Source organism: Staurois parvus, unplaced genomic scaffold (genome assembly GCF_062004578.1).
Source record: "Staurois parvus isolate SC_StPar_1 unplaced genomic scaffold, SC_StPar_1.0 ptg000143l, whole genome shotgun sequence".
NCBI classification, from domain to species: domain Eukaryota; kingdom Metazoa; phylum Chordata; class Amphibia; order Anura; family Ranidae; genus Staurois; species Staurois parvus.
In genome coordinates, this window is record NW_028317939.1 from 1,438,741 (window position 1) to 1,510,829 (window position 72,089).

The following is a 72,089-nucleotide window of genomic DNA, read 5'->3' on the forward strand; positions in this document are numbered from 1 at the left end:
AATTCGTTTCGAAGATTAGGAAATATTCGATTCGCGCCGAATCCGAAAATTAGCAAACTTCGGATGCACGAATCGAATTTTCCCAAAAATGGAGGCGACATGTGTCGCGACGGAGCGGGGATCTCTGGGAAGGCGCGCAGACAAGGCGCGCTGACCCATAATGCATTCATTCATGACGTGTGATCGCATTAGCCAATCAGCAGCCAGCCAGCACTGTGTAATGGTGGAGCTATAAATCGCGGCCATCTTAGAATTCTCCATTAGCCTCTGGTCATTCAAGAGAGACAGACCTCTGTGTATTAGGGACAGAGTTAGGGCCACAGAGACTTTAGGGCCACAGAATCGTTACTTAGGGACACAGAATCGTTACTCAGGGACACAGAATTGTTACGCAGGGACACAGAATTGTTACGCAGGGACACAGAATTGTTACTCAGGGACAGACACAGAATTGTTACTCAGGGACACAGAATTGTTACTGAGGGACACAGAATTGTTACTCAGGGACACAGAATTGTTACTCAGGGACACAGAAATGTTACTCAGGGACAGACACAGAATTGTTACTCAGGGACAGACACAGAATTGTTACTCAGGGACACAGAATTGTTACTCAGGGACACAGAATTGTTACTGAGGGACACATAATTGTTACTCAGGGACAGACAGAATTGTTACTCAGGGACACAGAATTGTTACTCAGGGACACAGAATTGTTACTCAGGGACACAGAATCGTTACTGAGGGACACAGAATCGTTACTGGGGGACACAGAATTATTACTCGGGGACACAGAATTGTTACTCGGGGACACAGAATTGTTACTCAGGGACACAGAATTGTTACTCAGGGACACAGAATTGTTACTCAGGGACAGACACAGAATTGTTACTCAGGGACACAGAATTGTTACTCAGGGACACAGAATCGTTACTCAGGGACACAGAATTGTTACTCAGGGACACAGAATCGTTACTGAGGGACACAGAATCGTTACTGAGGGACACAGAATCGTTACTCAGGGACACAGAATTGTTACTGAGGGACACAGAATCGTTACTGAGGGACACAGAATTGTTACTGAGGGACAGACAGAATTGTTACTCAGGGACACAGAATTGTTACTCAGGGACACAGAATTGTTACTCAGGGACACAGAATTGTTACTGAGGGACACAGAATCGTTACTGGGGGACACAGAATTATTACTCGGGGACACAGAATTGTTACTCGGGGACACAGAATTGTTACTCAGGGACACAGAATTGTTACTCAGGGACACAGAATTGTTACTCAGGGACAGACACAGAATTGTTACTCAGGGACACAGAATTGTTACTCAGGGACACAGAATCGTTACTCAGGGACACAGAATTGTTACTCAGGGACACAGAATCGTTACTGAGGGACACAGAATCGTTACTGAGGGACACAGAATCGTTACTCAGGGACACAGAATCGTTACTGAGGGACACAGAATCGTTACTGAGGGACACAGAATCGTTACTGAGGGACACAGAATCGTTACTGAGGGACACAGAATCGTTACTGAGGGACACAGAATTGTTACTCAGGGACACAGAATTGTTACTCAGGGACAGACACAGAATTGTTACTCAGGGACACAGAATTGTTACTCAGGGACACAGAATTGTTACTGAGGGACACAGAATTGTTACTGAGGGACACAGAATCGTTACTCAGGGACACAGAATCGTTACTGAGGGACACAGAATCGTTACTCAGGGACACAGAATCGTTACTCAGGGACACAGAATCGTTACTGAGGGACACAGAATCGTTACTCAGGGACACAGAATCGTTACTCAGGGACACAGAATCGTTACTCAGGGACACAGAATTGTTACTCAGGGACACAGAATCGTTACTCAGGGACACAGAATCGTTGAATTAAAGAGTATGTCAGACAACACGCAGAGGAGTGGCAGAGGAGGCAATGTTTCAGGAGCGAGCAGACGTGGCAGCAGAGGAAGGGGTCGAGGCAGCACTAGTCACAGCCAGAGGCCAGTGCTCCCGGTGTCATCCAGCGGTCGTGTCTCCACCGACAACCCTGCCGTCATCGATTGGTTGGCTCGGTCGTCTTCCTCTTCCCAGGTCACCTCTGACACCTACAGCCAACGGTCGGTGGGTACGTCAGACACAACCGTTAGTTGGCATGGCCCGGGAGCAAGCCCACTGAAATCATGTGTCCTCTACCTGCCCCTGTCCTTTGGTGTTCCCTCACCAAGCGAAGTATCGCATGCTGTGGGCTCAGCCCCACTGTACAGTGAGGAAGAGCTAACAGAGGGCGGTCAGGAACGGGGGGAGACATCCGCCTCTTCAGAAGCCAGGCGAAGAAGTACTGGCGAGGAGAGTGGCTCGGTAGCCGGTCTAGAGACAGGTCTGTCTCCTGACCCACACACAGCCGAGGGGGCTAGTAGTGAGGCGGAGACCCTAATTGATGATGATGAGGCTGATCGCACTTGGCAGCCTCGTCGTCATCAGGCTATTGCTTCCGCATCATCAGGAGAAGAGGGTGCCAGCTTGGCAGCGAGCAAAACAGTCGGTGGGTTGCCCAGGAGGCAGCAGGGTCGCAGCAGTGTCAGTGGAGGCAAACGGCCACAGAGTAGAGCACCAGCTCCACTGCAGCCTACCACCACGGCCAGTAGTGGTGCCGGTGTGCATGGAGGAAGTAGCAGTCAGCCAGTGAGGAGTAGCGGGGGCAAAGTTTCCTACTCGGCGGCGTGGCAATTTTTCGTCAAGCCGCCCGAGGAAGTAAACGTAGCCGTATGTCGACTATGTGGCCAGAAAGTCAAGCGTGGCCAGGGGGCCCATGTTGGGACTACAGCGTTGCGTCAGCATATGCAGCGTCGCCATTCGGTGGCCTGGGAAAACCGTGATAAAGATATGGCGGTTCTGCCTGCCCCAGCCCCCGCTCCATCACCCGCTCCGTTACTTGCTCCGTCACCCGACGTCAATCGCCCTCTGTCAGCCAGTCAAGGCTCCAACACCTCTGCTGAGGGGAGTTGTCGCTCGTTGGCATCTTCCGCTCGTTCAGATGCTCCTTCTCCTGCTACTCCTCTTCACGGATTCCGTCAGCAGTCTTTCTTGGAATCCGTTTCCAAGAGACAACAGTTTGCGAGCACGCACCCAACGGTGCAGAAGCTGAACGTCCTCCTGTCCAAGTTGCTGGTGCTGCAGTCCCTCCCTTTCCAAGTGGTGGACTCAGCACCTTTCCGAGAAATGATGGCTTGTGCCGCGCCGCGGTGGAGCGTGCCAAGCCGGCATTTCTTCGCCAAAAAGGCAGTGCCAGCCCTGCATTCACATGTAGAAGAGATGGTGGGCCAGTCTTTGAGCATGTCGGTCTCTGCCAAAGTGCACGGCAGCGCCGACGTGTGGAGCTGTAACTACGGTCAGGGACAGTACATGTCATTTACGGCCCACTGGGTGAAGGTGGTGCCGGCACAGCCGCACCAGCAACTTGGACAGGTCACGCCGCTTTTGCCTCCACGTTTGCACGTCCTTGGTCCAGCAAAGATGTCCGCCTCTACCACCTCTTCTTCCGCCGTGTCCTCAGCCGCCACCCCCGTGCCAAGTCCCATTACCCGACCGGCATATCACATGTGCAGGGCGCAACGGTGTCACGCTGTGCTGCACCTGGTATGCCTTGGCGAACGTAGTCACACAGGGGAGGAACTTCTGAGTGTAATGAACAGAGAAATCGACAGATGGCTGTCTCCGCGCAAACTGAAAATCGGAACCATGTTGACCGACAACGGAAAGAACATGGTGTCTGCTCTGCGTCAAGGAAGGTTGTGCCATGCGCCATGCATGGCTCACGTGTTCAATCTGGTTGTCAAGCGGTTCCTAAAATCCACCATCCCACTGCAAGACATCCTTAAAATGTCACGTAAACTTTGCATGCATTTCAGCCATTCCTACACTGCAAAGCACACCCTCCTTGAGCTGCAGCAGCAGAACGGAATTCCACAGCATCGCCTGATCTGCGACGTTGCAACAAGGTGGAATTCAACCCTACACATGTTAGACCGCCTTTACGAACAGCAAAAGGCCATCACCGATTTCCTGATGTTACAAGCGGATAAAGGTACTCCCTGTGTAACTTCGATGTCAGCCATTGGCAGCTCATGCGTGACACCTGCCACTTGCTCAGGCCCTTTGAGGAGGCCACGCTATTCGTGAGTCGGCAGGACTATGGGATGAACGACGTCATTCCTCTGTTGCACGTCCTGGAACAAATGCTGTTAACAATGGCTGGTCAGGGTGCGGTAGACGTGGCGCACAGATCTCAACGCCACATGACCCCTGTGGGGGCAGGACAGGAAGAAGAGGAGGAGGTAGAGGAGGACATTGGTGCTCAGGAATTATTGAGTGAAATGGGTGGTTTTTCCACTCAGCGGACAGGAGTGGAGGAGCAGGAGCATCTGGGAGAGGAGGAGGAGGAGACAGAGGACCCAGACGCACCGTGGCAGTATGCTGTGGAGATGGAGGCAGGGAGTCCCTCGCATTCCTTGGCACAAATGGCCCATAGCATGCTCGGTTGCTTGCGTAGCGACAGCCGAATAATAACCATCAGACAGAGGGATGACTTTTGGCTGTCCACGTAGTTGGACCCTCGCTACCGTTCAAAAATGGTGGCCTTTTTCACACCTGCTGAGAGGGAGGCCAAAATAACGTACTATAAAAACCACCTATGTAGTCAGTTGGTCTCTGCCTTTCTGCGCCAACGTCCATCCTCAGACACTGTGGGCCCTGTGCGCTCGCGTTCCTCTGCCATGGCAGCAGGGGAGGGGTGGGGTGGTAGGAGCAGTGGCAGCTCCACCAGCAGCGGCTGCCTCAGTCTGCAGTCGATGATGAGTAGCTTTCTTCACCAGCGCAGTGAGGAAACTACTAACCAGCCGCAGCAGCAGCAGCATCAGGTGGACCTGGAGCAGGACCTCAAACAACAGGCTTGGGCCTACTTGGACAGCACCCTGCCAACCGAGGTAGACAATCCCCTTGACTACTGGGCAACGAAACTTGACCTTTGGCCCCAACTAGCTGAATTTGCCCTTGAAAGGCTGTCATGCCCGGCCAGTAGCGTGGCATCGGAGCGCGTGTTTAGTGCGGCAGGAGGTATTGTAACTCCGCGGAGGACACGACTGTCCACCCAAAGTGTGGAGAGACTCACGTTTGTGAAAATGAATCAGGCGTGGATTAGTCTGGATTTCAAACCACCAGTTCCTGACACAACTGACTAAATCCGCCATGAATCATGCCCCAAACATGTTATTATTTTTAACATAGGCCTCTGTATGGCCTTCAATTTAATCTGCTTACGCTTCGCCACTCTGCCATGGGCCCCTGTACCGCCTCCTCTTGCTGCTGCCAGGTCCAGAGTGTGTCATGGGTCCCTGTACGGCCTCCCATTGCTGCTGACTTCATCGCCACACTCTGCCATGTGCCACTTTCAGGTCTCCTCACACTGCTGGTGGGTTCCATTTTGTCATAGGGTGCTGGCAGATTACGGGCCTCCCATTGCTGCTGCCAGGCCCGTAATCTGCCATGGGCCCCCGCACCGACTCCTCATGCTGCTGCCAGGCCCGTAATCTGTCATGGGCCCCTGTACCGCCTCCTCATGATGCTGCTGCCAGGTCCAGAGTGTGTCAGGGGTCCCTGTACGGCCTCCCATTGCTGCTGTCTCCATCGCCACACTCTGCCATGTGCCACTTTCAGGTCTCCTCACACTGCTGGTGGGTTCCATTTTGTCATAGGGTGCTGGCAGATTACGGGCCTCCCATTGCTGCTGCCAGGCCCGTAATCTGCCATGGGCCCCCGTACCGACTCCTCATGCTACTGCCAGGCCCGTAATCTGTCATGGGCCCCTGTACCGCCTCCTCATGCTGCTGCCAGGTCCAGAGTGTGTCATGGGTCCCTGTACGGCCTCCCATTGCTGCTGCCAGGCCCGTAATCTGCCATGGGCCCCCGTACCGACTCCTCATGCTGCTGCCAGGCCCGTAATCTGTCATGGGCCCCTGTACCGCCTCCTCATGATGCTGCTGCCAGGTCCAGAGTGTGTCATGGGTCCCTGTACGGCCTCCCATTGCTGCTGTCTCCATCGTCACACTCTGCCATGTGCCACTTTCAGGTCTCCTCACACTGCTGGTGGGTTCCATTTTGTCATAGGGTGCTGTATGGCCTCCCATTGCTGCTGCCAGGCCCGTAATCTGCCATGGGCCCCCGTACCGACTCCTCATGCTGCTGCCAGGCCCGTAATCTGTCATGGGCCCCTGTACCGCCTCCTCATGCTGCTGCCAGGTCCAGAGTGTGTCATGGGTCCCTGTACGGCCTCCCATTGCTGCTGTCTCCATTGCCACACTCTGCCATGTGCCACTTTCAGGTATCCTCACACTGCTGGTGGGTTCCATTTTGTCATAGGGTGCTGGCAGATTACGGGCCTCCCATTGCTGCTGCCAGGCCCGTAATCTGCCATGGGCCCCCGTACCGACTCCTCATGCTGCTGCCAGGCCCGTAATCTGTCATGGGCCCCTGTACCACCTCCTCATGCTGCTGCCAGGTCCAGAGTGTGTCATGGGTCCCTGTACGGCCTCCCATTGCTGCTGCCAGGCCCGTAATCTGCCATGGGCCCCCGTACCGACTCCTCATGCTGCTGCCAGGCCCGTAATCTGTCATGGGCCCCTGTACCGCCTCCTCATGCTGTTGCCAGGTCCAGAGTGTGTCATGGGTCCCTGTACGGCCTCCCATTGCTGCTGTCTCCATCGCTACACTCTGCCATGTACCACTTTCAGGTCTCCTCACACTGCTGGTGGATTTCTCGAAGAGCCTCCAGGCATTCAGCTGCAGTGCATCTTATCGTTCTTTAGATTCTAGATTGTGTCTGAATCTGGAGCCCGTAGGCTCTTGATCACTCTCTGAATCTTGACATTGTCAGCCCCTTCCCACTCCTCGATGGCTTGAATTGAAGACCTTCTAATAGCTTCCCAAACTCAGCCACAAGAAAAGCTGAGAGACCTTTAATGGTCATGGCAGGAGCGGAGGTGGCTACTTTTGGGTCAGATGTGGCTCGCCCAGAGCTTTCTGGATTTGGTCTTTGTCTGCCTAATTGGATTGACTGGACTTCAATTGAACCAGCCAGTTGGAGACTTCCCTCTTGCAGCACAGCAGGAATCCCTTTCTTCCATTCTGTCAGGACACAGGTGCGAAGAGTGTATGGATTTTTCTTCACAGTTAAGGATGGATACTTGTTGGCCAGGGACCAACACTACTGGTGTCTGTCACACCTGTTCTTCAGACCATGTGCCCCCAGGTACACTATACCAATCACCACACAGTTCCAGTTACCCATTTTGTTATTGGTAACGCTTATCACCTGCTGTGGGCTCCATGGTTATCTTCTTCTGGCTCATTAAATGACTTACTGGCACATACAGCAGAGGAATCCTGGACCAGCCCCCACATGTAGTGCCTCACCCTCAGGAGCCAATGGTTGATTTTGGTGCTCTGCTCTTGTTTATCCCTATGTCAGGCCTCAGTCCCACTGACACCACCAGTTTATCTTTCTGTGAACCTTAACAAGCACACAAGAATTAGACTTACAACTCTATGAAAGAATAATAGAATGTATTGAAAAGTTAAAGTCAACCAGCATAAACATAATAATGAGCACACAATTAGATTCACAGGGTCCCTTGCAGAGATTTTAAATTCCAGCATATACTGTGATCCCCAACGGCATAAACTGTAGCTGTCACGTACCTGATGGGAGGCTGAATTGATGAGGTCGGCCTCACTTGTATCACTAGCCCTGACCCCATTGAAGTTGGAACAGAGGGCGTCTAGGGACCAGGGGGACAAGAGCACCAGAGGTTTGCTTGCGGCTCTTGCAGATGATGACCTTGATAGGCAGGATATCCTCTGATTTGGATACTGTGGTGATAGACTAGGCAGGTACAGTGGGTTGCCAGATGCACAGCAGAGCCAGGTATGCAGCCAGGACACAGGACTGGAGCGGAGTCGTAGGATAGCCAGGGTCATAACAGTCGGGCAGCGCGGTACAGAATCAGGAGGAAAAGCCAAAGTCAGGATCAGAGCCGAAGTCAGAAACCGGGGGGCAGGAGAGTACTCAGAGTTGGGTCAGGAACAAGCTGGGTCAGCACCAAAGGAAACGTACAGGAACAAGCAGGACACAGGGGGAGCTGAAGACCAGTCAGCACTGAATCTGGGCAGAGGCACACCTTAAATAGCCTGTCTGGCACCAATCTTTGCCGTGTGTGTGCACGTGTGCGTGCATGTGCGCGATCGCTCATTCCTGCGTGCCTGCGCACAACCGGCAATTCTTCTGCAGGACCTCTTTCATGCATGCGCGTTCCCGATTGTGATCCTTCTTGCCGGAAATCCCTTACAGTAGCTCTCTATATGAGATGATTTGCCCCAAGTGACCACAAAAGTAATAACAGAGATCAGGCTATGCCACTTGAGAGCTCTCAGACAAGGGGACTAGGGTTAGTCCTGAGGAGAAGAATTTAAAGTTAAACACAAGTCTGCCATCAGGATAAAGTTGTCTAACTATAGTCCTTAAAGTGAACCTTCTACCGGCTAGGTTGGGGCCCTTGAAGACATTGGGAGAAGGACATGTCAACTTCTTACAAGTGGACACCATCAAAGGCTCAGACTAACTGTAGGTCTGTGACCCACTCACCACTCTCTCTGTCTGGAATCCTCCTGTATCGGTTGGCTGAAGTGTTGGAGGGGCCCTCCTTTATTTGCTGACTCTTACTTGTGGCAGGAAAGATGACAACACTCTGGCAGTTCCCCTTTGTGATTCTTTAGGTGGGTCTGAATAGCAGCAGCCTGGTTCACAGATTGGTGATCCGGAAAGGGTACCGGAACAGGTGATGGGGCAGCAAAGCCTAGCTTACTCGAGCTTGCTGGGTCAGGGAACATCAGTGATCAGCATACTGCAGATCAGCAGCTCTTACCACTCCCAGCGAGACACAGCACAGTCTTTTTTCAGTCACTGGTTGGTGTTCTCCACATCTGCCTTACTCTTTCATGGGATTTTCTATTCTTAAAACGTCTCCTGATCCCAGGCATCACTGGATACTGTAGTCAATGTCAATGATTCTAATCCCCCTCCAAACTACATCTCCCAGAATGCCGCAGCCCAAAGACAATCACAAGCTAAAAAGCACACCTGCTGCTGCCATCTCATGGATGAAAGGGAGTCCTGCAGCGCCAGTAACATTACTTTCTGTTACATCCCCATACATTTAACACATCCCTTTTAGTCGCACTGTCATTTGCAATTGAGGGAGGAGTCGGGAAATATTTCCCCAGTATAGTTGGTACCAGTTACCATTTAGAGAAAATGTTTTGCTTCCACCAGGGACTGTTTTAGGACATTCTAGCTTTCCACTTGGACCCGTCCTCTTGTTCCACAATGGTATTAAACTCCTCTGATGCTAAAAGCTTGTGATAGCCTATTGGGAGAATTAACTTTCTGGGTATAAGATGCAAAAATGGTTCCCCCAGAGCCCAGGTAACACGCTAGTTTTCAAAAGCTGTCATAGCACATAGACCTGTGGCCTTTCAATAAACCATTTACTGTAGATAGTGTGAGATTTGTTACCAGTGAAACAATTCTGCCTGAGCCATGTCTAATTTCTCTCTCCTCTCTCCTCATCCCCTTAATAAAATGATGTACCCTATGCAGGCACTTGTTTAACCACCACACAGAGGTACGTTGTTTCGTCAAGACCCTTGTTCCAGCAGGGCAGCGTCTGTGCCCAGGGCAGGCACCCCTTCTTCCTACCCCTTGTCTGCCATCGCTATGGGGGCACTTGTGTGGGCCTGCTCCCAAGCTAGCTCTGTGTGTCAATAGACATCTCATAGCCTGTGATTGACAGCAGTGGGAGCCAATGGTAAGTATAAGGAGGGGGCTGGGGGGCAGCATACAGAAAGTTTTTTACCTTAATGTATAGAATGCCTTAAAGTAAGAAACCTTCTCCCTTTAGAACCACTTTCACCATACAATGATCTGCTGGAAGCTCTGTCTGTAACACCACGGGTCCCTATGAAGTGTCTCTGCCGTGTTTTATGGATGGAATGTAGCAGAGATACAGAGTCACATGTCTGCCATGCTCCATCACATGTACCGTAGGTGTCCCCTTTCCAAGTCCTATTTCTGAAATTTTCCCTTTATTTCCTTTGTAAGAATGATGATTGGGAAATAAAGAGAAAAGTAATCACTCCTACAGGGACATGGACAGCAATGAAAACCCATTTTTTCATACAGTATAGACCAGGGTTTCTCAACCAGGGTTCCATGGAACCACAAGGTTCCTTCAAAGGTTTTTGCCTATCAGATAAGTTTCCACTGACACCACTGATCTTTAGCTATCTGTAAGGGGGGGACATTCTTCCCAATGCCCTCAGGTGTGAGGAGCATTCTTCCCACTGACCATCACACTAATGTATCATGAGTTGTAGATATAGTCATTTTTAGCCGGGGTTCCCTGAGACCGAAAAGTTACTTCAAGAGTTCTTCTATGTTGAAAAGGTTGAGAAAGGCTGGTGTAGACAATCGTGAAATGTTTTAGTGCTTTGCCCCTGTTGGGGAGTTTTCTGAATATTGTGTTCCGATAAGCATTGCTAATGAAATAGAGAGTAAAGGTAAATTGGTGAGAACATTTTGAAACAGCTAGAAAGACTGCAGAAAGGATCTACCAATCCTGTACAACGGAGTGCTAAGGGGTTCAATAATTCTGTACCAATACAGATCCTAATCAGCATGTCCCTCAAACTCATTAAACACCATAGCTCATTCTACTGACCAATTTTTGTTGTGGATTTTCCCTAAAAGAGTGGGTCTTGTGTCCAAACACCCAACAAATCAAATCATATATGACTCATTCACCCCTATTGGACATCCCCACCCTGGGATGTAAGATATTGTACTAGAAAAATATATATATTTCTAGGGAAATATATCTTCTAATTGAATAATTATAATTCTGAACTACTGAAGGTGTACTGAGTAAGAAATATAAGAATAAACCAACTTTGTTAGATCAGCTACACTGCTGGATATAGATTTCATATTTTCAGATTGATGTTACTATTACCGTTCTTTGTTCTGTAGTGTAAATCGGTCTCAGTCGATGTTTCTATTCTTCCCTTCTTTGTTCTGTAGTGTAAATCGGTCTCAGTCGATGTTTCTATTCTTCCCTTCTTTGTTCTGTAGTGTAAATCGGTCTCAGTCGATGTTTGTATTCTTCCCTTCTTTGTTCTGTAGTGTAAATCGGTCTCAGTCGATGTTTCTATTTTTCCCTTCTTTGTTCTGTAGTGTAAATCGGTCTCAGTCCATGTTTCTATTTTTCCCTTCTTTGTTCTGTAGTGTAAATCGGTCTCAGTCGATGTTTCTATTTTTCCCTTCTTTGTTCTGTAGTGTAAATCGGTCTCAGTCGATGTTTCTATTCTTCCCTTCTTTGTTCTGTAGTGTAAATCGGTCTCAGTCGATGTGTATAAAGTTCTGGTGATTGTGTCTCCTCCTGGGCAGATCTGCCGGTGACTGAGAGGATCTGCTGTGTGCCATGAGATGTTCTCTGCTCCTCTGTGTCTGTTACCTGCTCATCCTCATCCTTCACATCACATACTATGGCATCGTATTGACCCGAAGCTCAGCACCTCGTTGTAGACTTTACATGCAAAAGCCAATGTTTGAGTATGAATATTACCAGAAGGGAGACGTGATTATCGGAGGACTGATTTCTGCTCACTTTACTAGTCAATCTCCGACAATTTTATATAACTGCAGTTTGTCTAATTTATTGATATGCTACTCTTATTGTTACCTGTAAGTATCTTTTCATCATCTTTGCACTGTCTGTATGACTCAACAAAGAGAAAATATAATGGTTTGTCTTCATTTTCACTGTAATATTTTATGAAAATGTACAAATGTTTCTAATGATGTTTTATACATTTTCTGATTACTTGATTCCAGTCTGTGTTTCACCAAAAAATAAATGTGATAACTATGGCTTGCATAATACTTTGTCTTCAGGCCGTGCTGGGATTTCTGATAGATAGTCATGTCATGTGCCTATTGATGGCTCCTGCACAATGAAAATCTTGATGTCTCTCTTTCTGCCAGGAGGGAGGGAGGTGTGCTGTCATTTAATAGCTTATTTTTATAGTCTCCTACTATTCAGGGATGGTCACAGTCAACAGTACAACAAATGGCCGCTGTCCCAGTCTATAACTGGCCTTCACAGCAAGGAGCACATGGAAGGGTGACGCATGTCAAACAACAAAACAGAACAATTCCCGGCTCTAACTTGCCAGCCAGCCTGCAAACAAACCAAATTAACCTGTCTAGCAGTATGCATTAGAAACAGGGGTTTAGTTAGCACACATTTGCAAATACATGCGTAAGCTACAGAGCCACATCATAGAGCCCCAGTATTCTGTAGTTCCTAACTCTCCAATTTTAAGAGCCCCCATAGTAGAGGCACATGTATTTAATGGATAGACCAAGGGCAGGTGTACTGGGGTGCCATGGTGAGGCTCTGTAGCTTACTGTTTGTACTGTTGAATTGTTGGTGAGGGGATGCACTGGACACCTTGGCTGCCATTGTGCTACATGCTGGGTGTCCAGTGCGCTTCTGTACCTTTAAGGTGGGGTGGGCTCCTTCAGGTTCATCTGCCCTTGGTCTATCCATTAAATACATGTGCCTCTACTATGGGGGCTCCTAAAATTGGAGAGATAGGAACTACATAATACTGGGTGCCATGACGAGGCTCTGTAGCTTACTGTTTGTACTGTTGAATTGTTGGTGAGGAGGCGCACTGGACACCTTGGCTGCCATTGTGCTACATGCTGGGTGTCCAGTGCACTCCTGTACCTTTAAGGTGGGGTGGGCTCCCTCAGTGCCCTTGGTCTATAAATTGAATACATGTGCCTCTACTATGGGGGCTCTTAAAATTTTAGAGCTAGGAACTACAGAATACTAGGGTGCCGTGACGTGGCTCTGTAGCTTACTCATGTGTTTGCAAATGTGTGCTAACAACCCGTTTCTAACGCATACTGCTAGACAGGTTAATTTGGTTTGTTTGCAGGCTGGCTGGTAACTTAGAGCCGGGAATTTGTCTTTTTTGTTGTCTGACATGGTCACAGTCAAGCCTATTCACAACACAGCAGTAAGTCAGCCTGGTGAAAACTTAGGGGTATACGTATAAAGCAATGAATATGACATTCAACAAATATTCACTGCAGGTGATTCTCCCTGCTAAATTTGCTTTAAATGACAGTGATTGATTCACCAGCAGTGAAAGATTGCCAAAGTCACATTTATTCTTTATAAGTATAGCTTCTTGTTCCTCATGCTCACTATTTGCTTTCACTATGGATGAGCAAATCTAGGTTCAGACTGGTCAGCCCCCTGTTCAGCTGGAGCCAAGCATCATACACAGACGTGGTATTTCTATTGCTTCTATATGGCCGCTTCTCTCTGTTAATGGTCACTAAGGAAGCAGTGGGTGCTGGCTCCTGCCACCTTCCTAGGAACCGTTGGCCCTGTCCTCATCAACATGGTGACAAGATACTTTGCCAGGGGGTGGTATGGTTCTGGCCCACTCTCTTTTGTATGGTTCAGGAGGGCTCCCACCACCTTTCCTGGCCATCCAGGCTGCATGCTTTGATTAAGGGTCTGAAATGGATTTTTAGGGGAAAACCCAAGAGTTTTTTTAGGTGTGAGGTCCCCCTTAAAATCCACACCAGACTCAAACACTGTGTAGGGTGCGCTACAAAGCAAAAAAAAAGGTTAACGTGCAGGTTGATGACGTTTCGATACTGACTTCTTTTTTTAAGACATTTCCAATGGTCTCCAAAATATATAGCATGCCCTTGTATGGGTTTTGTGCTTTTTTTTTGTTTAAGAAGCTGAAAATGAAATGTAATTTGCCAGCAATTCTAAAGGATAAGTTCAACTTTTAGTAAAAAATAATAAATGCACATTTTTTGCAGGTAAAAAAAATGTGCATTTATAATTGTTGTCTGCAGGGGCTTGGAAAGCAGTACACCATGGTGGTGCAGGTCTCATGCAGATCTGTCAGTATTATTTGCTTGCCCGTACGGGGTGTATGGAATGTACAGGGTGTATGGGATGTACGGGGTGTATGGGATGTACAGGGTGTATGGGATGTACAGGGTGTATGGGATGTACGAGATGTACGGGGTGTATGGGGATGTACGGGGTGTACATGATGTATAGGGTGTACGGGATGTACGGGGTGTACGGGATGTACGGGGTGTATGGGGATGTACGGGGTGTACATGATGTATAGAGTGTACGGGATATACGGGGTGTACGGGATGTACGGGGTGTGTCACGATGTGCCTTCACCCTTCCCCCTCCTCTCCCCTTGCCGCGTCCTCATCCTGCACACAGCCTCTGAAGCCAGGCTGTGTAGGATGGGGGGAAGGGACCCCTGTGGCAAGGATCACAGCTCATCCAGCAATTTAGGCGGAGGAGCTTTGACCCCCACCAGGAGACCCCAGCGGCAGAGAGCCGAGATGTCTCTGCGCGCCCCTGGTGGACGCAGCGTGGGCACAGGGGCTTCCCATGCTCTGCGCCCCCCAGTGACAAAGGCTGCACTCACAAGAAGCACAGCTCGAGTAAAGGGGGTGTGCCTCATTGCCCTGGCAATGCAGCGCTGGGCCGGCTGTTGCCAGGGCAACCCGGAAGCGTCCTGGGAGCTTTAAAAGGCCAGCGCAGGAGCTGGCTGGTCTCTTCCTCCTGCTGCTGTCCCTGGGGCCACCGCTGTCTTGGGAAGTCCAGGTGGGGACTGGGCCTCCGCAACCATCCCCGCTGAGCACTCTGCAAGACCCCAAAGGTCAGGACTGTTACCCGCTGCCACTCTGCAATAGCCCAGGGTGGGGGTATCCGCTGCCATTCTCCTAATTCTTTGGGGCCCGGATTATCTACTATGCTGTGTGCTGAGGAGGTTTGCCCCCCCTTTTTGTGTTCCTGTCGCCTGCTGTGAGCCAGCACCTACCTGCCAGTGCCGAGAGTGTCCGCAAGCCACCTACCTCCCTGGAAGCCACCTGCTGCTGAGCGTCTGCAAGTCGCCTACCACCCTAGAAGCCGCCTGCTGCTGAACGTCCGCAATTCACCTACCTCCCTGGAAGCCGCCTGCTGCTGAGCATCTGCAAGACGCCTACCGTGAGTGTACCTAGAAGCCATGAACTGTCCCTAGTGTGCGCACAGTCCACCCTTGTCATGAACTGTCCCTAGTGTGCGCAAAGACCACCCTTGTCATTAACTGTCCCTATTGTGCGCACAGACCACCCTTGTCATGAACTGTCCCTAGTGTGCGCACAGACCACCATTGTCAAAAATTGTCCCTATTGTGCGCTCAGACCACCCTTGTCATGAGCTGCCCCTAGTGTGTGCACAGACCACCCTTGTCATTAACTGTCCCTATTGTGCGCACAGACCACCCTTGTCATGAACTGTCCCTAGTGTGCGCACAGACCACCATTGTCAAAAATTGTCCCTATTGTGCGCTCAGACCACCCTTGTCATGAGCTGCCCCTATTGTGTGCTCAGACTACGCTTGTTTGAACCAACCCATGGCATGCCCAGGGTATAGCTACCTGGACTGCCCCCTTGAGTGCGTGAGCCATAGCTACCTGCTGAGTCCCCGTGAGCCCGATGTCCCTAGAAAGCAGGGTGGGTGCTGTGCTGAGGGCAGCCCCCCTAGTCAAGGTCCTGTTGAGTCCCCGTGAGTCTGTTGTCCCTAGAAAGCTGTGTGGGAGCTGCACTGTGGCCAGGCCCCACAGCCAAAGTCCCGTTGAGCCCCGTGAACCCGATGTCCCTGGAAAACTATGTGGGAGCTGCGCTGAGGCCTGGCCACACTGCCAAAGTCCCGTTGAGCCCCATGTCCCTAGAAAGCTGGGTGGGAGCTGTACTGAGGTCAGACCCCCTAGTCAAGGTCCTGCTGAGTCCCCGTGAGTCTGTTGTCCCTAGAAAGCTGTGTGGGAGCTGTGCTGAGGCCAGGCCCCACAGCCAAAGTCCTGTTGAGCCCCATGAGCCCAATGTCCCTAGAAAGCTGGGTGGGAGCTGTGCTTAGGTCAGACCCCCTAATCAAGGTCCTGCTGAGTCCCTGTGAGCGTGTTGTCCCTAGTAAGCTGTGTGGGAGCTGTGTTGAGATCAGACTCCACAGTCAAGGTCCCGCTGAGTCCCTGTGAGCCTGATGTCACCCCTAGTAAGCTGTGTGGGAGCTGTGTTGAGACCAGACTCCACAGCCAAAGTCCCGTTGAGTCTCCGTGAGCCTGATGTCGTCCCTAGTAAGCTGTGTAGGAGCTGTGTTGAGGCCAGACTCCACAGTCAAAGTCCCGTTGAGTACCCGTGAGCCAGATGTCATCCCTAGTAAGCTGTGTGGGAGCTGTGTTGAGACCAGACTCCACAGCCAAGGTCCCGTTGAGTCCCGTGAGCCTGATGTTGTCCTTAGAAAGCTGTGTTGGGGTTGTGCTGAGGTCAGACCCCATCGCCAAGGTCCTGTTGAGTCCCCCTGAGCCTGCTTACTGTGGGTGTCCCTACAGGCCGCATGTCACGGAGTGCCATGAACTGTCCTGATTGAGTGTCTTTCATAGTTCAATAAAGCTTTGTGTGTTTACCATCTTCTTTGTGTGTTCTGTCCTACCTAAGCTTCCGTCACAGGATGTATGGGAATGTACGAGGTGTACACAGTGTATGGAGTGTACAGGATGTACGGGGATGTATGGGAATATATGGGATGTACAGAGTGTATGGGGATGTAGGGGTGTACGGGGGTGTATGGATGTATGGGGATGTACGGGGATGTATGGGAATATACAGAGTGTATGGGGATGTACGGGATGTATGAGGTGTATGGGATGTATGAGATGTATGGGATGTACGAGGTATATGGGGATGTATGAGGTGCATGGGATGTATGAGATGTATGGGATGTACGAGGTATATGGGGATGTACGGGGTGTATGGGGGTGTACAGAGATGTATGGGATGTACTGGATGTACGAGATGTACGAGGTGTATGGGATGTACAGGATGTACGGGGTGTACATAGTGTATGGAGTGTACAGGATGTATGGGATGTACAGAGTGTATTGGGATGTACGGGGGTGTATGGGATGTACAGAGTGTATTGGGGTGTACAGGATGTATGGGGATGTATGAGGTGTATGGGATGTATGAGATGTATGAGGTATATGGGGATGTACAGGATGTACGAGGTGTACAGGGTGTACACAATGTATGGGGTGTATGGGATGTACGGGGATTTATGGGATGTATGGGGTGTGCGGGAATGTATGGGATGTACAAGGTGTACGGGGATGTACAAGGTGTACTGGATGTATGGGCTGTACGGGGGGGAGGGGAGGATGTATGGGGTGTATGGGGGTGTATGAGATGTACAGGATGTACATGATGTATGGGATGTATAGTATGTACGGGGATAAACAGGGATGTACGGGGATGTACACGGTGTACCAGATGTATGGGATGTATGAGATATACGAGGTGTACGGGGGTGTACAGGGTGTATGGGCTGTACGGGGTGTACAGGATGTACGGTGTGTATGGGGGTGTATGGGACGTACGGGGTGTACGAGGTGTATGGGATGTACAGGATGTATGGGATGTACAGGATGTATGGGATGTACAGGATGTATGGAGATGTATGGGATGTATGGGGATGTACAAAATGTACGGGGTGTATGGAGTGTGGGGATTTATGAGGTGTATGGGATGTACGGGGTGTATGTGGATGTATGAGGTGTACGGGATGTACGAGGTATATGGGGATGTACAGGGTGTATGGGGGTGTACAGGGATGTATAGGACATACTGGATGTACGAGGTGTATGGGATGTACAAGATGTATGAGGATGTACGGGGATGTATGAGGTGTATGAGATGTACGGGGATTTATGGGATGTACAGGGTGTATGGGTGTATGGGATGTATGAGGTGTATGAGATGTATGGGGTATATGGGGATGTATGGGGTGTACGGGGATGTATGGGGTATACAGGGATGTACAAGGTGTACAGGATGTATGGGCTGTACAGAATGTATGGGGTGTATGGGATGTATGAGGTGTATGGGATGTACAGGATGTACGGGGTGTACACGATGTATGGGATGTACGGGGATAAACAGGGATGTACGAGGTGCATGAGTAGTATGGAGGTGTATGGGATGTGGGGGATGTACAAGGTGTACGGGATATACGGGGTGCATGGAGATGTATGAGATGTATGGGGTGTGGGGGATGTACAAGGTGTACAGGGATGTTAAAGGTGTATGGGGCTGTATGTGGAGTACAGGATGTATGGGCTGTATGGGATGTATGAGGTGTACAAGGTGTATGGGATTATGACAGAAGCGTACGCAGGACAGAACACACAGAGTAGATGGCAAATGCACAAAGCTTTATTGAGGCAAACAGATGACAGTCACCGAATAGGGAAGTTCACAGGGAGGGCGAATATGCCAGTCCAGGGCGACATGCAAGGACCAACACACTTAAAGTCCAACACTGAGAGCCAAGGGAGAGTCTCTGTAGCAAGTAATCCAACAGGGAGGTGGGTGTGAGTCTCTGTAGCAAGTAATCCAACAGGGGGGTTGGTGCGAGGTCAGCACAAGAACAGTTCAAATGAAGCAGGCAGGGAGCATGTACTCACGGATCTCTGGTGTCTAGCGGAAAGTCTTCCCCAGCTGTGGGAGAAGGGGGGTCCTAGGCAGCCTTGTGTCTCTGGCTACAAAAGGTCCCAGCCACAGCCCAGGCTCCCTCCGTAGCTACACAGCGGTGAATACCTCGGGAGCTCTGGCATCAGCTTCTTAAAACTGGTAGGACCCCCTAATCACCTAGGTAACTGGGGGAGGGGGGAGCCCCGGAGGTACCGTGGCTCCAGCTTGTCTTAGGAATGCCTTTCATGTTTGCAGGAGGGGAGAGGGGCACGGATGAAAGACGGCAAAGAGAACAGGGACAGAGCAAGGGGCTGAGTGGGGGGAGCAGCTGTGACACTCCTCCCCCTTCCATTTCACAAGTGCCGACAAGGGGGGCCCAACCGGGTTCCCTTGAAAGCACTTGTGGGCCCCGACTTAGCTACTGTGGATGTTGTTGGTGGGAAAGATGTTGTTGGCGGGAAAGGACGTCTGCATTTTGGTGTTGGCTTCCCCGTCTATATCGAATGGTGAAATTATAAGGCTGGAGGGCGAGGCTCCACCTAAGGAGGTGCCCATTGTCCCTGGTTCAGCCATGTGAGGGGGTTGTGATCGGTGGCGATGGTGAACTCCCTGCCGTACAGGTAGGGCTGTAGTTTCTTTAGGGTCCAGACTATGGCCAGACATTCCTTCTCCACCGTAGCATAGGCAACTTCTTGGTCCAGTAGTTTGCGGCTGAGGAAAGCGACGGGATGTTCCTCCCCAGCCTCGTTGACTTGGCTGAAGACAGCCCCTAGGCCATAGGTGGAGGCGTCTGTCTGCACAAGGAAGTGTCTGTTGTGGTCAGGGGCGGCCAGGATGGGGTTGCTCGCCAGGGCAGCTTTGAGGTCATGGAAGGCGGATTCACAGGACTGTTCTTTCAGCTCAGGTCGGACAGGGGCTGGGCCGTGGAGCTGAAATTAGACACAAATTTACGATAATAGCTGGCAGTGCCGGGGAAGGCCATCACTTGCTTCTTGATCTGGGGGGTGGGCCGGTCATAAATGGCCTGAACCTTGGCTGGTTCAGGTTTTAAGTGTCGCCCCCCTACTCTGTGCCCGATATACTGTAACTCAGCCATTCCCAACTGGCACTTGTCTGGTCTCACTGTCAGTCTGGCCCTGCCGATGCGGTCTAGGATGGCCCCCACGTGGGCCAGGTGCTCCTCCCATGTGTCGCTAAAGATGACTATGTCATCTAGGTAGGCGCACGTGAACTCTCGACATCCCTCTAGTAGCTGGTCCACGACCCATTGGAAGGTGGCGGTGGCATTTTTCATGCTGAAGGACATGACGAGGAATTCGTACAGGCCGAACAGGGTAATAGAGGCGGAGTGCTCAACGCCCTCTTTTGTTAGGGCGATTTGCCAGTAACCTTTGCTGAGGTCTAGGGTGCTAACGTAGCGGGACCCGGCTAGACGGTCCATCAGGTCGTCTATGCGGGGCATGAGGTAGGCATGACTGACAGTGTAGTCATTCAACCTCCGGTAGTCCATGCAAAAGCCTGTGGTCCCATCCTTCTTTGGAACCAGCACCACTGGGGACGCACAAGGACTGCGGGAGGGTCGGATGATACCTAGCTGGAGCATCTCAAAGAGTTTGGCCTGGAAGGCCGACTTCACGGATTCGGGGACCCTGTATGGGGCCTGCTGAATGGGTTTCTGACTGTGGGTCTCCACGTAATGGAGGGCTAGCCCGGTGCGGCCCCGGGTGGCTGAGAAGGCGACGGCCCGGTCCACATCTGGGCCGTCTGGCAGGGGTTCAGCTGAGCTCCTGTGGGAATCTGATCTAGAGGAGTGGTGACCTTGGTGGCTTGCAGGAGATCGGACAGGGCTCCCTCATCTTCTCCGCCTGTGGAGGCGGGGCAGATGGCTAGAGTCCGGTCGTGGTACTCTATCAACACGTTGATGTGGACCGTGCGCTGCTTGAAGTCGTGGGCGTCGAGTAGCTGTATAACATCCACCGGGATTCTTCCCATGACACCGATCTGGCACTGTTGCTCCCCAAACCTATAGTCGAGATGTACGGATGCTCTGGGGATATGATGTCTGGCTTCTCCCACCAGCTCGATGGCGAATCCTGGACCGGGTTGGATGGCTTCTGGCCAGATCACCCGGGGGTCGGCGATGGTCAAGAAGGCCCCCGTATCCTGAAAACCGGTGGTGGGTTGCCCATCCACCCACATGACCTGCAGGTGGCACTGTTTCTGGGCGGGGTATGTAGCCTCCAGGGGGTGGACACTGTAAACCCCCCGGGAGTGGTTGTCTTCTGGGAAGATCATCCATTCGCTGGGAGGCGGGGCAGTGGTTCTTCTGCGGGATGGAGCTCCAGGTAGTGGACCGGGCGGGGGAAGCGGTGGCTTCGGGAGGTGGGGCAGTTGGCTTGGAGGTGCCTCGGCCTTTTGCACCAGTAGCAGCGGTGGTCCATGGGGGTGCCCATGAACCAGGCTCTGGGTGGTGGTCCTGCGGAGTTGGCAGTGGTAGGTGGGGGGCCTGTTTTGGCAGAGGTGGTGGGGGGCGGGGCCCTTGGCAGCTCAGGTGCCCGCCGTTTCCAATGTGGTTTGATGGCCAGGATCTTGTCGGCCAAGGCAGCGGCCTTTGCAAGGGTGGTAGGGGCTTTCTCTCTTACCCATCTGCGCACCTCCGCCGGGCATTGGTTGTAGAATTACTCCTTCAGAAATGCTTGGATGATTTCTTCTGCGGTGCGGGCCTGTTCCCCCTCTAGCCACCTCCGACAGGACTGTGACATCTTGTGCGCATACATCCGAGAGGACGGCTCCGCATGGCAGGGCAGGTCACGGAAGCACACCCGGTGCACTTCTGGGGTCAATGCATAATACTCCAACATAGTCTGTTTGACCCAGGTGAAATCCCGGCCATCCACATAATCCAGAGTGCGGTAGGCCGCAGCTGCTCCCCCTTCTAGCAGACCCACAAGGTGCCGTATCCAATCCGTGCTTGGCACCTCTATGAGCTGTCACTGCTGCTCAAAGTCCTGAAAGAACCCCTCCACATCCCCGGCGGCTTCGTTGAAGGGTTTAATGTCCTTGCGGCTGACCCGGGGAGGAAGGTAATCCGCGGCCCTGGGGCTGGAAGGACAGCTTAGCTCACGGTGGCTCCCTTGGCTCTCTCTTTCATGCGCCCTCCGGTTAGCCTCTTGCTTGTCCTCTGCCATGGCGTCTGACCCCAGGAGGGCCATCTCTTCCTTCACCCGAGTAAGCCAGGGGCTCTTGGGCCCTGGGTCATGGCATGCTGGGGAGGCTGGGGTTGGCCTGCTCTCCTCCCTTGCTGGGGCATCCTGGGAATCAGCTCCCTCAATGGCTGCAATCAGATCCTCTTTGGCTAGGCCTCTCCAGGTAAGGGACAGCTGCTCAGCCCTCTCCTGCAGATATGCCACAGTCCACTTCTTGTATTATGTGGGCTGGGCCTGTTCCTGCATCCGCTGGCTTTCTCTGTCTACCATCTCCTCAGTGTCCTGATCCCACCGCTGCCAACCAGTATGACGGAAGTGGTTAATTAGCCGGGATAAGCTGCACTAGAGAGTTGAAGGTCTTCCCTATCATCAGGGCCAGCTCCAGGGAACATGTACAGCATTGCCACTCAGAAGAAAAAAAAACAAACCATAGTGCTCTCTATTGAATTTTTAAAACCAGATTGTTTATTAAAAAGCCACTCAAAATCCAAGGAGCACCTTTGACCTTTAAAGGAACATAAACTATGCATGTCATTTCCTGACTACCTTTCACATTTGTGGAGGCATTATAGCACCAAGACAGAGGAAACACCTACAAAATTACCCCATTTTGGAAAGCAAATGTCAGGTTTCTATGGTAGTGAGTGGTAGAAATCCAACTCGGGGTTCCCAGTCTGCTTCTTCACCAGGGCCCCTAATGGTGGGGATGGACTTGCAGCAAACTGGAACCGGGTATGCCCAGCTGATGAAGCAAAGTCCACTCGCATTTGCAAAGTACAGATGGAAGGAAACAGAAGAGGATCCAAAGAGACATGCTGAACTCAAGAAAATGATAGACAAAGCTGGGGTTGGTACAGGGGAAGTCAGGCACAGAATACAAGTGTATATAAGAAGCAAAGAGAGGGCGCACGGGCCTAGTGCATTAACTTTAAAAATGAGATTTATTATAAATAGTAAAATACTCACAAGAGAAATAAAATCAAATGGAAAGCATGTCGCAAAGGATGGAATGAGGTCCAAAACCCCTGGAAGTGGTCTGGTGGGGGACTGTAGACCTCTAGATAGCTGGTGGCTGATGTGTTTCGAGTTGTACCTCTTCTTCAGAGCCAGTGGACACTAGGTAATGCATTAGGGCCGTGCGCCCTCCCTTTGTTTCTTATATACAGTTCTCTTTGGATAATCCTGGTCCATTGAGGGCAGCAAGGCTTGCATTCCTTTCAGACTCATGTGGGGATTTTGACATTGTGGAGTCCACTGTCCAGCGCAGGAGTACATGCATTCAGCTGCATTATTCTTCCTTACAGAATACAACACCCTGCAATTCTGCAAGTTCTCCCACTTAGAAATCATGGAGGGGTCTGAAATTCACATTGTAGATGCATTCCCACTCTGAGAGACAGAATTTAAAAAAAAATTCAGGAGATCACATTGTATGATTTGTAAAGAATGTATTTGTCTTGCACTGCTGAACAGAAGAATTTGAACATCTAAGAAACAGCAAGAATTCTGGCTCTCAAAGACCTGTTACTGTGCCTTTAAAAAGTCCACCTCTACTCCACTCATTAATCTAACTTAGTAGCACCTGTCTGAGCTCTTTAAAGACACCTGTCCACCCCACAGTCAGTCAGGCGCCAACTACTACCATGGGCAAGACCAAAGAGCTGTCAAAAGACACCAGAGACAAAATTGTGGACCTCCACAAGGCTGGAAAGGGCTACGGGGCAATTGCCAAGCAGCTTGGTGAAAATAGATCAACTGTTGGAGCAATTGTTAGAAAATGGAAGAGGCTAAAGACGACTGTCAATCTCCCTCGGACTGGGGCTCCATGCAAGATGTCACCTCGTGGGGTATCACTGATGATAAGAAAGGTGAGGAATCAGCCCAGAACTACAAGGGAGGAGCTGGTCAATGACATGAAGAAAGCTGGACCACAGTGTCAAAGGTCACTGTCGGTAGAACACTACGCCGTCATGGTTTCCAATCATGCATTGCACGGAAGGTTCCCCTGCTCCAGTCATCACATGTCCAGGCCCGTCTGAAGGTTGCCAATGACCATCTGGATGATCCAGAGGAGGCATGGGAGAAAGTCATGTGGTCAGATGAGACCAAAGTAGAACTTTTTGGTATAAACTTCACTTGTCGTGTTTGGGGGAAAAAGAAGGATGAGTTGCATCCCAAGAACACCATCCCTACTGTGAAGCATGGGGGTGGTAACATCATGCTTTGGGGGTGCTTTTCTGCGAAGGGGACAGGACGACTGTACTGTATTAAGGAGAGGATGAATGGGGCCATTTTTTGTGAGATTTTCAGCAACAACCTCCTTCCCTCAGTCAGAGCATTGAAGATGGGTCGTGGCTGGGTCTTCCAACATGACAACGACCCAAATCACACAGCCAGGAGAACCAAGGAGTGGGTCCGTAAGAAGCATATCAGGGTTCTGGAGTGGCCTAGCCAGTCTCCACACCTAAATCCAATAGAACATCTTTGGAGGGAGCTGAAACTCCGTGTTGCTCAGCGACAGCCCCGAAACCTGACAGATCTAGAGGAGATCTGTGTGGAGGAGTCGGCCAAAATCCCTGTTGCAGTGCAAACCTGGTCAGGATCTACAGGAAACGTCTGACCTCTGTAATTGCAGACAAAGACTTCTGTACCAAATACTAACACGGATCTTCTCAGGGGTTCAAATACTTCTGTTCAGCCGTGCGAGACAAATACATTCTTTACAAATCATACAATGTGATTTCCTGAATTCTGTCACTCAGAGTGGGAATGTCTTGCAATGTGAATGTCAGACCCTCCATGATTTCTAAGTGGGGGAACTTGCAAAATCGCAGGGGGTTCAAATACTTCTGTTCCTCACTGTACAAGTGATACAAGGAAAACCAGAATCACAGAGAAACTAGGAAGTCGCTCAGGCAATGCCAGCTGCACTGAACATGCCTATATACAGGGGGAAGCAGACTGTGGATCAGGACAGGAAGTGATAGAAGGGAAGGGGATATAAATCCACAGTAGAGCAGGCGATGCCCATAGGTGAACACAGAAGACAGCAGCGCATGTGAATGAATTCGCAGGTTCAGCAGAACCGCTGGAGCAAGGAGGTAAGAATGTCACAAACCGGAAACTACAGGCTAGACCGTGACAGCGACAGTGCTGTGAAAAAGTATTTGCTGCCTTCCTGATTTTTTTTAACATATTTGTCACACTTAAGTTATTCAGATTATCAAAAAAATTTTAATATTACACAAAGATAACTCGAGTAAATACAAAATGCAGTGTTTTAAATTATGATTTCATTTATTAAGGAAAAAAAGCCATCCAAACCCACCTGACCCTATGTAAAAAAAAGTAATTGCCCCCTCCATGTTAAATCATGAATGTACTGTGATTAACCACATTTTGGGAAAGCTGAGTTACATTTGCCACACCAAGGCATGATTACTGCCAGACCTGTTGAATCAAGAAATCACTTAAATAGACACTGTGTCAGGAATGGTCTGGCCAGTAATGGTGGGACTCACCTGCCTTGTGGGCTGCAGTGCCAGGGCTGGCCAGCGGGTGCTCCCAGCAATCAGAGACTCAACCCTGCAGCCAGCCAAACACCTGAAACTGCTTATGCAGGTTTATTTAAGTGATGGCCAGACCTGCAGTCTGGGCCTTGGTGTGTGTGTTTGTCGCTGCTGGTTTTTGATGACAGAGAATATGCTTATCAGACTCTGAAGGAGTATCCCCGGGATCAACTGCTAGAATGTATACGGATCGCTCATGTTCTAGTAGATCAGGGCACAGTGTTCTCTGAGGTGCCTTTGATTCAGGTTTGTGTAGAGTTGGCTTCATCTGGTACCCCTGAAAGCAGGGATGACTTTTTGCCACCATTTAGTGCAGACCAGGTAGAGTCCCTGGTGTGGTTATTAGAGGATGATGTGGATTACTTTCTGGAGCGTTATGCTGCATGTTCACCACAGACACTAAGAGATTGTATAAACGCAGTGCAGTCTTTGGTCAGACAGGCTTTGTGTAAGCTCAGCTTTGTTCAACCCATACTGCAGACATGGACAGACTTGTTGCACCCAGCCTCAGTCAGCTTACAAAAACCCAGTCCTGCTTCTAATCTATTTCCTCAAAGCTCTATTCCTGCATTCCCAACAGCACCTCCAGTTACAGCCCAGTATACCCTGCTATCTACCGCATGTCAGTACCCTGTTCCCACTCGCTGCACCTATCCTGCCTTTAACCCTGTAAAGAAGCCCTCTGTAGCAACTGTTCCCTCCCCTGTTCCATCCTCCAGCTCTTCTCTGTCCTCAGCTGCTCCATCCGTTTGCAGACCTGCGTTTACTTACAGTGCTCCAGTAGTTAAAACCAGAAAAAAGCGAAAATTCTTTCCAACCAATACCATCCTGCCAGTATCCAAACTGGTGAGCCTGCCGTCTGAGAACCTGCCTTCCGTGGTTCAGCCTGGTGCCTCGGCACCCGCACTTCAGCCTGATGTCTGTACCCAGCCTGATGCCTGTACCCAGCCTGATGAACTGATCCAGCCTGATGAACTGATCCAGCCTGATGAACTGATCCAGCCTGATGATCCTATCATGCCTGATTACCCGGTGCCCACTGTCATGCCTGGTGACCCGATGCCCGCGGTCGAGCCAGACGATCCAACGCCTGATGACTCAGTGCCCGCTGTCATACCTGGTGACCCGGTGCCCGCTGTCCATCCAGACGATCTGGTACCTGATGACCCAGTGCCTGCTGTCATACCTGGTGACCCGATACCCGCTGCCGAGCCAGACGATCCAACGCCAGATGACCCGGTGCCCGCTGTCGATCCAGACGATCCGGTACCTGATGACCCGGTGCCCGCTGTCGTGCCAATTGACTCAGAGCCCACTGTCGTGCCTGGTGACTCGGTGCCCACTGCCTTGCCAGATGACGCGGTGACCGCTGGCGAGCCAAATGACCTGATGCCTGGTGACCCAGTGCCCGCTGTCATACCTGGTGACCTGATGCCCGCTGTCGAGCCAGACAATCCAATGCCTGATGACCCAGTGCCCGCTGTCATGCCTGATGACCCGATGCCCGCTGTCGAGCCAGACGATCCAATGCCTGATGACCCAGTGCCCGCGGTCATGCCTGGTGATCCGACGCCCGCTGTCGAGCCAGACGATCCAGCGCCAGATGACCCGGTGCCTGCTGTCGAGCCAGACGATCTGGTACCTGATGACCCGGTGCCCGCTGTTGTGCCAATTGACTCAGAGCCCACTGCCGTGCCTGGTGACTTGGTGCCCACTGCCTTGCCAGATGACGCGGTGCCCGTTGTCGAGCCAAATGATCTGATGCCTGGTGACCCGATGCCCGCTGTCCAGCCAGATGATCCAATGTCTGACCCAGTGCCCGTGGTCATGCCAGTTGACTCGGAGCCCACTGTCGTGCCTGGTGACTCGGTGCCTGTCGCTCCGCCTGGGGGCCCGAGACCTGTCGCTCCGCCTGGGGGTCCGGCGCCCGCCGCTCCGCCTGGGGGTCCGGCGCCCGCCGCTCTGCCTGGGGGCCCGAGACCTGACGCTCCGCCTGGGGGCCCGAAACCTGTCGCTCCATCTGGGGGTCCGGCGCCCGCCGCTCCGTCTGGGGGTCCGAGACCTGTCGCTCCGCCTGGGGGCCTGGCGCCCGCCGCTCCGCCTGGGGGCCCGATGCCTGTCGCCCCTCCTGGGGGCCCAGTGCCCGCCGCTCCGCCTGGGGACCCGATGCCTGTCGCCCCTCCTGGGGGCCCGGCGCCCGCCGCTCCGCCTGGGGGCCCGATGCCTGTCGCCCCGCCTGGGGGCCCAATGCCCGCCGCCCCGCCTGGGGGCCCGATGCCTGTCGCCCCGCCTGGGGGCCCAATGCCTGTCGCTCCGCCGGGGAGCCCGGCGCCCGCTACTCCGCCTGGTGGCCCGGGGCCCGCCACTCCGCCTGCTGGCCCGGGGCCCGCCACTCCGCCTGCTGGCCCAGGGCCTGCTGCTCCACCTGGTGATTCGGAGTCCAGTCCGATGTGCCTCTGCCCGGAGTCCAGCCCGATGTGCCGCTGCCCGGAGTCCAGCCCGATGTGCCGCTGCCCGGAGTCCTGCCCGATGTGCCTCTGCCCGGAGTGCCGCTGCCCGATGTGCCTCTGCCCGGAGTGCCGCTGCCCGATGTGCCTCTGCCCGGTGTGCCGCTGCCCGATGTGCCTCTGCCCGGTGTGCCGCTGCCCGATGTGCCTCTGCCCGGTGTGCCTGACGACGCTTGCATTGTATGTATTGTTATCTGTGGGTGGTTTGGTTTGGTTCGTTTGCACTGTGTTATGTTTTAGTATTGCACTGCGTTTATGTTTGTATTGTTAGTCTTTAATAAATTATATTGTTTATAACATATCTGAAGTCTGCGTTTCCCTGCGTCAGTCACATACCTCTGGTCACACCCTGGAGCCCTGACACACTGTCTGACAAAGTGAAGCATGCTAAAAGATCTCAAAAAGCAAAACATCAAGTCATGATCCATGATTAAATAACAGACATGGTCAGAATAGTACCAGTTGTACAACTCCCGATCTGCACAGGACAATGTCTTTTGGCACACTGACAATGTCTTTTGGCACCTTTATATGAGTAGACAATGGAATCACCTCCTCACACAATGACGGTCATCGGGATCCCCGTTCCTCACAGGAAAAATGGGAGCAGACTCAGTGGAATAGTATAAAATGGTATACAGAATTTATTATACAGCTTACATAGTAAAAATGCCGTCCATCCTCGCTGATCTCCGTTCTGTGCTGAGACCTTCTCCAAAATGGCCGCTCTGCTCCTTCTGGCCTAGCGTCTGACGTCACGACCCTGACGCGTTTCGTCACTTCCGACTTTTTCACAAGATCCCTTTTGTCCTGTGAGGAACGGGGATCCCGATGCCCGTCATTGTGTGAGGAGGTGATTCCATTGTCTACTCATATAAAGGATAGCATACTCCCAGTGAAGGCACCTGTATGTGGTACAAAGGATTTCCAGTATGCTTTGAAAGTTTAAGGGGGTAATTGTATATTATCCTATATGCGGAGTGGCACGTATTTGGCACCATTTTGTCACTGATCACAAATTGTGTTTTTGTAGAGTGTCACGCATTGCAGTGGTGGTTTCACAGGACCACTAGTCAAGTGGTGTGCTGTTTTTCACTTCACATGTGTGATGTTTATTTATGTCATGTATTTATGTCATGTTTATTTTTTAAAAGATAATGCACTATATCTAGTATATTTTTTTTGAGGTACTTTTGGATTGAAGGGAAGATTTGGACATTGTCACAGCTGGAAGATTGAAGAAGCGAGGATCATTATTTGCACATTTTAATTTATATTTTTTATTTACTTTATTTCTATTTATAATTTAATTTATTTTTGGACTTTTTGTATGTGGGACTTTTTGATGGACATTATGTTAGCAGTATGAGACTACGGGATAGGGTGTATATGTTTGTAGAATATGAAAAGGTAGTTGGTGTTAATGAATCAAAACCTCATGCTCTATTCTATTCTACTATTTTCTATTCTGTTTCATTATTTTATTTTCTGTTCTATTCTGTTCTGTTTTCCTCCATTCTTTTCTATTCAGTTTGCCTTTACTCCTGTGTTCAAATTCAATTTTGTATTCGGATTAAAATTTCAGACAAAATTTTGAATTGTTGTTTCGGATTCATTTAAATTCATTACTATTGTAGTTCAGAAATTTGGATACATCTGAATCTCCGAATAATGATTAATTGATCTGAATTTTGATTCGCAACAAAAACAAACCACACCTGTCTGTAATGTGAAGTAAGCAATAATCAGGAGCATGTCATGTTCAGCCCAGTGTAGGGAGTGCTGTGGTCAGAAGCAGGAAAAACGCCAAAGAATTTATATAAGTACGGGTGTACCTCGGTTTACCAACGCCTCGGTTACTGTAATTTTCGGTTTACGAATGAAAATAACTCCTCGGTGTACAAATTTTTTATGGATTTTTTAACAATACGAAGTGTATGGCGGTGCCGATTTTTAAATACAATTGCTGTCACTTTCCCCGGAGTTACAGGAAACATTGTTTCTTTTAACTCAGAGAAACAAACTAGAAGGAAACTTTGTTTCTTTTAGCTGGGGGGGAAGTGACAGCTGAATCTCTGAGCTATAGTGAAGGGAGAAAAAAGCAGTAATTACATTTAATAACCGGCACTGACCTATAGTGACATCAACTTTTTTTCTACTTTTTTCTGACCTCCGGAACAGATTAATTGGTTTTCCCTGCATTCCTATGGGAACCACATTTCGGTTTACAAATTTTTTGCAAAATTCGTAAACCGAGGTACACCTGTATGTAACATACAATAGTAGCGGTGATGTACTGTGCAAATGTGCTCACCCTTGTACCTCCTGCCTCCAACACTTCTCACCTCTGCACCCCATGGAACCCTAATTCCACACTGCTCCCCCTGCAATCCTCTTCCAACGCTTCTCACCTCTGCACCCCATGGAACCCTAATTCCACACTGCTCCCCCTGCAATCCTCTTCCAACACTTCTCACCTCTGCACCCCCTGGAACCCTAATTCCACACTGCTCCCCCTGCAATCCTCTTCCAACGCTTCTCACCTCTGCACCCCATGGAACCCTAATTCCACACTGCTCCCCCTGCAATCCTCTGCTGTGTCATTTATGCGATCTGCAGTTGCCTATCAAATTAATTTTTTTTAATGGTTTTCTAAGAAGTGCTAAGCCTAGCTCGCATGATCAGAAAATCGTACGGAAATTCCCGCTTTTCAAGCGATCGTACGATAATCTGATCGTTCGTACACAGCTATATGAATGGATGAAATGTGTCTCATATGATATCAGATCATAAGATTTAATCAGTACAGTGTTCATCTGATAATACAATACAAATACATGACATCACTCCAGAATGTTCTTTCTGTTGTACAAGAATGTACCGTAACGTTGGCAGCCTCTTCACTTTCGATATGAGACTAGGATGCAACCCCCCCAAAAAACAGATGATCATTTGTCCAATATTCTCATTGTGTATACAGGGCTTTAGTTTTGTGGGCTGTGACCAAACTGTACTCTCAGAAGTAACCATTTTCATTGTTAAAACCTCTCATTATCTGGCAGTGTTGACATTGAAGAGTACAAAAGCATCTTGGCGATGATTACTGCTGTCGATGAGATAAACCAGAACCCCGATCTCCTGCCCAATGTCACCCTGGGCTATCATATATTTAATACTTGTAATGATCCAATGAAAACTTTGGGATATGCCATAAAGATATTGTCTGGAGAGAAGGAAGCTCCCAACTATTACTGTAAGGGAGACGGAGAAGTGGCCGGTTTTATTGGTGAGAGCTCTTTCTTTACGAATAATGCGATGGCCCAATTGCTCAGTGTGTATCGGTATACACAGGTAAGTGATCACTTCTATATATTATGTATGTGTAGCACTACAACAACTTGGATGGGGTCTAGGGGTATGTGGGATGCCCAAGGAACTGTAGAACTTGAGGACAACTTTTTAGCACACACTGTACAAAATGTGGAACAAACATCAGCAACAGCTAATTTAAGGAGCACCGAGTCCCCTTCGTTGTATCTCCTGAGACCCCAGATGAATCCTTCCTCTTGCACCCGGCTGTCCTGAGGGTATCTCTTGGCAAGGCATTCTAAGATCTGTAGTCCCAGATGAGAAGTTGGGTGTTGCACCTTGTAACGGAACCGGAACCCAGACCGCACTGAGTTTTTCCGTTATAGCACAACTTCCCCTGTCCGAACACCATCCACGGACCACACCCTCGAAATCCCTCAGGAAAAAAGACAACACCCAGCTCTTACTAAAACAGGAAGCCAACAACCTTTATTTTACACAAACAACATGTTTTATACAGAGGGCGGGGAAACACAACCAGGAACAGGAAATACATCATCAGCCCACCCTCTCAGTGGGAAGGGCTACAGTATAGGCAGGAAACACCTCATCACCCCTTCCCATCCAACCAGACACAGAACAATGGGATGCAACCATGTGGCAAAGGACATTGACCAACCCCCACACCAATACACAAACAGTACATCCCATAATAGTTCGCTGGACAGGAAGACACAGCACAATGGGGGGTAGCACATGGTAAACAGACAATGGACAGCCATGTGGCCTAGACAAAGGAACACACACTATACACAGGACTCAGACATTCACATACACACCCTGTAACCCTTAACAGGCACAGGGTGGGTTAAACATAATGATTTGGGGAGATGATACAGAGGTCCCCCCACCCCCAAAAGTCGCTCCCGTCACACACCTGACCGCCCGCTCCCTTTTGTGGAGGAGTACTCATACTGTCCTGTAGCTTTGTGGGTTGGTAGCTGCTTTCAAGCCTTACACTGGGCTAGCTCCTTCCCTGCTGACAGGTTGTCCTCCCTAGGAGACTTGTGGCACAGTGGAGATCCTTCTGTCCAGCATCCAGCCAGTAGGTAGGCTCCCCTCCCTGGGGCCTTCTCCCGGGCTCCGCACTCCAGCGCCTTCTCAGTCCATCTTCCACCTAACTCAACTCCAACAATAAACCCTGCTGCTCAGGCTCTGCCACATTTAAGGGCTGTCCTTGACCACACTACCTGGCCTCTTGCCTGGGGATTGGCCAAGTTCCCCTAAATATGCAAATATGGGCCTACTCCCCTCCTCCGCCCCTCTTCCAGAAAGTGCCAGAAGTTTCTGGAAAGATGGTAGGACTCCAGAAGCCCTGACCTGTAGAGCCTCCCAGCTTGTCCTGAGGTGAACTCACTACCTCATTGCCAGGCTGGCTCATCCCAGGCCGCTTCTCTAACAAAAATCCTATCTAGCTAGCCTAGAAGGGGCTACATATGTATTATGGCGTGTTCAATAGATGGCTCTGTACAGTCTGGGTGGAATATTTTAGAATTACTTTTCCAGAATGAGTACAGATCAGTATAACAGAAATTTGAACATTGGGTGTACACAGAACATTGCAACTTGGGGGGATTATTCAGTGATTATTATCCACAAATCCTTCTTGGTCCACCATTTTGCTTAACAGGTTTAGTTGCTTGAATGAGAGAACACTCCAGGTGGCATGAACTCAGCATGTTCGTTTGGTAGGTTTTTAGAATTGCCTTTGGATCCAGTGCCCAAAATATTAGCTCAGCAATAAGGAGATGTAAGAAAACAAGCTGTGCCATTTGTGGAAGTCTCCTTTATGTAGTTGTTTTAACACCAGTCAGAATTGTATGTATCTGGACCTTTTTGCATTGTGTGTGGAAGATCTATACAGGAAGTATTTTAACTCAATAGAGTAGTCAGTCAGTCGTTTTGCATCCTCACCGGGTGCCACCATTATTTCCAAATGGAAGCTCACCATCCATGAATGTTAGCTTTAAACAAAGTCTATCCTGAACTGTGAATCAGGAGACAGGCGTAGGCCTATCAGGGAACAGGTGTGGTGTAAGGGACCACCCGGCGGTACCACTAGCACTCCACTAAATAGGCGTTCCCAGAGCACGGAGTCTAAGTCCCAGGGTGCTTGTTCACCAGGGCCCCTGATGGTGGGGATGGACTTGGAGCCCCCCCGAGACCAGGTCGTGACTACTGGGCAAACCCGTTAGTGGTAGTGGTATTCGCCGAGGGCTCCCGCGGGGAAGAGCCTGATATGAGGAGGTCAGAAGACCCCACTGAGAGGGATGGATGGATGGATGGATGACTGAGCCGGTGCGAGGTCAGACAAGCCGGGTCGGTAACAGGGAGGACGGTATGGTACAAGGCAGCGGGCAGAGAATAGTCGGGTCACACGCCAGGTCAGCAACAGCAGGTCAGATCCAATAGGGGGCATTCAAGAGAGAGGTCAGGCAAAGCAAGGGTCAGGGCAGGAGAAATTCAGCAAGGTCAGAGCACAATCCGGGTCAGCAACTTACAATACACAGGTTCACAGGATACAGGTAAGACCAGAAGGCACTGAATGACAGCTCAGGGCCATTTAAATATCCCGCCCTGCGCTGCCATTGGTGCCCAGCGGGCGGCCACGGCTTCTACTGCGCATGCGCAAACTCGAACGCCGCGGCCGACCCGGACCTAGTGCCCGAGTCCCTGCACAGGGCGGCACACTGCACCTGCGCCGGGACCATCGCGGCGGGGATCGAGGAGATCCCTGACATTGCCCCCCCCTACGGGCAACCTCCGGATGCCCATCCGATCTCTCCACCACGGGTGATCGCGAAAAACCTCCGGACAAGTCTGGGTGCATGGACATTATGGGCTGGTTCCCAAGAATTGTCCTCAGGGCCATAGCCCTTCCATTTGATTAGGAATTGGGTCTGGCCCCCCCTCCTTCGGCACTTCAGGATTGTTTCCACCTCAAATTCTTCTTCCCGTTCAATCGTTATGGCCTCCGGAGGTCTAGATTCTCGTTCAGGGAAGGCATCTGGGACCACTGGTTTCAGTAGGGACACATGGAAGACTGGGTAGATTTTGAGTGTGTCAGGGAGGACAAGTTCGTAAGCCACCATGTTGACCATCCGCTTAACGCAAAAGGGTCCTATAAATTTAGGGCCTAATTTCTTTGAGGGGCAAAGCATCTTTAAGTTGGATGTAGACAACCAAACCTTCTCTCTGGGTCGCAACACCAGATCTCCCCTTCGTCTCTTGTTAAATGCCCTCCTGTAGTCTTCTTGGGCCCGAATGATGGCTTCCTGTAGCTTCTTGTTGTTCGAGGAGAAGAACGTCAATGTATCCTGTGTTGCTGGAATTGGGCATTCAGGGACCAAGTCCGGGAGGAAGGTAGGGTGAAACCCATATTTGGAAAAGAACGGGGACTGCCCCGTTGCCGAATGGCACGCGTTGTTGTACGCGAATTCCGCCAAGGGTAGAAGTGGTATCCAGTCATCCTGGGCAAAAGATGTATAACAGCGCAGATATTGCTCCAGAGTCTGGTTGGTTCTTTCGGTCTGTCCGTTGGACTGAGGGTGGAATGCAGAAGAGAGGGACAGTTGGATGTTCAGAGCTTTACACAGAGCCCTCCAAAATCTTGAGGTGAACTGAACCCCTCGGTCTGAGACAATGTCTTCAGGGACCCCGTGCAGTCTTACAATCTCTTGAATGAATACTCGCGCAGTTTCGGCTGCCGACGGAGTCTTGATGAAGATGAAGTGGGCCATCTTAGGTAAACGGTCCACGACCATAAGGATTGCTCTGTGGTCTAGTGAAGGTGGGAGCTCAACTATAAAATCCATTGAAATCTTCTGCCAAGGCCGTTCGGGAATCGGTAAAGGCCGCAGAAGACCCCAAGCCTTGCACCTTGCTGGTTTGTTTCTCTGGCAGGTGATGCAGGAGTTAACGTAGTGTTTGCAATCTTTCGCCATGTCAGGCCACCAGAAGGAGCGTCGGAGGAGCTCTAGGGTCTTGGCCGAGCCAAAGTGCCCTGCCATCCGGTGGTCATGGCAATGGCCCAAGACCAGGGTTCGGATTTCCTCTGGCACCATAATCCGATCTTCCTTCCATAGGAGTCCCCCCTTGTTCTGGAGGGGCACCCCGGCTGGGATGGGTATGGCCGTGGATGCCTCCATTATCTTGGAACGAAGGTCCGTCTGGAGCGCCAAGAAGTTTCCCGAAGACAGGATAGTGTCGGGCGCTGGGACTTCCTTGGCGTCCTCGTACATGCGTGACAACGCATCTGGCTTCGTATTTTTTGATCCCGGCCTGTATGTAATGTGGAAATTGAATCTTGAGAAGAACAATGCCCATCTCGCCTGTCGTGGGCGTAGGCGTTTGGCGGTCCTCAGGTACTCCAGATTCTTGTGATCCGTAAAGATCAAGATGGGGTGTGAGGCACCTTCCAGCAGGTACCTCCATTCCTCTAACGCTGTCTTAATAGCCAGAAGTTCACGATCGCCGATATCGTAGTTCCTTTCCGCCGGGGTGAGTTTCCGTGAGAAGAATGCCACGGGATGGAGCAATTCCCTGGTGCCCTTTCGCTGGGATAGGATGGAACCTACCGCATTCTCTGATGCATCTACCTCCAAGATGTAGGGTAAGGCGGCATTGGGGTGACCCAGGATGGGTGCCGAAGTGAATAGCTTCTTCAAAGCTTCAAAAGCTTCCTGTGCCTCCGGTTTCCACCTGAATCGAGTTCCAAGCTTGGTTAGCTGAGTAATGGGGGAGACCAGACCCGAGAAGTTCTTGAACTTGCGGTAAAAGTTTGCGAACCCGACAAACCGTTGGACGCCCTTCCTGTCTGTGGGTTCAGGCCAATCCAGTATTGCAGAGACTTTCTGGGGGTCCATCGCGACCCCCGCGGTGGAGATAATCAGACCCAGAAAAGTAATGCTAGACTGTTCAAAGCAACATTTGTCAGCCTTGGCGTATAAGCCGTGCTGCCGCAACCGCCCTAATACCCTTGCTACATGAACTCTGTGCTCCCCCAGAGAAGGTGAAAAAAATCAAAATATCGTCTAGGTAGACGATAACAAAGACATCCAGGAAGTCCCTAAAAATGTTGTTCACAAAGTGTTGAAAAGTGGCCGGTGCATTGCACAGACCGAACGACATGACCAGATATTCAAAGTGGCCAAAGCGGGTGCGGAATGCTGTTTTCCACTCGTCCCCCTCCCTTATGCGAACCAGGTTGTATGCTCCCCTTAAATCCAGTTTCGTGAACACCACTGCAGCCTTTAAACTCTGAAATAACTCTGGTACCAATGGCAGGGGGTAACGATTTTTGATTGTAACTCTATTCAATTCCCGGTAATCAATACACGGTCTCAAGGTCTTGTCCTTTTTTTCTACAAAGAAAATCCCTGCCCCTGCCGGAGAGGTAGAGGGGCGGATGAATCCCTTCTGAAGGCTGTCCTCAATGTATTCCCTCAGGGCCCCCAATTCGAGCTCCGAAAGGGGAAAGATCCGCCCAAAAGGGATCTCTGAGCCAGGTAACAGGTCGATAGGACAGTCATACGGGCGGTGGGGGGGTAGAGTATCTGCTCCCCGTTTACTGAATACATCAAGGAATTCATGGTAGGCTGCAGGAATGACCTGCCTTAAGTCGGCATCCCCTTCCAAGCACACGAGGACCTGGGGAACCCCCGGGCCCGAAGTGCGGCAGTGTTCCCGACAGTATGGGGAAGGGAATGAGACTACCCTGGTTTTCCAGTCAATCTGGGGGTTATGAGCCCGTAACCACGGAAGCCCCAGAATGACTGGAAAAAGGGGTGATGCGATGGCATCCAAGTGGAGGAGTTGCTGGTGTTGGCTGGCAATGGTGGTGGCAATGGAAGGGGTCTCCTGGTTAACCACCCCTGATCTTATCCGGGACCCATCGGCCAGAAATATGTTGAACCCCTTTTCTTTTGGTTGGAGGGGAATACCCTGCTGGCGAGCAAAATTAATATCTACAAAACAGCTGCATGCCCTCGAGTCAATTATGGCTGTCACTTCCACGGTCCTTTCTGGAAGCTGAAAGGAGAGGGGCACAACTAAGTATTGGGAAGAATTAACATCGCCAACAGATAAGGAAGAAGAGGTGCACTTACTCAGTTTCTGCGGGCAGGATCGTACCATGTGACCAGCTTCACCACAGTAGAGGCATAGGTTCTGGGAGCGTCTGCGCTGGCGTTCCTCTGGAGATAGCTTAGGTCGTGCCAGGCCTAGCTGCATGGGTTCAGGAGTATCCTCCGGTGGTGGGTTCTGGAAATGTGGCCTAGTGGATTGGCTGGGACCCTGGAAAGACCCCCAGGTACTTCCGCGACCCTGACCGGACCTCTCAAACCTGCGTTCCCGCAGTCTACGGTCAATCTTGATGGTTAGTGCAATTAAGTCTTCTAGCGCCTCAGGCATTTCTACCCGGGCGAGCTCGTCTTTCAGGGCCTCTGACAGGCCCTTACGGAACTGGTGCACAAGGGCAAACTTGTTCCAGCGTGTGTCCCCCATCCAACGCCTAAAATCAGAGGCGTACTCCTCCGCCGCCCATCGGCCCTGCCGGAGTGTGTACAAGGTTGCTTCGGCCGAAGCTGCCCGCTGTGGGTCATCATATAAGATGGCCATTGCGTCAAAAAAACCGTTAACTGAGCCTAGGTGGGGGTCATTCTTCCCTCTCAGTCGGTGGGCCCAGTCCTGGGGTTCACCCTGCAGGAGGGAGATGACAAACCCCACCTTTACTAATTCCGTCAAAAAGGTACGAGGTTGTAACTCGAAATAGAGAAGGCAGGACTCACGGAATGACCTGAAGCGTGTGCGGTCCCCGTGAAAACGCTCCGGTAGGGGTACCCGAGGTTCGGCCATAGGAAGTGGTGCGGGGACCCCTGAAGCAGGCTCAGGGGCCGCTACGGGCGGAGGTGCAGGGACCGGGACCAGCGGTGCAGGGACAGATATCGTGCAGGCCTGGAACCGATTTTCAATCTGTAAGCACCTGTCCTGTAATACGTTTACAGCTTGCGTCAAGGTAGCCAGGTGCCTACAAACTTCCTCCAGCGGGGAGGGTCCTCCTCGAGGCTCCGTCATGGCCTTCTGGTACTGTAAGGGACCACCCGGCGGTACCACTAGCACTCCACTAAATAGGTGTTCCCAGAGCACGGAGTCTAAGTCCCAGGGTGCTTGTTCACCAGGGCCCCTGATGGTGGGGATGGACTTGGAGACCAGGTCGTGACTACTGGCAAACCCGTTAGTAGTAGTGGTATTCGCCGAGGGCTCCCGCGGGGAAGAGCCTGATATGAGGAGGTCAGAAGACCCCACTGGGAGGGATGGACGGATGGATGGATGGACGGCTGAGCCGGTGCGAGGTCAGACAAGCCGGGTCGGTAACGGGGAGGACGGTATGGTACAAGGCAGCGGGCAGAGAATAGTCGGGTCACACGCCAGGTCAGCAACAGCAGGTCAGATCCAATAGGGGGCATTCAAGAGAGAGGTCAGGCAAAGCAAGGGTCAGGGCAGGAGAAATTCAGCAAGGTCAGAGCACAATCCGGGTCAGCAACTTACAATACACAGGTTCACAGGATACAGGTAAGACCAGAAGGCACTGAATGACAGCTCAGGGCCATTTAAATATCCCGCCCTGCGCTGCCATTGGTGCCCAGCGGGCAACCGCAGCTTCTACTGCGCATGCGCGAACTCGAACGCCGCGGCCGGCCCGGACCTAGTGCTTGAGTCCCTGCACAGGGCGGCGCACTGCGCCTGCGCCGGGACCATCGTGGCGGGGATCGAGGATATCCCTGACATGTGGGTTCCCATTAGGAGAGGTGATCCATTCAAGAGAGAGCGGTCCATTCTGGAAGAGAGATTCCATGCTCATCAGGCTGAAGGGGTCAAGGCAGCTAAACAAGTCTGAAAAAGCCAGGATGACTAGACAAGCCCAGAGGATTGAGGTAATCTGGTGGTCTGAGAGTAGTGAGAGAGCCTGGAGTGGGAGAGCCTGGAGTGTCAGGAGATTCCGAATTAAGAGGCCAGGGAGTGGGCCTGTGCAGCAGGGTGCTGTAACTACAGACTGACTGAGCAAGGAGAGCTAGGTGAAATGGTCTGAGGGAACAGTGAGGAGAACGTTGGTTCTGCTAAAGAGGGAGCAAGGTGTTACTAGTTTTGATGATAGAACCCCTGCAAGGGCAAGTTTACTGTTGAACCTTTACTTTGGGGTTTAATAAAAGTGGGCCAACAAGCCTTAAAATGAAGTTTTGATTAGCACAAAAATGACTACTATCACTGAAATAATCACCCCCCAAGACCGTACTCAGTAGAATAGTCAATGACTTCCATCACATTAAGCATCCTCATGAGGTGCCATCAATATTTCCAATTTGAAATCTCACCATCCGTGGATGGAAGCTTTAAACAAAGTCCATCCCTCACCTTGAATCCCTTGCAGGTGACATATAGGGATGGTGGGACACAAGTGGTGGGTTCACAGATCCAAGAAGATAAAGTAGAAGTGCTTGCAGTAAAAATCTTAGCTTCCCTGAGGCATAGCACTAGTGGAAATTTGGGCAGCACAGGAACCCATTTATTGTACTGAGAAGCAATGTCCAAACAGTACAAGAAGTAAATATAGCACAAATTGTGGGGGGGTGTCCAAGATGGCATTCTGAGAAGGTGCACATTCACAAAGCTCTGTGATATGATCTCAGCTCTTATTAATCCCTGCAGTGCATTGTGTCCCCTGTAGCCTGTTTCTTCTCCTCTGTTCCCTGCTCCACAGATTTGCAGAGTGGGCACCGATCTCCGAGTCTGTAGTCTGGTGGGATACACTGGTGACTTGGTGCTGTGAGTCTCATTCAGCCTGTTCTGCCTCAATAACAAGCTTTATCCAGAGATCCTGGCTGGGAGGTGAAGGAAACTAGAGTCTTGTAGAGTGGGAATCGCTCCTCAGCCTAAAGCCCTGGTGGGAGACATTGGAGGCCCTGTGGAGTGGTCTCTGCTGCTCTCTATCCTTCTGAAGCAGTTAGTTCCCCTCAACCTGGGTCAAACTTCTCCTTACCCCACCTCCTCAAGAGACTAGTCGGGAGGGAAGAGACACTGCTGCCTTGATTTGTAGAGCTTCTGTTTAAGGATGGGCTGCATGTTCGAGTCGAACACAAGTTTGCCCGCCATGCCCCACAATGCACTGCGCCCTGACAGAGCATTGTGATTGGTCAAAGCAATGTACCTGACCACAGAACATCACCCCCTTGTGACATCATGACAGTATATAAGGATTGCCATCACAGGTGCAGCTGTCAGACAGCAGGGGCCGGCGTGGAGAGCGGAGCGTTTTTTTTCCTTTTTTTGGGTAGCGGCAGTGGCGGGCATAATAAAGGACTTTCCAAAAACTGTTGCATGTCTTTTTTTGCACTACACTTTTTTTGTGACTAGGTAGCGGTACCATGTACCCCATACTCATTCACATTGGGGGCGGAATCTGGGGGCCCCCCCTTGTTAAAGGGGGCTTCCAGATTCTGATAAGCCCCCGCCCGCAGACCTCCACAGACAAAGGCCACTGTTGTGGGGAAGAGACCATTGTCCCCATCAATATGGGGACAGAGTGCTTCGGGGGGAGACCCAAAGCAGCCCCCCATGTTGAGGGCATGTAGCCTGGTATGGTGCAGGAGGGTGGGGCGCTCAACCCCCCTCCCCTTTCCTGACCTACTGGGCTGAATGCTCGGATAAGGGTCTGGTATAGAATTGGGGGGCCCCTCAAAATTCATACCAGACCCAAAGGGCTTGGTATGAATGGGAGGGGGGACCCCATGTCATTTAAGAAAAATAAATAAATAGCTGGGCAATGCCGACAATACTTTTTCCATTCAGCTGTCAGCCGGGAACCCCACTGACAGCAGAGACATGTCCAGTTCATGTTCAAAGTTCATGGTTGTACATTCAATTGGGTCAACCGCAAACCAAACAGCGGGGTGTTCGGCCCATCACTACTGCTTTTTAGCCTAGGGACCTGTCCAGAATTGTTGGCAGCCACCCGTTACAACTACTTGGGCAGAGCACTATCTGGAGCTGCAGCCTGCTATCTCCTCCTGATCCAGACCCCCCCCATCCCCAGTGCTATGCTCATAGGGAATAGTGTGCTGCTAACCCACCGACAGGTGCCATGCTGAGTTTGGTCCACGTGGACCCAAAGACTGTACAACCAGCCAATGCTGGGTGTCTGCACTGCACTTTCATCTGCATGCTCCGTGTCCTATATTACTTTTAATTGTTTCACACTCGTCTTTTTGCACATGGTGGTTTTATGCAATATCAAGGGTTGGGTCGTAGGCCTCCCAAGGTTTTCGTGGGGGATGGCCAGGTCTGGGGAAGGTGGGATGTTTGGGTGTTATATCTTCTGGTTTAGTTTATGTTGATCCTTTTATGCAGCATGTTTTGGGTTTGTTATGTATATTCCACTGTACCTTTGTGTCCTGGGGCAGTGAGATTTTGTATTTACTGCATTTCCTACATTTGTGGCTAATTTCCAGGCACCCATGAAGGTGAGAACAGGAGGCCGTGTAGCACTGTATCCTGCTTCCCCCGCTGCTCTGTCATCTCTCTGACCGCTCTCAAAATGCCCCCTGCTGCTCTTATTCTCTGACCCTTCTATTTGTATCCTTTCCTTTGCCTCCAGTTTCTCCTTTTCCTCTGATTCTCCATCCCCCTATGGCTTTAGCTGCTGCAGGGGAGCCACAAAAGGATCTGAATATAAGTACCCCCACACTTCTCTGATCCCCTTCATCCTCAATCTCCCCCAGCACTGATTCCCCGCTGCCCCTTCCTCACAGAGCTGCTAGCCAGCTTCCCTTCCTCTCCCTCCTGTCGGCTGTCAGGCGCTGCTGCTGAGGCATTGGGATCATTCAGGATAGAGAACTTCCTGAATGAACACAGTGAGCAGTTGGTACCAGTCACTCCTTTATTCATTTATTACTGTGGCATAGTATACCGTGTGCCTAAACAAATTTAAATCTGTAGAAAAGCTAAATCTCTCAACTTCTTTATAAATTGGTACAAGTTTGTTAGTATAGTTTGTGAGATTTCCTTTCAAAGTAACACATTACTTCCCCTCCTCTGCCTCCCATCGGCTTTCAGATGCTGGTGGGGCATTGGGATCATTCAAGATAGAAAGCCGGGGGGATGGTAAACATGTCAGGTTTAACCAACCCCCTTCCTGAATGAACACAGCGAGCAATCGGTACCAATCTCTCTTTCATTCATTCATGGCTGAAGCACAGTAAACTGTGTGTCTAAAGCTGTAGAGAAGCTAAATCCCTCAAATGTATATAAATTGGCCCTGCTACACAAGTTCTTTAGTTTAGTTTGTGAGATGCAGTACCACGCTGCATTGTTTTACCAAAAAGCACAAAAACACTTCAGAAAGAGTTCTCCATTGCAAGCTTTTTAATGTATTTGCTTTGACAGCACCGCTGTGACCTGCAGTATCAACCATTGCAAATGTCCCAGCCATTTGAGTACCACAAGCAAAATGAAACACGTCTGCTCAGGTGAAGCAAAACCTCAATGAGATCATCAGCAAAAGGACAGCATTCCTTCTCAGTGTTCCTCACTCTCCGCATCCACCCCCTACAACATCATAACATTCTCTACATGGGCTGTCTCTATTGACTGGGAGGGAAGTCTCACAGGAGGTTTCAGTGGCTTAAAATATGCCACAAAAAGCTGGAAAGGGGGCCTTTGGGGCCAGGCCGAGAACGGTCAATGGGTAAAAGAAGGCTTGAACTGATGGATGATTCTTCTACACCCACCTCACCACTTCCAGAAGCATCATTCCCAAGATACATTTCTCTTCTTCAGCTCCTGGAGTGCAAGAAAAAGTGTCCCCAATACACCACCATGCCCAAATGCTTCCATTCCAGCTTCTGAAATCAGCCCTTTTTAATGGGTTTTTGGTGTTGGAACAGGAAGGGGCCATCCCCAAAGTTGGGAGCATGAAATTGTCCAAAATGTCTTGGTATGCTGACGCCTTAAGAGTTCCCTTTAATGGAACTAGGGGGCCAAGCCCAACCCCTGAAAAACAACCCCAAATCCACCAAACTTTACACTTGGCACAATGCAGTCAGGCAAGTACTATTCTCCTGGCAACAGCTAAACCCAGACATGTCCATCAGATTTCCAGACAGACAAGCGTGATTGGTCACTTCAGAGAACACGTCTCCACTGCTCTAGAGTCTAGTGGCGGCGTGCTTTACACCATGGCATCCAACGCTTTGCATTGCACTTGGTGATGGAAGGCTTGGATGCAGCTGCTCAGCCATGGAAAGCCATTCCATGAAGCTCTCTACGCACTGTTGTTGTGCTCATATGAAGGCCACACCAAGTTTGGAGGTCTTAGCTATTGACTCTGCAGACAGTTGGCGACTTCTGTCCATCCAGAATCACTCTCAAGGTTGGACGCAGTCCCTGTAGTTCTCTGATCACAGCAGTTTAACCAGGGAGCCCCGCTGCTGGTCCACAGGGCAGCATCAGGCCATGGTAAAGTACTGCCAGATTTTGGGGTGTTACAGGATTCCTGCGGTGGCTGCTGGTAGGGGTAATCTCCTTCTGCTGATAGGGGTAATCTCCTTCCCCTGCGGCTGCTGGAAGGGGTAATCTCCTTCCTCGGTTGGATACTGGTAGCTGCGGCTGCTGGCAGGGGTAATCTCCTTCCTCGGTTGGATACTGGTAGCTGCGGCTGCTGGTAGGGGTAACCTCCTTCCTCGGTTGGATACTGGTAGCTGCGGCAGCTGGTAGGGGTAACCTCCTTCCTCAGTTGGATACTGGTAGCTGCGGCAGCTGGTAGGGGTAACCTCCTTCCTCGGTTGGATACTGGTAGCTGCGGCAGCTGGTAGGGGTAACCTCCTTCCTCGGTTGGATACTGGTAGCTGCGGCAGCTGGTAGGGGTAACCTCCTTCCTCGGTTGGATACTGGTAGCTGCGGCAGCTGGTAGGGGTAACCTCCTTCCTCAGTTGGATACTGGTAGCTGCAGCAGCTGGTAGGGGTAACCTCCTTCCTCGGTTGGATACTGGTAGCTGCGGCAGCTGGTAGGGGTAACCTCCTTCCTCGGTTGGATACTGGTAGCTGCGGCAGCTGGTAGGGGTAACCTCCTTCCTCGGTTGGATACTGGTAGCTGCGGCAGTTGGTAGGGGTAATCTCCTTCCTCAGTTGGATACTGGTAGCTGCAGCAGCTGGTAGGGGTAACCTCCTTCCTCAGTTGGATACTGGTAGCTGCAGCAGCTGGTAGGGGTAACCTCCTTCCTCAGTTGGATACTGGTAGCTGCGGCAGTTGGTAGGGGTAACCTCCTTCCTCGGTTGGATACTGGTAGTTGCGGCAGCTGGTAGGGGTAACCTCCTTCCTCGGTTGGATACTGGTAGTTGCGGCAGCTGGCAGGGGTAACCTCCTTCCTCGGTTGGATACTGGTAGTTGCGGCAGCTGGCAGGGGTAACCTCCTTCCTCGGTTGGATACTGGTAGCTGCGGCTGCTGGCAGGGGTAACCTCCTTCCTGCTGGGGGTGATGGCTGCTCTATCCGCTGTGCTGGTCTAAGGAGGAGCCTACACACGCCGTGACGTCACGCCGTCGGAGCATCGTGGAGCTCCGGTGGCCATTTCTCTTTAGGGACGGTTAGATCCACGTTTTATTACTTTGGATGCATCTGCTTTTTTTACCAATAAACTATTTGCTGTTCCTTAACCATACTACACTATGGGCTTCTTTCTGTTTCTGACCCCTTGCGGGGAGCATTTGTGTGTGGGTAATCTAACACTGGCTGACCCTGACATCATCTGATGTCACTAGTGGCAGGAATACAGTGATCAGTGAAAAATTCTATATACTGACACTGTACTAATGTCAGTGGCTGGGTGACGGGGTGATCAAAGGGTTAATGTGCTAATCTACGGCGTGTGTGTAAATTGTACCGCTTTTACTGACAGTGCGGTGTTCTCTCTTGTCTCCCTGGACCGACGTGGGGGATGTGGGGGCGCAGATACACCCCAAAATAGAAAGTGACGTAAAGATATGTCGCTTTGCCCAGACCCACCACTCGCCCGCAGATTGTAGGCAGGCAGTTGGCAAGTTGTTCAAAAAAAAAAACAACATTAAAAAAATTTAAAATTCTCAATGCAGTATTTTTTATTTTATTTTATTTTTACATTTTTAAATGCAGTTGGTAACATTGTACTACTCTGGGGGGTGATCAATGATCTTTTTTTTGCACAGCACAGCCAGGCAACACGCATTTTCTTCCACACTCTGCACACTGGAGTCAGAAAACATTCTTTGATCTTGGTTTTGTAATTTTATTTAGGGGTTTAGAATTCGGACGGGTTGAGGGGTGTATGGGATGCCCAAGGGAACTGTGAACTTGAGGACAAACTCATTAGCAACTATGTACATAAGGGGACAAAAATAGTTTCTCCTTTAAGAACATTCCAGCTCTCTCTCCAGCTTTCCAAAAAAGGTGTCATTTGGGAGGGGGGGGGGGGATTTGTACTTTCCTGGAATTTTAGGGCCTCAAGAATTGAGACAGGCAGTCAACTGTTCTGATCATTTTCAATGCTCCGAAGTATAGCTGGTAGACTCTTTTTCTTTCCGACTTCCTCCGGATCAACTGTGGGTGTAGGATTATAACTCTTTTTTTTTCTATGGTTGAACTGGATGGACTTTTGTCTTTTTTCAGCCAGACTAACTATGTAACTATGTAGCCTTAGAATGAGGAGTTCTGTAGGTGAATTAAGGGCTGAATGTGAGGGTGTAGAAGGTAAGTAGGCATTGTGTGCCGTCATCTACTTAGATCTCTTGGATATAAATTCTGGCAAGTACTTTTTATTAGAACAGAAAAAATAAATATAGTTACATAGTTAGTCTGGCTGAAAAAAGACAAAAGTCCATCCTAATATGATAGAGATCTTTGTGTGTCATTTATATATTTTCTTTGTTTGAATAATAATAATAAAAACATCCAATGAAAATATCTCCCAACGTATCATCCAGCTTAGTTATCGAGTCTCTCACCCTCCCCGGAGTGATGGAAGAATGTATCCAACTTTATTCCGTATGACACCGGACAGTCGGGCCTATTATACGGCTGTTGTACATTTCTTGAAGCATTTTGGGTGGAACTGGGTTGGAATAGTTACATCATTGGATGGCTGCGGTGTCGATGAGGCCCAAGAACTGAGCAGGATGATGAGCCAACACGGGATCTGCATACATTATATCGTTAAAATCACTTCAAATGTTGAAAATAATTATCGGCAATTAAAGGATATTGATGAATCAACAGCTAAAGTCGTGGTAGTTTGTGGAACTTCCACAATGTACTTTTCTTTTTTTGTTGCTGCTTTTATACCCTCTGCTATAAAAAAGATCACATTTATTTTCCCGCCGTCGTGGAGTAAAGTCTTAGATACCTTCTATACTAATTTTAAACCAATCAGCTGCAGCTTCATATTTCAGTGGCCACAAATGAAAAGCGTGAACTTCAATCATCGTGGTGTTCGTGTCAACTTCTCCAGCTGCTTAACTGACCCAATACTGGAAGATATTTGGATTTCTTTGCTTCTGTGCCGTTCCCCAAATCCGCACAAAAATCACCTTTTTTATTTATATACTCTGCTCTCTCTCACACCTTGTACAGATGTAAATGATATTTCTGAAGTATTTTTTAATTATACATCTATACCTTCCTATGCATACAGGGCTGTGTATGTTCTGGCCCACGCTCTACACGGAATGTACACCAAGAAAATACAATCTGAACAAACTGGATTCCAGCACAGAGTGAGTTGGATAATAAGTGCTTATGTTACTCGGGGGCGTATTTAGCACAAGGCAAAAAAGGCATTTGTCTAGGGTGGCATTTTTTAGGGGGGGGCAGCACTGGCCCCTGCAGGAGGGACATGGGGACCAGGTGGGATCTGAGAGAGGCTGTGGGCTGCTTGATGGTGTATGTAGAGTCCCACTGTCATTCCTGGGGATAGCCAGACCTGTGAAGGTGAGTGTCTTTTTTTTCTGTCAAGGGGATGCTAGTAGAAGGCTCTTTCGGGTGGGGGTGGAGCAGGGGTGTTGTTGGTCACCGTCAGGCGCTCTCCATTGGGGGAGGATGTCCAGAGCTGTGAATGTGAGTGTCTTTTTTTCTGTTGGGGGGTGTTAGTGAAAGACTCTCTCAGGTGGGGGTGGAGCAGGGGTGTTGTTGGTCACCATCAGGCTCTCTCCATGGGGGGGATGTCCAGAGCTGTGAAGGTAATTGTCTTTTTTTCTGTGGGGGGGGTGTTAGTGGAAGGCTCTCTCGGGTGTGGGTGGATCAGGGGTGTTGTTGGTCACTGTCAGGCTCTCTCCATGGGGGGGCTGTCCAGAGCTGTGAAGGTGTCTTTTTTTCTGTTCGGGGGTGTTAGTGGAAGGCGCTCTCAGGTGGGGGTGGATCAGGGGTGTTGTTGGTCACCGTCAGGCTCTCTCAGGTGGGGGTGGATCAGGGGTGTTGTTGGTCACTGTCAGGCTCTCTCAGGTGGGGGTGGAGCAGGGGTGTTGTTGGTCACCTTCAGGCTTTCTCCATGGGGGGGATGTCCAGAGCTGTGAAGGTAAGTGTCTTTTTTTCTGTGTGGGGGGGGTGTTAGTGGAAGGCTCTCTCGGGTGTGGGTGGAGCAGGGGTGTTGTTGGTCACTGTCAGGCTCTCTCCATGGGGGGGGGTCCAGAGCTGTGAAGGTGTCTTTTTTTCTGTTGGGGGGTGTTAGTGGAAGGCTCTCTCAGGTGGGAGTGGAGCAGGGGTGTTGGTCACTGTCAGGCTCTCTCCATGGAGTTGATGTCCAGAGCTGTGAAGGTGTCTTTTTTTCCATTGGCGGGGGTGTTAGCGGAAGGCTCTTGTGGGTGTGGGTGGAGCAGGGGTGTTGTTGGTCACCTTCAGGCTCTCTCCATGGGGGGGATGTCCAGAGCTGTAAAGGTAAGTGTCTTTTTTTCTGTCGAGGGGGTGTTAGTGGAAGGCTTTCTTGGGTGGGGGTGGAGCAGGGATGCTGTTTGTGCACCATCAGGCTCTCTCCATGGGGGGGGGATTTCCAGACCTGTGAAGGTGAGTGTCCTTTTTTCTGTCGAGGGGGTGTTAGTGAAAGGCTTTCTCGGGTGGGGATGGATCAGGGGTGTTGTTGGTCACCATCAGTCTCTCTCCATGGGGGGGATGTCCAGAGCTGTGAAGGTGTCTTTTTCTGGGGATGGGGCAGGGGTGTGGTTAGTCACTGTCAGGCTCTCTCCCCGGGGAGGGGGGGGGTCTGGTGTTGGTTGGTGGCAGGCTCTCTGCGCCGGGAGGGGGGGTGTCCAATTTTTGTGTTACCTAGGGAAGTACAATACCTAAGTACACCTCTGATGTTACTACTAGAGATGAGCGAATCGAACCAGGCGAACCGGAATTCGATACGAATTTCAGGAAAAATTCGATTCGCGTCGAATCCGAAAATTTGCCTACTTCGGGTGCGCGAATCAAATTTTTCCCGATCAGCCGGCAAAAGTGTCCCTGCAGAGAGCTCCGCTATTTCTGACAGTTCTCTGACAGAAGGAACACATGTACAGCGGTTGAAACATTGTATCTATTTGTTTCCATTTAGGATACAGATGTTTTTATTCGGAAACAGATGTTTCAACCGCTGTACATGTGAAGGAGCTGTCAGAGAACTGTCAGAAATAGAGGAACTCTGCAGATACACTTTTTGCCGGTTTGGAATTCTTATTTTTATCCTACTTCTTCTTCTTCTTCTTCTTCTTCATCCTCATCCTCATCCTCAGAAGAAGAGGACGAGGATGAGGATGAAGAAGAAGAAGAAGAAGTAGGATGAAAATAAGAATAATTCCAAGCCGGCAAAAAGTGTATCTGCAGAGCTCCTCTAAGTGTATCTGCAGAATAGAGGAGCTCTGCAGATACACTTTTTGCCGGCTTGGAAATATTCTTATTTTCATCCTACTTCTTCTTCTTCTTCTTCTTCATCCTCATCCTCAGAAGAAGAAGAAGAGGATGAGGATGAAGAGGAAGAAGAAGTAGGATGAAAATAAGAATAATTCCAAGCCGGCAAAAAGTGTATCTGCAGAGCTCCTCTATTCTGCAGATACACTTAGAGGAGCTCTGCAGATACACTTTTTGCCGGCTTGGAATTAATCTTATTTTCATCCTACTTCTTCTTCTTCATCCTCATCCTCAGAAGAAGAAGAAGAGGATGAGGATGAAGAAGAAGAAGAAGAAGTAGGATGAAAATAAGAATAATTCCAAGCCGGCAAAAAGTGTATCTGCAGAGCTCCTCTATTCTGCAGATACACTTAGAGGAGCTCTGCAGATACACTTTTTGCCGGCTTGGAATTATTCTTATTTTCATCCTACTTCTTCTTCTTCTTCTTCTTCTTCTTCATCCTTATCCTCAGAAGAAGAAGAAGAGGATGAGGATGAGGATGAAGAAGAAGAAGAAGAAGAAGTAGGATGAAAATAAGAATAATTAGAAGCCGGCAAAAAGTGTATCTGCAGAGCTCCTCTAAGTGTATCTGCAGAATAGAGGAGCTCTGCAGGCTATTTCTGACAGTTCTGTGACATTCACTCCATACAGCGGTTGAAACATTGTATCTATTTGTTTCCATAAATGGATCAATTTATGGAAACAAATAGATACAATGTTTCAACCGCTGTATGGAGTGAATGTCACAGAACTGTCAGAAATAGCCTAAGAAATAGCGGAGCTCTGCAGATACACTTTTTGCCGGCTTGGAATTCTCCTTCTTCTCATTCTTCTTCTACTTCTCATCCTTCTTCTTCTTCTCATCCTTCTTCTTCTTCTCATCCTTCTCCTTCTTCTCATCCTTCTCCTTCTTCTCATCCTTCTTCTTCTTCTCATCCTTCTCCTTCTTCTCATCCTTCTTCTTCTCATCCTTCTCCTTCTTCTCATCCTTCTTCTCATCCTTCTCCTTCTTCTCATCCTTCTTCTCATCCTTCTCCTTCTTCTCATCCTTCTCCTTCTTCTCATCCTTCTCCTTCTCCATCTTCTCATCCTTCTCCTTCTTCTCATCCTTCTCCTTCTTCTCATCCTTCTCCTTCTCCTTCTTCTCATCCTTCTCCTTCTCATCCTTCTCTTCCTTCTCCTTCTTCTCATCCTTCTCCTTCTCCTTCTTCTCATCCTTCTCCTTCTTCTCATCCTTCTCCTTCTTCTCATCCTTCTTCTCATCCTTCTCCTTCTTCTCATCCTTCTTCTCATCCTTCTCCTTCTTCTCATCCTTCTCCTTCTTCTCATCCTTCTCCTTCTTCTCATCCTTCTTCTCATCCTTCTCCTTCTTCTCATCCTTCTTCTCATCCTTCTCCTTCTTCTCATCCTTCTCCTTCTTCTCATCCTTCTCCTTCTCCTTCTTCTCATCCTTCTCCTTCTCCTTCTTCTCATCCTTCTCCTTCTTCTCATCCTTCTTCTCATCCTTCTCCTTCTTCTCATCCTTCTTCTCATCCTTCTCCTTCTTCTCATCCTTCTCGTTCTTCTCATCCTTCTTCTCATCCTTCTCCTTCTTCTCATCCTTCTCCTTCTTCTCATCCTTCTCCTTCTTCTCATCCTTCTCCTTCTCCTTCTTCTCATCCTTCTCCTTCTCCTTCTTCTCATCCTTCTCCTTCTCCTTCTTCTCATCCTTCTCCTTCTCCATCTTCTCATCCTTCTCCTTCTCCTTCTTCTCATCCTTCTCCTTCTCCTTCTTCTCATCCTTCTCCTTCTTCTCATCCTTCTCCTTCTCCTTCTTCTCATCCTTCTCCTTCTTCTCATCCTTCTCCTTCTCCTTCTTCTCATCCTTCTCCTTCTTCTCATCCTTCTCCTTCTCCTTCTTCTCATCCTTCTCCTTCTCCTTCTTCTCATCCTTCTCCTTCTCCATCTTCTCATCCTTCTCCTTCTCCTTCTTCTCATCCTTCTCCTTCTCCTTCTCCTTCTCCTTCTTCTCATCCTTCTCCTTCTTCTCATCCTTCTCCTTCTCCTTCTTCTCATCCTTCTCCTTCTCCTTCTTCTCATCCTTCTCCTTCTCCTTCTTCTCATCCTTCTCCTTCTCCTTCCTCATCTCCAAGGGCATTTAAATTAAAGGTACAGTGTTCTGCACTAATTTAAAGGCTCTCTGAAGCCTAGAAACCCTTTTTATAAGTCAATTTTGCAGCGAATAAATTCGCATCGAATCAAATTTCTTCCTGAAATTCGGCGAATCAGCCAAATCGAATTTTTGAATACTTCGCTCATCTCTAGTTACTACAATCCTATCATAGATTACATAGTAATTGTGTGACCAAAGTGAGATGGACCGCGACCTCCGACCTCCCTCTCACTGTCCGCAAAATTGCCGGCAATACAATGTTTGTTTCTCCTATACAGTTTTTAAATATAATTAAATAAATGGTTGGCTTTTAAAAGGGGGGGGGGTGTTTATTTTACTAATTGTATATGCCATGTTAAGAGACACATTCATATAGTCCAGATTCATATATAATTGATATACATTATATATATACAGTTGTGTTCAAAATAATAGCAGTGCGTTGAAAAAAGTGAATAAAGCTGAAAATCCTTCTAATCCTTTTATTTCCATCCACACAAATGCATTGGGAACACGACACATTCTATTCCAAATTACAACATGAAGAAAAATACATCAAATTTGTGTTGTTCCTCTAAAAAAATGGAAGAAAAGTGAATATTAGACGGTTCAAAAAAATGGCCGTGTTTGTATTCTTCTTTACAAACTCAAACATTCACTATATAAACTGAGAAATGTTTGAAGATTTTGCTTTCCTTTGAATGACTTCATGAATATTTGGTTGTAGTCGCACTGTTTCTGAGAACTGCTGTACATCTGTGTTGCATGGAGTCACCCAACTTCTGGCCCCTGTGATCAGGTATTCCAGCCCAGGATGATTGGACCACATTCCACAGTTCTTCTCGATTTCTTGGTTTGGCCTCAGAAACGGCATTTTTGATGTCACCCCACAAGTTTTCTATTGGATGAAGATCCGGGGATTGGGCTGGCCACTCCATAACGTCCATCTTGTTGGTCTGGAACCAAGATGTTGCCCGTTTACTGGTGTGTTTGGGGTCGTTGTCTTGTTGGAACACCCATTTCAAGGGCATTTCCTCTTCAGCATAAGACAGCATGACCTCTTCAAGTATTCTGATGGATTCAAACTGATCCATGATCCCTGGTATGCGATAAATAGTCCCAACACCGTAGTATGAGAAACATCCCCATATCATGATGCTTGCACCACCATGCTTCACGGTCTTCACAGTGTACTGTGGCTTGAATTCAGTGTTTGGGGGTCGTCTGACAAACTGTCTCCGCCCACAAGACCAAAAAAGAACAATCTTCCTTTCATCAGTTCACAAAATGTTGCGCCATTTCTCTTTAGGCCGGTCAATGTGCTCTTTGGCAGATTGTAACCTCTTCAGCACACGTCTTTTTCCCAACAGTGGGACTTTGCGGGGACTTCTTGCAGATAGCTTGGCTTCACATTGGCGTCTTCTAATTGTAACAGTCCTCACAGGGAACGTCACACCTTCTTTCATCTTCCTGGAGCTGATTGTTGGCGGAGTCCGCGCCATGTTGGCTATTCTTCTATCCATTCCAATGGTAGTTTTTCGCTTTCTTCCACATCTTTTAGGTTTTGGTTGCCATTTTAAAGCATTTGCCATCATTTTAGCTGAGAAGCCGATCATTTTCTGCTCTTCTTTATATGTTTTCCCCTCTCCAATCCACTTTGTAATCCAGGTATGCTGTTCTTCTGAACAATGTCTGGAACAACCCATTTTCCTCAGAATTTCAGAGAGAAATGCACTGTAACCAGCATGTCCAACATTTGCTGCCTTCCTTCCTTAAATAAGGGCAATAATTGCCACCTGTTTATCAAAGAATGAATGACCTCACTAATAGAACTCCACACGGCTATTATTGTGAACACGCCCCTTTCAATGAGTGATTCAATGACACAGAATCAGCAGCATGCATGTCATGACTGTCGGGTCTGTTGGATTTCTATGACTCTACTACACCTGCTAGGAAATTATTTGCCATGTAGAAATATCATTTCCACCAAAAACAGGGATTGATCCGGTTAGTGATGTCTGACTGCTAGTATTTTGAACACAACTGTATATATATATCGTATTTTTAATTCCATAAGACGCACCTAGGTTTTAGAGGAGGGAGATAAGAAAAAAAATATTGGACTGCAGACACAGTACAGGAGATGACCAGAGACTGCAGACATAGTACAGGGGATGACCAGAGACTGCAGACACAGTACAGGAGATGACCAGAGACTGCAGACACAGTACAGGAGATGACCAGAGACTGCAGACATAGTACAGGGGATGACCAGAGACTGCAGACACAGTACAGGAGATGACCAGAGACTGCGGACACGGTACAGGAGATGGTCAGAGACTGCAGACACAGTACAGGAGATGACCAGAGACTGCGGACACAGTACAGGAGATGACCAGAGACTGCAGACACAGTACAGGAGATGACCAGAGACTGCAGACACAGTACAGGAGATGACCAGAGACTGCGGACACAGTACAGGAGATGACCAGAGACTGCGGACACGGTACAGGAGATGACCAGAGACTGCAGACATAGTACAGGAGATGACCAGAGACTGCGGACACAGTATAGGAGATGACCAGAGACTGCGGACACAGTACAGGAGATGACCAGAGACTGCAGACACAGTACAGGAGATGACCAGAGACTGCAGACATAGTACAGGAGATGACCAGAGACTGCAGACATAGTACAGGAGATGACCAGAGACTGCAGACATAGTACAGGAGATGACCAGAGACTGTGGACACGGTACAGGAGATGACCAGAGACTGCAGACACAGTACAGGAGATGGTCAGAGACTGCAGACATAGTACAGGAGATGACCAGAGACTGCGGACACAGTACAGGAGATGACCAGAGACTGCGGACACAGTACAGGAGATGACCAGAGACTGCAGACACAGTACAGGAGATGACCAGAGACTGCAGACACAGTACAGGAGATGACCAGAGACTGCAGACACAGTACAGGAGATGACCAGAGACTGCAGACACAGTACAGGAGATGACCAGAGACTGCAGACATAGTACAGGAGATGACCAGAGACTGCGGACACAGTACAGGAGATGACCAGAGACTGCGGACACAGTACAGGAGATGACCAGAGACTGCAGACACAGTACAGGAGATGACCAGAGACTGCAGACACAGTACAGGAGATGACCAGAGACTGCAGACATAGTACAGGAGATGACCAGAGACTGCGGACACAGTACAGGAGATGACCAGAGACTGCGGACACAGTACAGGAGATGACCAGAGACTGCGGACACAGTACAGGAGATGACCAGAGACTGCAGACATAGTACAGGAGATGACCAGAGACTGCGGACACAGTACAGGAGATGACCAGAGACTGCGGACATGGTACAGGAGATGACCGGAGACTGCGGACATGGTACAGGAGATGACCAGAGACTGTGGACACAGTACAGGAGATGACCAGAGACTGCAGACACAGTACAGGAGATGGTCAGAGACTGCGGACACAGTACAGGAGATGACCAGAGACTGCAGACACAGTACAGGAGATGGTCAGAGACTGCGGACATAGTACAGGAGATGACCAGAGACTGCGGACATAGTACAGGAGATGACCAGAGACTATGGACCTTTGGGGAGAGGGTGCCTGAATTTGATACCCACTCCCACTTCTGCTGCGATCACCTCTCTCCCCGTAGTTTTCTAGGACACGTGACAGGTCCCAGAAAACTACGAGGACATTCACAAAGTGCAGCGTTTCTCACGCATGCGCAGTGGGCTCCCGGCTGTGAAGCCGCAAGTTGTAACAGCCGGGTGCCCACACTGAAGATGATGAGGTGATGAGGACACAGCTGGACCGAGGAGCAGGTTCTGCTGCACAGAAGAGCCGAGCGGCCAATCCCTCTACTGGCCTCCATTTACTGTCCTCCACCCCTCTCTTCCAATCCCTCCACTGATCTCCACTCAGTGTCCTCCACCCCTTTCTGCCAATCCCTCCACTGGCCTCCATTCACTGTCAATCCCTCCATGCAGGAACACTTAATAACTTGGATCTAACCACTTTGTATTTTTTAATCAGACTTTGATTTCAGAACCTTTATACCTGTATATAGTAATGTGAGTATTTCTGTCTTCCATGAAAAGCTGCACAAATATGTGAGAAATCTTCATTACACCGACCCAGACGGAGGCGAGATCTACTTCAATGAGAGAAGAGAAATTCCAACCGATCTCATTTTACAGAGCGGCCTTTATATAAACAATATATCTTTTCCTCAAAGCAAAATTTCCATTTTTCAAGGCCCGGATTTTGTACCCAAAACGTTTGATATGAGTAACATCTTCTGGAAACATGGCAACGTAAGAAATGACTTCAATGTTTTCTGTTCATAGCATTTGCTGAGGAGGTTCATAATTAGGATTTATAGGAATTTGAATCCTTGTTTTAAGATATACCAACAAACACGTATTATCACAGTATAGGGACCCGGCCAATTATCAATTCCTGCTTACTGACCCGGAGTGTCACGATATGAGTTCTCTGCCATCCCAGTTAATAATCCCCAGGTATTAATTCCTTGTTCCTAATCCCTCCTGGCCATAGGAAGAGCTTCCTCCAATTAGTATTCACTCCTGTGTGCCAAAGGCCCCTAGCTGTAATTCACTCGCCCCTCCACAAAAGGTCCCAAATTCAATGAGTGTATACATCCCTAATTAGTGCCTTACTTTTGTATTAATGTATTTCCCCCACTAATTATCCGGCCCAACCAGTCCTTTCTGTGTACAGCTACAAATTAAATTACTGTAGTTCCATTCTCTTCATTGTCACCTGCTAATGACCCCCCTCCGCCTCTCTTCCTGCTCAGGGGGTTTAAGAGGCCAGTGCTGGTCTCTCTTGTTGTGCCGTTCTGCTGGGCAACCACTGAGGGGTTCAGCTGGACTCTAGTGGCCCCCTGGCTCTGCCTAAGCTTCATTGGAGGAAGGGGGATCCCAGAAGTTACATCAGCCTGCCTGGAACACTGTCAACTCTGCCTGAGACTATCGCATCAGATTTGTGTGAGTGTATGCTCCCCTTGTGCTATCTGACTGCTTATGAACTGCCTCTTGGATTACAAATTGCTGTGGAGCCTTTAGCTTTGCCCACCGGGGCTGGATTACAAGTATTTTGGACTCTCTCCCTGCACTACTCCCCATTGAGTGACTGTTGTCTGTTTTAATAAAGCTTTAAGTGTTTGCCGTCTGCCTTGTGTGTTCTGTCCCGCTTACCCTCCGTTACACGTATGTTCATGAAAGGGGTCATTCTTGGAGTCGGTGAAGGTTTTTAACTGCCATAATTTTGTGCAAAGTTTCCTATAAGTGATCTATTTCCTATTTTGTGTATATATGTGTTATGAAATAAAGTTGGCATGGTGCGCATGCGCGGCCAGTGGGGATGGACATGTCTCCCTGAGGCTCCTCTGCACCGCAGGGAAAACAGCCGCCCCGACCCATGATCCCAGCCTGCGCCGTCATATAAATGGCCCCAGTTGCCATAGCGACCCCTCTGCCACACGCTAATATGGTCAGAGGAGCGTCCCAGCACCAGGCTCCACCTCCAGGCAAACCGATCAAGGAGGCCCTTGCTCATGCCTCCTCCAAGATGGCCGCTGCACCCTCTCACAGCAGCAAGCCAGCAGCATTGAAGTATACAGCCCTGCACACGGAGCAGCCAAGCCATCCCTGCACTTCTGAGGGCGAGTCTGATGCTGAGACAGAGACCCCCATACATGCTTCAACACCTGATCTTACTACTCCTGCCTCACACGTTTTGGAAAAATGCTACAGAAAGCCCTGAACACAGACCTCTGACCGCGCCACAGACAAGCTGTCCAGAGAAATCCACGAACTAGAGCAATGCACTGCTGACCTGGAACAGAGGGTGGATGACCTGAACGCCTCATTTCAAACACAAACACACGAACTTGACATTTTGCGTGACGAAAACGCTACATTACAAATGTGCTTAGAGGACTTTGAGAATCAGGCTAGGCGCTCAAACGTGCAAATTCCTGGCCTTCCTGAGTCAATTATTGATGTCCAATCCACTGTCACAGCGTTATTTCAAGAGCTCTCCCCTGCTATTTCCATAGAATGCCAAGAAATGGATAGGGTTCACAGGGCATTGGATCCAAAACGCACCGACGGCCCACCATGAGATATCATAGCCAAGCTCCACTTCTTTCGCACTAAAGAACAATTTCTACAAGCAGCCCGTAATGCAGAATCCCTCACGTTCCAGGGTCACACTTACCAGCTATTCCAAGACCTCTGTCCCACTACCATCGTCAAAGGAAGGGCCATGAAGCCACGTTTACAAGCTCTTCAACAGCATGGCATACCGTATAAATGGTGCTTCCCCTTCGCAATACGTTTCCATTACCAGGCCTGAGACCACATCTGCAAGACCCCTGATGAGCTTCAAGACACCCTGCAGAACCTCCAGCTGCACCCTCACACAACACCATCAGAAAGCTCCAGACGACGATCAGCAGAGGCGTAGCTAGGATATTTTGCGCCCGGGGATGAACAGCCACCTCATGACACCCCCCCCAGCTTCATATGGTCCATGTAGACACCCCCTGTCCCAATCACATTGCTCCCCCTTCATCTGTGGCACTACACACCCGACTCAGATCTCCCCTCATCCCCTCCGGCACATGCCGGCTCACTGCCCTCCTCTCCGCTTCTCTCCCGGCCGCTCACTGTAGATGGCAGACGTATCAGATGACATGTCTGCTGCAGCCGCTGCAGTGATCTTGTGACCTCATTTTGGCGCCCCTTTATCTTGGTGCCCGGGTACATATGTACCCCCTGCCCCCCCCAGCTACGCCTCTGACGATCAGCATCATGCTCACCGCAGAAATCTCACCCGACACACCTCACCAACGGTGAACTCAATACCCACAAACAAGAGCGTTTTTCATCACCTGCTCCATCCACAAGATTCCATTGACTGACGCTCATCAATCATCTCTCGCTTTACAGCCTACATTCAACGAAGTGGAACTCCGCCACCCTCGTAGTTGACACCCATGGTGTCTGTTCCTCTCATCCCTCACCTGAATGCAGATGCTAAGCATCCGTATCCTTATGTTAGCCCCCAGGGCTCATACTGTCCTTCTGACTTCTTCTTCTGTTCTCCCCCCCTTTTTTCTTAAAACAATGTTATAACCTGTATTGAGGAAAATTTCTTGCTGCACCGTATATCAAGGGCCGTCCTACTCTCTCTCCTCTATCGTTAAGAGCTTGTTGTGCCTTATATATTACTCGTTGGTTTAATCTTTAATCGATTATGCCTGTATTTTATGTATAGGATCCTCGGTTCTGGTGGCATGGAAAATTTTGTCCCCCCATCTCTGTAGACCTACCTGGACGACCGATGCCACCTGACCCTAGGATCCCTTGACTCTCCTGTATGCCAATCCTGATGTTCTTTCTCCCCCCAGGATCACATTACTACATTCATGTTTATATGCTGTCTTCCCCACAACCAGCGTACCTGCACACTCACCACTAGCCCCTTTGGTATCGCGTTTTTGATACCACTTGGGCTATTACCGCTCCCCAGACCACCCGAGTCCCGGGTGATCCCGGGGACCACTTCTTTGCCTAATTATGGCCCCCTATATCCCTCTCCTGATACCCTTCCCTAGCCCTATCCTCCTCCTCTCTCCCCTACACGACTCCACATCTTTTGCCTAACTCCTTCTCCCACACAACAATCTTACATCTAGACTGCCAGATTCTCTCTCAGCTGGTACCGCTCTATTATCTGAATCACCACACGCTCTCCCCATGGGTTCCCTTAACATTCTCACCCTGAATGTTCAGGGTCTTAACATACTGCAGAAGCGCAACAAGGCATTCCGCTCCTTCGCATCATACAATGCCCTCCAGGAGACGCACTACACCTCCTACCTCCACTCCCAAATTCTTTGGCCTCCGCTACGCACAGGTCTACACAGCCTCCGCTGCTACCAAACGTAGAGGGATACTCATTGCCTTCAACCGTGCAACGCCCTTCACATTGCATACTGAGATTAAAGACCCTGAAGGTTATTATCTCCTGCTCACCGGGCAACTTCTGGACTTTGAAGTCACCATCACCACGTATTACGCCCCAAACCAAGGTCACTTACCATTTCTTTCCCACCTATTATCAGTTATCGACCATTACAAACGCGGCACGTTGTTAGTCTGTGGGGATTCAAATTGCACGATATACCCCTTCCTAGATAAGTCCCCTCAACCCCCTCCTCTGGTCACCTCTAAACAAACCTTCTAAACTATATTACAATGTTACTCAATGATAGATACATGGAGAGAACTCAATCCCATAAAATGCCAATATACCTTCTATTCCCACCCTCATAAGACATTCTCAAGAAGAGATCACATCTTTATGACTGCTAGCTCTTCCCCACCGAGTACTGGCCTCCGACATCCTCCCAATTCCCTGGTCGGATCACTGTGCTGTTGTCACGTACCTGATGGGAGACTGAATTGACGAGGTGGTCCTCACTTGTGCCACTAGCCCTGACCTGGCTGAGGTTGAAACAGAGGGAGTCTAGGGACCAGGGCACAAGAGCGCCAGTGGTTGTTGCTTGCGACTCTTGCAGATGATGACCTTGGTAGGCAGGATATCCTCTGATTTGGGAACCGTAGAAATAGACCAGGCAGGTTCAGTGGATTTGCCAGATGCACAGCAGAGCAAGGTAGGTAGCAAGGACACAGGACTGGAGCGGAATCGTAGGATAGCCGCGGTCATAACAGTCAGGCAGCACAGTACAGGATCAGAAGGAAAAGCCAAAGTCAGGATCAGAGCCCAAGTCAGGAACCAGGAACCAGGAGCAGGAGAGTAATCAGAGTCGGGTCAGGGACAAGCCGAGTCAGCAACAAAGGAATCAAACAGGAGCAAGCAGGACACGTGGGGGAGCTGAAGACCAGTCAGCACTGAATCTGAGCAGAGGCTTAAAAAGCCCGTCTGGTGCCAATCTTTGCCGTGCATGTGCACACGTGCGTGCATGTGCGTGATTGCGCATTTCTGCACGCCTGCGCACAACCGGAAATTCTTCTGCGGGATCTCCTTTGCGCGTACGCGTTCCCGATCGTGATTCTTGCTGGAAATCCCTTACATTGCCCCCCCTCCTTAGGGGCAGCCTCCAGATGCCCACTAGGGCTCGTTTCTCAGGATGACGATGGAGGTAGGCTTGAACTATCTGTGAGGCATGGACATTAGTGGACGGTTCCCAGGAGTTATCCTCTGGTCCATAACCCTTCCATTTTATGAGGAACTGGGTCTGTCCGCCCCTCTTCCTACAAATCAAGATAGCCTCAACCTCGTACTCTTCATTTCCCTCAACTAGCAGTGGAGCAGGTGGCTCCGAATTCCAGTTGGGAAACCCACTTGGGATGTGTGGTTTTAATAAAGAGCAGTGGAATACCTGGTGAATCTTCAAGTTAGCCGGTAGTTCCAATTCAAATGCCACAGGGTTAACCCTTCTCTTGATGGTAAATGGTCCCAGGTATCTTGGACCAAGCTTCCTTGATGGACAACTTAATTTCAGATTAGCCGTGGACAGCCAGACTTTATCCCCTTGTTTCAGTTTCAAGTTGCCTGTTCTCTTTCTATCAAAAAATTTTTAGTTGCTCACCTGAGCTTCAGAAATTGTTTTCTGTAACACTTCGCCATTCCTCCTGAGGAACTCCATCCTTTCTTGTACCGCGGAACAGCAGCCTCCACTGGTATTTCTGGAAGAAAGGAGGGATGGTATTTAGTTAGAGTAAAAGGGGGATTGCTTGGTGGCGGAATGGCTGGAATTATTACACGCAAATTCCGCTAAAGGAAGGAGTGATGCCCAGTCATCCTGTGAATATGAGGAGAAGCATCGGAGATATTGCTCCAGAGTTTGATTTGTCCTTTCCGTTTGTCCATTTGTCTGCGGGTGATAAGCAGAAGAAAAGCGTAACTCGATCTCTACTGCCTCACACAGAGCTTTCCAAAATTTGGATGTGACCTGCACTCCTCGATCAGACACAATATTCAGGGGAACGCCATTGTTAGAAGCTTTCCTTAACCTAATATCTAATATTTGCTTAGTAACAGTACTAACATATGTATGGATGAGTTGGATCTTAATAGAATAATTGAGTTATTATATTTCTATTTGTTCTAGATTGGGAAAAGTACGTTAAACAAAGAGGTCGTGGATGGTGGTAAGCTTGTTGCACACCGATCGGGCGTTCAGGAGTGCACATGAAAATGGGGGGAAATTTTAGTTAGCAGGGGGACAGATACTAAGTTGCGGGGGTTGCGGTAGGACGTGGAGGCGGGAGGGTGCTGTGCGGGTGAGGGAGGTGGTGGAGGGCCAGGATTCGGGGAGATGTCCCCCGCAGTTAGGAGGAGGAGAAAGGTGGCATGGGAGCGGGATGTGCAGGAGCGTGAGAAACTACTAGTGGAGGTGTTCGGGTCAGTGGGAGAGTGGAGTAATAGGAGGAGGTGGTGGGTGCCGTAGAGGGGTGAAGGGAGCAGTGAGGACACAATATACAATTATAATAAAATGCATATACTGATACAATGTATAATAGAATGTATATAATGATACAATGTATAACTGAACGTATATAATGATACAACATATACTAGAATGTATATAATGATACAATGTATAATAGGATGTATATAATGATACAATATATAATGTGATGTATATAATGATACAATGTATAATGGAATGTATATAATGATACAACGTATACTAGAATGTATATAATGATGCAATGTATAATGGAATGTATATAATGATACAATGTATAATAGGATGTATATAATGATACAATATATAATGTGATGTATATAATGATACAATGTATAATAGGATGTATATAATGATACAATGTATAATAGACTGTATATAATGATACACTGTATAATAGAATGTATATAATGATACAATGTATAACTGAACGTATATAATGATACAACGTATACTAGAATGTATATAATGATACAATGTATAATGGGATGTATATAATGATACAATATATAATGTGATGTATATAATGATACAATGTATAATAGGATGTATATAATGATACAATGTATAATAGGATGTATATAATGATACAATGTATAACTGAACATATATAATGATACAATGTATAATGGGATGTATATAATGATACAATGTATAATAGGATGTATATAATGATACAATGTATAATGGAATGTATATAATGATACAATGTATAATTTTATGTATATAATGATACAATGTATAATGGGATGTATATAATGATACAATGTATAATGGAATGTATACAATGATACAATGTATAATGGAATGTATATAATGATACAATGTATCTCTCTCCACCATTCATAGAGAAAGGAAAAAAAACAAGGGGGACGAGTTGCACAGTGACTGATCACTGTGATAGCCAATTAGAAGCTATAACAGTGATCATGTGACCCGGAATCGGGAGTCTCGTGTCCCGATTGCTAGAATGGGACCCGGGGCTCTCGGTGACACCGAGGTCTTTGTGACTGGGAGTGCGCCGTGCTGCGCGCTCCCAGCAAAAAGACAGGTACACAAATATGCGACCCCACGGAAAACAGCCCAGTTCTGTGAAGCAACGTATTTGTGTGACGTCGGAGTCAAGGGGTTAAAGGGAAGCTTTGCACTAAAAAAGCAGTTTAACCTAAAATAGAGGTCCCATTAGCATGCCATAAGTCCTCCTGCATACGGGACATTTTTACAGCAGCTGTTTTTGGCTTTTGAGGTTTTTCTCTACAGCCAGTAAACCCCCCCAGCATGTTATCCTATGTGTCCGTACACACAGACTGGAATCAACATTTTTTCGCTGAAAAAAAAAACAGGACTAGCGGGTTTCTAAAGGAGTTTTTTAGCTGTAAAAACCCCGTAACACTGAAAAACGTGCCAAAATGCAGTAAAACATCGCAAACCGGTGTTTTTGATCCCCAACGTTTTTTTTGTAAGAAACACAAATGCGGAAAAATGCCACTAAACACTAATGCAAAAATTCTAAAAAAAAGCTGAAAAACTCCAGTTTTTAACGTGACTGAATGCCCCAGATAAATGAAAACCCCGAAATACTGCCCCCCAAGAGGATCTCAGATCTGCAGATTTTGACCCATATTAGAAGCAAACCTGAACCTCATTCCTATTTGTTACACTTAGATTGTAGAGTCTCTTGAGGGATGACGGACATTTACATTTAAAAATGATAATAATAATGATGATAATAATAATAATAATAATAATTTCTGATTTCAGGTAACAATATCTCGATGCTCAGATTCCTGTTTACCCGGCAGCAGAAAAAAGTTTGCCTCTTCCATACATAAATGCTGCTATGAGTGTTCCCCGTGTCCAGAAGGAGAGATATCCAACATTTCCGGTACAGTTTGTATTGTTTAGTTATTGTTGGACTCGGCAGACTTCACCAATGTAATACTGCTACAGCTCGGAACGGGTGCGCAAAATCATGTGTGTGTATGTATATATATATATATGTGTATATGTGATTTTGCAGTTCCGGGTAGCGCCGCCATTCACAGCCTCGGCAGTCAATCACCGAGTCCTGGCGGGTGATTACTTGCCGCCACCCGGTGATCGCCGAGTATCTCCGACAGGAGAGAGACCTGTGTATAAACAACACATATCTCTCCTCTGTCAGCTCCTGCACACTGCTTTGTATGGCTCTGCATAGCAGTGTGCTTACAGTGAAACACACAGCACACAGTTAACCCTTTGATCTTCCCTCATGTTAACCCCTTCCTGCCCAGTGCCATTAGTACAGTGTCAGTGCTTTTTATTAGCATTGATCACTGTATTGGTGTCATTGGGGATGTCAGAGACACTAAGTCAATTCCCCCCAATATCAGAATGCCTGCTGCAGTCCTGCTATAAATCACTGATCACCGCCAAAGACACGGAGCAGAATACATTTTGGCTGAAATTTATGACAAAATTTGATTTTTTTAAATTTTTACTGTCTTTTTTCTCCAGTTTATCTGAGGATTGCAGTCATTTACCGGCCTCCTGGCCCTGTGTCACACTTTCTCAATGATTTGTCCACATGGCTACCCCACTTTCCTCTGAAGTACCCGCCATCATCCTTGGTGACTTTAGCAGTCCAATCAATGTTAACACCTCAGCCACTTCTCAACTACTCAGCTTAACCTCCTCTTTTAACCGAATACAATGGACACAAACCACCACTTACTCCAATGGCAACACCCTCAACCTCGCATTCTCCCACTTATGCACTCCCTGTAACCTCTCCAACATCCCTTTTCCTCTCTCTGACCACAACCTTCTCAGTTTCACACTTTCCCCATCTCCTACCTCCCATGCCTCCAACCAGCAAACGGTTACCCGCAGGAAACTTGGCCACCTCAACCCTTCCCTTCTTCATCCTGCTACTGACTGCCATTATGATAAAATTGCTCCCCTGTCCTTCCCAGACCTGGGCACTTCTGACTACAACAACATTCTGTCATCTTTCCTGGACACCATGCTCCTCTCACTACACGCAGAACCAGGCCTCACCTGTCACAACCCTGGCAAACAGATGACACCAGAAGTCTCAAGAGATGCAGTCATGCTCTTGAGCGAGTATGGAGTAAAACTAAACCCCTGAAAGACTTCACCCTCTACAAATCCCTCCTTCTCAAATACAGCTCCTGCCTCCATACTGCTAAACAAACCTACTACACGAGTCTCATCAAAACCCTCTCATCCAAATCCTGTCAACTCTTTTCTATCTTTAATTCCTTACTTCACCCCACACTGCCTCCAGACACCAACTAGCTTACTGCCCAGGATATTGCCAATCATTCCAATAACAAAATCAACACAATTCGTCATGAGATAGCCAGCATCCAGCTTTCTCTCCCAACCAACTCACCAAGTCCAACACCCCACTCAACACTTTCAACCCCGTTACCACTGAGGAAGTTGCCAAACTCCTTTCCTCTGCCCACCTTTCCCCTGGACCTGTCCTCTCTCAATTACTATGACCACCTTCCTGCTCCATCCTAAACTCTCAAACCCACATCTTCAACCTTTCCCTCTCTTCAAGTACATTTCCCTCCACGCTCAAACATGTACTGACCACCCCCATACTTAAAAATCCTCACTGGACCCCACCTGTTTGAATATCCTAAGACCCATCTCCCTGCTTCCATTTGCCTCCAAGCTTCTTGAATTCCTTATCCACAGTGGTATGAGTTGCTACCTCCTTCACAACAACCTTCTCAATCCCCTACAGTTCTGCTTCCTCCCGCAATGTTCCACTGAAAATGCTCTATTAAAACTCACCAATGACCTGCTGACTGCTAAAACCAACGGCCATACTCCATACTCATACTCTTAGACCTTTCTGCTGCCTTTGACACAGTTGACCACCCACTCATCCTCAACAAACTCCACTCACTTGGCCTCCATGACTCTGCTCTTTCCTGGTTATTCTGGTACCTATCTCAGTGCACTTTTAGTGTCACATACAATACCATTTACTCTGCTCCTCTTCCTCATTTTGTTGGGGTCCCCCAAGGCTCCAGCCTTGGGCTCCTCCTCTTCTCTCTCTATATCTCTTCCATAGGCCAGTTGATAACCTCCAGTGGCTTTCAATGCCACCTCTATGCTGATGACACCCAGATCTATCTCTCAACTTCTCAATTCACCCCCTCAATCCCCTTACAGATCACAAATTTACTAAGTGACATATCAGTATGGATGTCACACCACTACCTCAAACTCAGTCTTTCTAAAACTGAGCTTGTAATAGTTCCTCCTTCTGTATCCCCTCCCCATGACTTTACCATTGAGATCAACGGCACAACCAATGGTCCCTCCACACATGCCAGGTGTAATCTTAATGGTGCTAGGTGTAATCCTAGACTCTGATCTCTCCTTCATTCCCCACATCCATTATCTGGCTAAATTGTGCTGCCTCAAACACCGGAACATTTCCAGAATTCGCCCCTTCCTGACTAAAGACACCACACAACAGCTTATTCACTCCTTGATTATTTACCAACTTGACTACAACTCCCTTCTCACTGGCCTACCCTTACACAGGCTATCCCCCCTTCAGTCTGCTATGAATGCTGCTGCCAGACTAATGCATCTTACTATCCAAACCATGACTACTGCCCCTCTGCCTATCTCTTCACTGGCTTCAACTAACCCAACACATACATTCAAAATACTAACCACAACATGCAAGGCCATCCACAACATCGCCCCCAGCTACCTCACCAACCTCACCTGCAAATATTGTCCTCTCCTCCCAAGACCTCCTGCTCTCCAGTTACCTCCTCCCACACTCACCTCCAGAACTTCTCTAGACCCTCTCCCATCCTCTGGAAAATGGCCACCTAAAAGCAAAGGATTTGAGTCTCTGTAGCATGACCTCCGACAGGTTCAAGCTGAGTGCCTCAGACTTCTGATAATTTATTTGAAAATTAGATAATTCACCATAACGTCTAAATTCAGCCATCAAGTTGGGATTGGTGACATCCAGTTAACTGCTAAAAAAGAGCAAATCATCTGCATAGGTAGAGACCTTATGGCATTTATGCCCAGTCATGATATTATGAATGTTCTGCTTACTCCTAACATAGTGTAGAAATGGTTCACACATTAAAAGGAAAATGAGGGGTGAAAAGGCACAACCGTGTCTTGTACCATTTGTAACAGGGAAAGGAGACGAGCAATCCATTAGCACCTGTGCTTTGACTCCGTCCACGTTCTCATAGTCGGACTAAGGCCCATGTCTTGTGACCCTGATGAAGGACAAATTCACCCTGTCAAAGGCCTTTTCACATCAGTAGAACGAAGGAGAGTTGGAGTAGTCCTTGGCAGGACAGAATGTATAACATTAAGTCTTCGGATCATACCATCACATGCCTCTCTGTCTGGCATAAAGCCCACCCGGTCATAACGGATAATGTTATTAAGATAAGGAATCAGATGGGTAGCTAAGATTTTAGTGAATAGTTTCGGATCAAGCTTGAGCAGAGAAATAGGCCTTTAGTTGGCGCATCGAGTGGGATCTTTCCTTTCTTTGGTGATCACTGAGATATGGGCTGTTAATGTTTCTGGGTGTACAGTGTGTTCATGAGAACACAATGGACATTCACTCTGATGGTAATACGCTTGGCCTTGTATAACCCCATCTCTGCACTCCTGGCAACTTCACCAACACCCCCTGTCCTTTCTCTGATCACAACCTCATCAGTTTCACAGTATACTTGTTTTCAACCACCTATCCCCCCAAGCAGCAAATGATTACTTGTAGAAACCTTCACCCTTCTCTTTTCTATTCTGCTACTGACCACCTCTATGACAAAATCTCTCCCATTTCCTGTCCTGACCTGGCCACCTCTGTCTACAACAGTTCACTCTCATCTTCAGTGGATGCACTTGATCCTCTAACTAATGAAATGACTAATGAAACCACCAAGCTACTCATTCACTCCCTTATTATATCTGCCTTGACTTTTGCAACTCCCTTCTCATATACCGATCTCTCCATAGGCTATTCCCTCTCCAGTCTATCATGAATGCTGCTGCCAGGATCAACTACCTTACCAACTGCTCACTGTTTGCCACCCCTCTCTGCCAATCCCTCCACTGTCTTCCAATTGCCCAATGAATGAAATTCAAAATGCTAACAACAACAACATACAAAGCTATTCACAACTCTACCCCCAGCTACATCACCAGTCTTGTATACAGATATCTCCCAAACCATCCTCTCCGCTCCTCTCATGATCTCCTGCTCTCAAGATCCCTTGCCTCCTCCTCTCCCATCCCCTGGAATTCTTGACCTCAATCTGTCTGGCTATCCCCTACTCTAGATGCCTTTAGGTGATCCCTGAAAACTCATCTGTTCAGGGAGGCAAAAAATTGCAGAACAAACCTCCAAAAAAATTTTAAATATATTAATAGTAAAAAGGTCCAGTCTGTAGTATGTAGGCCCTTTACAGAATCATCTAGAGGGGGTGACTGGGGACAAAGAGAAGGCCAATGTATGAAATCCCTTCTTCAGCTCTGTATACACAAAGGAACATGGGGGGATGGTACTGACACAGCTCCAGATGATTCACATTGGCTCACAATTTAAATGATCCAAAAATATTTAGACAGAATAAAGGTGAATAAAGCCCCTGGACTGGATGGCATACACCCGCGGGGCCTTAAAGAATTGAGCTCTGTCATTTCACAGCCATTGTTTCTCATTTTTAGAGACTCTTTAATGACTAACATAGTACCACTGGATTGGCGTAAGGCCAATGTGGAGCCAATATTTAAAAAGGAGTCAAAATCTTTCCCAAGTAATTATAGACCTGTTAGTGTAACTTCTATAGTTGGGAAGATACTGGAGAGTTTAATAAAAGATCACATAGATGAGTTCTCTTGCTGGAAACAAATATTGTAAGCAACAGACAGCATGGATTCATGAAAGACAGAAGATGTCAAACAAATCTGATTTCTTTTTATGAGGAGGTGAGCAAAACCTTGGACAGAGGGGTGGCTGTGGACGTGGTATACTTGGACCTTGGATAGAGGGGTGGCGGTGGACGTGGTATACTCAGACAGAGGGGTGGCTGTGGACGAGGTATACTCGGACAGAGGGGTGGCGGTGGACGTGGTATACTTGGACAGAGGGGTGGCAGTGGACGTGGTATACTTGGACAGAGGGGTGGCGGTAGATGTGGTATACTTGGACAGAGGGGTGGCAGGGGATGTGGTATACTTGGACAGAGGGGTGGCAGGGGACGTGGTATACTTGGACAGAGGGGTGGCAGGGGATGTGGTATACTTGAACAGAGGGGTGGCAGGGGACGTGGTATACTTGGACAGAGGGGTGGCAGGGGATGTGGTATACTTGGACAGAGGGGTGGCAGGGGATGTGGTATACTTGAACACAGTTCCCCACACACGGCTAATGTGTAAGGTAAAGTCTACGGGCTGGAAAAATCAGAATGTAAATGGATAGAAAACTGGCTAAAAGATCATATTCAGAGAGTAGTGGTTAATGATTCATAATCTGAATGGTCTAGGGGTGTCAGTGGTGTACCCCAAGGTTCAGTGTTATTAGTGGGCTACCCCAAGGTTCAGTGTTATTAGTGGGCTACCCCGAGGTTCAGTGTTATTAGTGGGGTCCCCCAAGGTTCAGTGTGATTAGTGGGGTATCCCAAGGTTCAGTGTGATTAGTGGTGTACCCCAAGGTTCAGTGTTGGGACCCTTACTTTTTAATATATTTATAAACAATATGGGGTCTGAGATTATAAATCCCATTTCAGTGTTTGCAGATGACACCAAGCTGTGCCGGGAATAACTTCCTTACAGGATGTCTCCATCTTACAAGCCGACCTCAATACTCTGTGTAATTGGGGGACTATGGGGCCAATGAGGTTTAATGTTGATAAATGTAAGGTTCTGCACTTGGGGGCTAAGAATATGCATCATACATACTAGGGAGGTACAACTGGGGGGTCAATGGTGGAGAAGGATCTGGGGGGGTCAATGATGGAAAAGGATTTAGGAGTTCTGGTAGATCACAAGCTTAATAATGGCATGCAAGCTGCGGGTTCTAAAGCGAGCAAAATCCTCTCTTGTATTATTATCATTATTAACACCTCAACTAGAATATGCAGTTCAGTTTTGGGCACCAATTAACAAAAAGAACATTGGGGAACTGGAGGAAAAAAAAAGCGAATGGAAACCAAACTGATACGAGACATGGAGGAGCTCAGCTACGAGGAAAGATTAGAGGAATTGAATGTATCCTCTACTTAAAAGAGGAGATTAAGGGGGGATATGATCTCCATGTATAATACATAAGGGGGGATATGATCTCCATGTATAATACATAAGGGGGGATATGATCTCCATGTATAATACATAAGGGGGGGATATGATCTCCATGTATAATACATAAGGGGGATATGATCTCCATGTATAATACATAAGGGGAGTTATGATCTCCATGTATAATACATAAGGGGGGATATGATCTCCATGTATAATACATAAGGGGGGATATGATCTCCATGTATAATACATAAGGGGGGATATGATCTCCATGTATAATACATAAGGGGGGATATGATCTCCATGTATAATACATAAGGGGGGGATATGATCTCCATGTATAATACATAAGGGGGGGATATGATCTCCATGTATAATACATAAGGGGGATATGATTTCCATGTATAATACATAAGGGGGATATGATCACCATTTATAATACATAAGGGGAGTTATGATCTCCATGTATAATACATAGGGGGGACATGATCTCCATGTATAATACATAAGGGGGGATATGATCTCCATGTATAATACATAAGGGGGGATATGATCTCCATGTATAATACATAAGGGGGGATATGATCTCCATGTATAATACATAATGGGGGATATGATCTCCATGTATAATACATAAGGGGGGATATGATCTCCATGTATAATACATAAGGGGGGGGGATATGATCTCCATGTATTATACATAAGGGGAGATATGATCACCATGTATAATACATAAGGGGGGATATGATCTTCATGTATAATACATAAGGGGGGATATGATCTCCATGTATAATACATAAGGGGGGGTATGATCACCATGTATAATACATAAGGGGGGATATGATCTTCATGTATAATACATAAGGGGGATATGATCTCCATGTATAATACATAAGGGGGGATGTGATCTTCATGTATAATACATAAGGGGGGATATGATCTCCATGTATAATACATAAGGGGGGATATGATCACCATGTATAATACATAAGGGGGGGATATGATCTCCATGTATTATACATAAGGGGGGATATGATCACCATGTATAATACATAAGGGGGGATATGATCTTCATGTATAATACATAAGGGGGGATATGATCTCCATGTATAATACATAAGGGGGATATGATCTCCATGTATAATACATAAGAGGGGATATGATCTCCATGTATAATACATAAGGGGGGATATGATCTCCATGTATAATACATAAGGGGGGATATGATCTCCATGTATAATACATAAGGGGGATATGATCTCCATGTATAATACATACGAGGGGATATGATCTCCATGTATAATACATAAGGGGGGATATGATCTCCATGTATAATACATAAGGAGGATATGATCTCCATGTACAATACATAAGGGGGGATATGATCTCCATGTATAATACATAAGAGGGGATATGATCTTCATGTATAATACATAAGGGGGGATATGATCTCCATGTATAATACATAAGGGGGGGATATGATCTCCATGTATAATACATAAGGGGATATGATCTCCATGTATAATACATAAGAGGGGATATGATCTCCATGTATAATACATAAGGGGGGATATAATCTCCATGTATAATACATAAGGGGAGATATGATCTCCATGTATAATACATAAGGGGGGGATATGATCTCCATGTATAATACATAAGGGGGGATATGATCTCCATATATAATACATAAGGGGG